The sequence below is a fragment of the Pantherophis guttatus genome, chromosome 4 (assembly GCF_059756535.1).
Source record: "Pantherophis guttatus breed Tessera chromosome 4, ASM5975653v1, whole genome shotgun sequence".
Classification (NCBI taxonomy): domain Eukaryota; kingdom Metazoa; phylum Chordata; class Lepidosauria; order Squamata; family Colubridae; genus Pantherophis; species Pantherophis guttatus.
In genome coordinates this window covers 12496478-12561274 of record NC_142066.1, presented here as the reverse complement: position 1 = coordinate 12561274, position 64797 = coordinate 12496478, and the positions used below count along the sequence as shown (strand labels likewise).

Here is a 64797-nt window from a genome sequence, read left to right as displayed (position 1 = left end):
CTCAACCTGCGCTACAAATATTCTCATTTATTGTCAAATTTCATCTTCTAGACAATAAGAGTGCAGGGGACTTATCAAATGTCCTCCCCTCCTTTCCTCACAAAACACCTAGGGAAAACAGAGAAAATAGATTTCTTTGTATCAGCTCCCACTTGGAAGTATGAGCAGGTCCCACAATATTGCAATTCTGCAAACAATTCAATGATGCATTGTTTTGGTGCAGCTGCACCTCTAGCTGATTGAACGAGGGGGGTTACCTTGAGTATTTAGTTGAGTTGAGCGCTTACATTAATTTTGACTTAGAGTTTATAGTTTGATCTTCTTGTGATGGGATATTGTACGCTATCCAAAGTCCCTTGGGATTAGAGTAGGTTGCAAATACTGTAAAGTAACTAATTTACTCACTAACTCTGTTATTCATAGAGGTCAATAGATTTATAAGTTTGGAAAGCTGGTGAATGCAAAGCTGGATTCTAACATGCCTTGATAAAATGCATTCAAAGCAAAAAAAATTGTTTTCAAAATAAAGACTGGAAACTCTTCCTGTTCAAGTGTCTCATCTTGTTATTCCATCTTTGAGCACCAGAGATCTTGTTACTCAAATGGTTTTTATGATCGCACCACTGAATTCACATAGCGATCAAGAATATGAATTTGTTACCTATTTTTTTTTACAAGTTTCCATGTCCCAAAATGAGTAGATAATGAAAATATGTTCATGTACCGTCTGGATTTAATGAGGACCTGAAGGACTTAATTAACTTGACGCTGTTAGCTACAATTGTATGGATCATTTTTTTGTTAACGAATTGCTCTTTTTCCTCTTTTAATTTATAGGAGGCGGTATAATTCATCTAAGTCAGGAGTCTGCAACCTTAAACACTCAAAGAGCCATTTGGACCCGTTTCCCACAGAAAAGAAAACACCGGGAGCCACAAAACCCCTCCTGTGCCTGACTATTTCTTGAGCAGCCACAAAAGAATATTAAATGTTCTTTTTTCTTCTGAAACTTTTCTTTTCTTGGATTTATTTGCATATTTTAAGTGACAGGAATCTGCAGCAGGGGTGGGTTCTAATTTTTTTTTACTACCGGTTCTGTGGGCGTGGCTTATTTTGTGGGTGTGGCTTGGAGGTCATGTGACTAGGTGGGCGTGGCTAGCTGGTCAGAGTCATTTCTGGAAGGTCCTGGCACTTACGATCAAGTCCTCGCACTTACGACCCGACTCATTTGTTTGCTTTTAACACTGATCAGCTGTAGGACGGCCCTTTGAAGCCCCATGGCAAGAGTTTAAACAGTTTTTTTCCCTCTAGTCATCAGATGGGACTCAGGAGGCAGCAATAGATTGGGGGTGGGGGCAAATAAAAGGTAAGAATAACGTGGGTGGGGGATGGGGGGAGGGCGGGGGGGGGAACCGGTTTGGTGATGTCATATCGTCACCGCTACCGGCTCGGCCGAACCAGACCAAATTGGGAGGAACCCACCACTGATCTGCAGTAGAGGGGTGAAAGAGCCACATGCGGCTCCAGAGCTGCAGGTTGCTGACCCCTGGTCTAAGTTAACTGGCTGGAGAGTAAACATAAAATTTAAGGGATCTTTTTGTTATGAGATTGAATTGTAAATAGAAATCAAGATAATTTAAATAAAGGTGTAAATTTAAGGTAGAGATATTTAGAAGTGGAATTTGTGTAAAGAGGTTAAATAGGTTAGAGATACCGATGCAGAAAAGTTGTTATTAGTATTGAAATTTTGATATGTTTGTTTTTGGTTGTTTATATTTTTTGTTTTTTTGTGTGTATGGTTTTTTTTTCTTCCTTGCGTTTTTGTGTATTATGTTTCTTTTTGTACTGTGTATTTTAATCTTTGGAAAATTAATAAATATTATTTTTTAAATAATAAAATAACTAAATGTTCCGTTTTCTTCTGAAACGTTTCTTTTCTTGGATTTATCCATGGTTGGCCTACTGGGGGTTGAAAAGCTCAATAAATCATGTGCCGGCGGGTGTCGCACATTGGTGGTTGTGATGCATATTTTGAGTGACAGGGAGCCACAGCAGAAGGTGAAAGAGCCACAAGTGGCTCCAGAGCTGCAGGTTGCTGACCCCTGATCTAAGTTAATTTTTTTGCATAGTAGACCTAAATTATGTCTTTTTGTTTCCCTTTGGAAAATGTACAGGGCTTTTGTTGTTATTGCTGTTGCTGTATTTCACTAAATAAAAAAAAAACAACAACCTATAATTAAATTTTTAGAAACCATTGCATTCTGGCTACTTCAAACTGATGACTTTGGCTCTAAATAGAATATCAACTCTACGTAATAAGGCTGAGAGAAAGATAGAATGGAAGAGGGTAAAGAAAATGAAATGGAAAGGACTGTAGTATTTTGGAGTGCCCATGCTAAGATCAACTTTTCAACACAATGATGTCCTTCCTTCAAGGTCGCAATCTACAGTAGTGGAGCCAACCATGTGTCAACCAAGTACATGTGTGTCAACCATGGAGTTGACACACATTTGTATGTGGTGAATATATCGAGTTCGAGCATAGGATGAGGGTGGAGATTAATTCTCTCTGTTGTGACCAACGCCCAAGTAGTGATTACCAAACACAATTCAGTCCTCAATAAACTTATTTTATTAAAACAGCTGAGAATTGATTCATTCTCATCTTAGTCCAAAACAAAATTCTTAATAACCAGTCTATCGGCCTTATCACCAACCTTTGATGTCTTTGGCAACCTGCCAAAGGCTTTTCTTGGCAAACCCCCCACAAAGTTCAAGAGACGCTGACAAGAAGCATGGGAATCAACGTTGCTTTTCTACAAAGAACCCAACAGCTCGTTGCTGTTATTTTAAGCTTTCTGGGAGAAGCCAATCATCTTCTTGCCTTACTCCCAAGTTGTCCTTTTTTCTTCAGCTGCTCTTGCCTTCTGGCAGCTCTTCGCATGCGTGCACTAGGAACAGGCTCCTCCTGTTCCTCTGCCTCTCTGCTGTCCGCCTCTGGAGCAGGGGTGAAATGTAAAATTTGTTACTACCAGTTCTGTGGGCGTGGCTTGGTGTGTGTGTGTGTGGGTAATGTGACTGGGTGGGCGTGGCCAACTTTTTTTTTTTAACTTTACAAAGCATTTTTTCTACAACCTCTTCGGCCGAAGAGGTTGCAAAAAAATGCTTTGAAAAACTTCTGCTGATCAGGCAACACAGCTGGGATCATCAGAGGCTTTTCAAAGCATTTTTTTTACCACCTCTTCGGCCGAAGAGGTTGCAGAGAAAAATGCTTTGAAAAGCCTCTGACGATCCCAGCTGAGCCGCGTGATCATCAGAGGCTTTTTTTTTTTTTTACTTTTAAAAGCATTTTTTACGGCAGAAGAGGTTGTAGAAAAAATGCTTTTAAAAGTAAAAAAAAAAAATAGCCTCTGATGATCGTGTGGCTCAGCTGGGCATGGTGGGAGGGGGAGCAGGGATTTTTGCTACCAGTTCTCTGAACCACCTGCTGTCATCGCCACCGGATCGGGTGATCCGGTCCAAACCAGGAGCATTTCACCCCTGCTCTGGAGGCTCCGGAGTCCGCACATCACTCCCAGATGGCCCTGGCCTTATCTCTGCCTCTGACGCAGAGCCCTCATCTGGGCCTTCCCCTGACTCCAGGACTGGCCCATTGTCCTCCCCAGCCTCCTCACTGTCCGACTCCGCTGCTGGCGGACCACAACACTCTGAGCTTGTGGGTTGGATTCCGAATGTTTCATTACCAGGCTAGGTAACATGTTCAGCAGAGTTTAGTTAACTGCCCTTAACTCACTTCACAAATTTCTCATCTAGCAAAATAAATTTTGGGCTGAATTGTGGTCATAAGCAGAGGACTACCTGTATGTGTATACAGTATGTGTATTATGTATAGGTATATATATATATATACACTTTATTTTGATAGCAGACAGATAGACCAATAAATCATAGGAACATCTGTAGGATTACTACTTTCAGGACTCAAAGTAGAGACTGCACAAGCAGTCAAAGATATGAATTTGGTATGTGGGTTTGAGGAAGCAGATAGAGAATGCATGATAGATATTTCTTGCAATTCACAATAGGCTTCTTTGCTCCTTGAGAAGTCCCTGTGGGATCTTCCCACTTAGTCTGGAATATATACTGTACATTATTATGCTTCAAAACAGTAACTAGGTTCCTATTGCTTATAAGAGGTGGCTTCCATGATCATTGCTCAGAAAAGATACAGAAGAAGGAGGCAGCAAAACTGCATTGAGGATACATCCGTGAGCCAAGAAGACAAGGCATTTCTTCCAAAGCACTGAGAATGGAGAAAATTATGCTTCCCAAACATTGAATTAAGGGGTAATGTTTTAACAGATGCATTTGCTTTGCCTCCCATTTATAAGCAAAATCAGCACAATTTCACAATCTAGAAAAAAGGCTGTGACTAACAGAAAAATATAAGATAATAGCACAGAGAGATCATGAAAATTTTCTAAATATGTTATATCTATGGAGATTCTCAGTCATCCAAGTCATCGTTGTCCCAAAAGTGCCTTTTCAAGAGGGGAAAGAAAAAACAATATCACCTTTGGGACATCCTGAATATGTTTTATGTATATTGTTAAGTGGTAAAAATACTGCCTGGCAAAAATAAATTTAAGGTTGCCAGGTGTCCATTATTTGAGCAGACAGTCTGCTTTTTTCACATTATGTTCACTATTTTTTTTTTCACAAAATAGTGGACATTTTTTTAATTCAAAAGCTTTATGATTGTATATTTTTTAATATTTCTCAATGTTGTACTGAAATTAAAGAATTATTCCTTAAACACAAAGAATTGATCAAAGCTGCGCAGTCAAATAAAAAATACACACGACAGCAAAGTAAAATGCAATTTAATATTTTGCATATTATTATAATATATTTGATGTTTTGAATTTTAAGTAAAGTTTTGAAGTGATTATTTTAATACGTGTTAAAATGTTTGTAAGAAAATATATAATTTAATTGTAAATTTTTTTAATTTTTTTACTACTTAACCCCCCCCCCACCCGCTTGTCCACAATTTTTTGGAAGCAGACCTGGCAACCCTAAATAAATTAGGGAATAAAAGTTTGATAGATATTGTTGTTTTGCCTCTGATTTGCATGAAACATACCCTAATAATCTAGAATATTGATTTTACCAGTATGAACCTGAGGATGAATACCGCACAGATCTTGAAAAAAATTGTGATTAATTCTTAGTGCAGTTTGCAAGGAGTGAGTATTTTTACAATTTTTAAAAATGTTTAGTTCTCGAGAGTGGTTAGCTGTAATATTGCTCTCTGAAACTAGGAAATGGTTTGCAGAGTTCAAAAGAGGTAGATTAAATCAGATAATTTCTAATGTATAATGTTTGAGGCTGGTTTAGAAGGAAACATAAATTAAACCCAGTTCATAGAACAAAGAATGTTGGTGGTGAACCTATGGCATGCGTGCCATAGGTGGCACGTGTAGCCATATCAGTCGGCACGCGAACTCAGTTCCGGCGTGCATCTGCGCACTGGCCAGCTGATTTTCGGGCCTTCTGGGCCCACCAGAAGTAGGGAAACAGGTTGTTTCCTGCCTCCGGAGGGCCTCGGGGGGTGGGGAAGGCAGTTTTCGCCCTCCCCAGACTCCTAGAAAGGCTCTGAAGCCAAGTGAGAGAGAAAAACAGGCCTTATCGGACATTAATACAATTGAGCGAGTCCAGAGGTATTTCACGAGAAAAGTACTCCACTCCTCTGCTCACAACAGAATACCTTATGCCACCAGGATTGAAATGTTGGGCTTGGACAACCTAGAACTATGCCGCCTATGATCTGACCTAAGCATAGTACATAAAATTATCTGCTACAATGTCCTACCTGTCAATGACTACTTCAGCTTCAACCGCAATAATACATGAGCACACATTAGATACAAACTCAAGGTAAACCGTTCCAAACTCGATTGCAGAAAATACGACTTCAGCAACAGAGTTGTCAGTGCCTGGAATGCACTACCTGACGCTATGGTTACATCCCAAAACCCCCATAACTTTAACCTTAGACTGTCTACTGTTGACCTCACCCCATTCCAAAGAGGTCTGTAAGGAGTGTGCATAAGCGCACCAGCGTGCCTACCGTCTCTGTCCTACTGCCCCCATTTATTTGTATCCATTTCCTGTATTCATAGCCACATTTATACTTATTCTTGTTATCTTGTACATGTTTGACAAACTAACTACTTAAATAAATACATACAGTACATAAATGAAGGCATGCTATTTTTATTACTGGGTGGAATGGAGAAAGTATATATGTATCTTTGAGGATCCATTTGCTTATTCTGGGGAGGGGGTTGGAACTGAAGCAAGGTTAAGCTCTTTTGGTCTTCCCATAATAGATCCTTTGGAAAACATCAAGCCAAACATAACACAATAGTTAAAAATGGGTATGCACGGGATTATTTTATGAGATCCTGCCATGTTAGTAGGTGCTTAAGATAGTTTCCATGGAATCTCTCTTCATTCCAATGATAACCTTTGCAAGATTAGGGGACTGGAGGCTAAAACATATGAAGAATGGTTGCAAGAACTGGGTATGTCTAGTCTAATGAAAAGAAGGACTACGGGAGACATGATAGCAGTCTTCCAATATCTGAGGGGCTGCCACAAAGAAGAGAGAGTCAAGCTACTCTCCAAAGCACTTGAGGGTAGAACAAGAAGCAATGGGTGGAAACTAATCAAGGAGAGAAGCAACTTAGAACTAAGGAGAAATTTCCTGACAGTTAGAACAATTAATCAGTGGAACAACTTGCCTCCAGAAGTTGTAAATGCTCCAACACTGGAATTTTTTAAGAAGATGTTGGATAACCAGTTGTCTGAAGTGGTGTAGGGTTTCCTGCCTGGGCAGAGAGTTGGACTAGAAGACCTCCAATGTCCGTTCCAACTCTGTTATTCTATTCTAAGGTGAAGGAGAGCAAAACGAAGGAGGAGACATAGCCCATGTCTGATAATGTTCCCATGGTTGAGGATGGACCTGAAGTTGAGTCTTCAGACTCTAGATACAAACTTAACTTCTACATCAGCAAAATAGATATTCAATGAGTTCATTTTCAGCCCATGGTCAAAATAAGATGCATCAGAAGTCCCATCAAATGTCTTATTCACTCACCATGCTAAAGGGTGGAACTCCCCCTTTAGATCCCAGACCAACTGGCAGAGCCAAATCTATAGATTTTTTATTAATTGAGCAGCATCTACAATGATAACAAAAGATAAGAAATGTTCTTCAAAGTCCTTTTTTTCTTTCTCTCGGTCTCTCTGACTTTTCTCTTAGTCCATCAACTTTATCACCTGAAGGATTGAAGTATGGAATCTACGCATGGTTGTCAGTCTGATTTTCTACACATAGCTCCATTCATTCTCCTGTGTCTCAAAGAGTTCCAGAACTGGAGAACGTCACTTCCCTGATTATAAGATGCTCATCTCCGTTCACAGTCTAACAGAAAAGTCCTGCAACCCCCCCGCCCAATTTCCAGCAGCACTAAGTGAAGATCCAAAGAAAAAGATGGCCTCCAAGACTGTGAATAGAGATGAGCATCTTCTAATCAGGGAAGTGACCTCCTCCAGTTCTGGAACTCTTTGAGACGCAGGAGAATGAATGGAGCTATGTGTAGAAAATCAGACTGACAACCATGCGTAGATTCCATACTTCAGTCCTTCGGGTGATAAAGTTGATGGACTAACAGCACTTAGTGCTGTTGGAAATTGGGAGGGGGGTTGCATGGAGTTGGTAGAGATACAGTAGTGGGCAAAATTGTGGAAACCTTTTGGGAAAAGTATATTTTCTAAAACTAGCTAATAACACCACTTTTTTTGGGGGGGACTAATGTCATAAAAGTACATATCAATGGAAAGATAATTTAATCAAGAATGTCATGCAGTAATTTTTATGAAGGATTTGCTATTAGAATAGCAGTTACAGTAGAAAGAAGAAAAGTGAAACATGTAGAAAAAAAACAAGACACACAAAAATGATCACCATAGAAAAAAGGAGATAAACAAAAATGGTCACCCTGTCAGTTAATACTTAGTTGGGTAACCTTTAGCATGAATTATGGCCTTACAACGTCTTCCCCATGGAGTGAACCAAGTCTTTTAGTTCTGCAGTTGTTATCATGTGAAACCAAGAGGGAATGATGGCTTCAATTAACTGGGTTTTATTGCTGAGTCGCTTCTGACTAACAAGTTTCTTTACTTGGCTCCATAGATTTTTCAATTGGGTTAAGGTCTGGGCTATTCCCAGGCCATTCCAGCAGTGGAATAGGATTATCTTGAAACTCCCCCCCCCCAAAAAAGTGGTTCAATCAAACCTTAAGAATACACTTTTCCCAAAAGGTTTCCACAATTTTGGCCACTACTGTATTTAGCCATAACAACGTTCTTTCCTCTGAGAGTCAAGGACGTTCAGCCTGCACCTGGACAGGTCATTTCCCCGATTAGACGATGCTCATCTCCATCCACAAGCAACCTTCAAAGCTGTTTTTATTTCCATCCACAAGCATCCTTCAAGGCTGTTTTCCTCTCCATCCACAAGCATCCTTCAAAGCTATTCTCGTCTCCATCCACAAGCATCCTTCAACGCTGTTTTCACCTGCCTGTTCCTCAGGCTGTAAATGAAGGGGTTGAGCAAAGGGGAGACCACGTTGTTCAGGACACCTACCGTCTTGCTGAGGTCCACCCCCCCGCTTTGCATGGGCTTGACGTACATGAAAATGCAGCTCCCGTAGGTGATGAAAACCACCACAATGTGAGATGCACAAGTGGAGAAAGCCTTTTGCCTGCCCTCCTCGGAATGGATGTGCAGGACAGCCGCAACGATTTTAATGTAGGAAACGATTGTGACAGCCAGAGACCCCAGCACCATAAAGGTGGACATGAGAAAATCCATCAGTTCCAGAAATTGGGTGTCGGTGCAGGCCAGCTTGATCAGTGGTATGTTGTCACAGAAGAAGTGATTGATGACATTTGGACCACAGAAGGGCAGACGAAATAACAGAATCAGGGGCATTATGATATAAAGGAAACTGATCAGCCAAGAGCCCACTACTAACCGCGTACACAACTGATTGTTCATAATAACCGTGTACCGTAGGGGATTGCAGATGGCTACGTAGCGGTCGAAGGACATGGTGGCCAGAATGAAGAACTCAGCGGTGCCCAAAATAAAATAGAAAAAGGCCTGCGTGAAGCAGCCCGCCAGAGAAATGGTGCTGTTGCCTGAGGCCAAGTTTAGCAAAGCCTTCGGGATGGTAGAAGAGATAAATCCTATTTCTAAGACAGAAAAATTCCGGAGGAAAAAATACATGGGGGTATGGAGGCGATGGTCAACCAGAGTGATGTAGATGATGAGAAGGTTTCCCATGATGGTCAGAAGATACGTGAGAAAGAGGACCCAAAAGAGAAGGATCTGAAGCCAACGGATATGGGTGAAGCCTACAAGAATGAACTCGGTTACTGAAACTGTCTGGTTCAATATTTCTGCCATTCCATTATGAGTTATTTCTGGATCAAAGTCTTTAGAAGAATAGGAAAAGGTCTGATGCGTCCAACCTTTCCCTCAAAAACATTAAAAAAAATAATAATTCCTTTTAAAGTTGTCGTGATCGACAAGATGAAAAAAAAACCCAGAATAATTGGGAGAACTGTTAAATTTACATTCTAGAAAACTCTAGTAAGAAAGTCTACAACTATCAGTGGAGGAAAGAGTTATTGGAGAAACAAAGTAAATAGTACCGCAGATCAAAGTGGGAAGGAGAGGTATCTTTTCCGAACCCTTTCCCCTTTTTCTAGGAAACCTCCCATTTTTCTAAATTGAAAAATGCATGCCCATGTCTTTAAAGGTTTTCTTGTATGTTCCTTCTGTTGCAATTCCCATCTTAATTAAAGACGTTGACTTGTTAATTTGTTTACCAGCAACACTGGTTCTTCGGGGAACTCATTCTGTGAACAAAAGTTTATTCGATTCTTCTAAAACTTGAATCGATCTTCTCAAACAGTTAGGGGCCAGCCCTTCAAGGTAGACCAAGCTTGGTAACCAAAAACATCAAGCTGATTGACCAACCCAACGATAAAGAATGGTGATTCTTTGTAGCTGAATTCTTTATTGGTTCACATCTATAGATAAAATCTTGCAAGAACACTACTATATGAACCTACAATGTACCATGGAGGAGCTGTTTTCAACCTCTTTCATATGTAATACCAGGACTGAGTTGTCTCTTGCTGTTCTGGAATGTCACCCCTCCCTCCTGAGAATCAACTACCTTACTGCATTCCATCACACTAATAATCTTTTGATTATAAGACGTCAGTAACAGAATATATATATATCTATACTTATATCTGTTATCTAATACGTCCTTGACGAAATAATTAAATGAATAAATGATGAAGAAAAACACAAAACTCATGGCTCATAAATTTTGGGGTGTATAGGAAAAGAAGGGCCAGAATAAGCAGGGGGATCCTAAAGAAATGTAATAGCAGAGCCCAAGAAAGGAAAAATATTTGTGATTCTTATGGGTGGGAATATCAATATCAGAAGGAGAGGAACCCTGTCAGATGTTAATCCAATATTGATATGCTTTATCTGGTTGGCAGATGGAAAGTAGATAGATTGACACAACACAATGCCAACTTTTCCCCATATCCTTGCTTCTCTTTTGGTGTCTTAGAACCTCCTAAATTATTGTGTCACCTGAACCCAAAGCAGTTGTTTAGACTTCACATGTATTGAGTTTGAGGTGCTTGAAGTCAAGGAGGCTATCTCTATGCATTTGATTTCATCTCCCATATACACAAAAGCATACATAGGCACCAACATAAGACCTCCTTGCACCAAATTGCTTGAAATGGATGACAAAGTCCTTTTGGCTCACTGAAGGTAGACTTTCATATGGAAAATATTAAGGAGGGATTTCCATGCAGTTGTAAAACAATAAAGAAAGGAAAAAAAAAACTAGAACGGAACAGAACAGAATAGAATGAATCTGAAATGACTTGATGGCATGTAATCAAGCAATTAATTAAGAGAATGTTTCTCAACCTTGACAACTGTAAGATGTGTGGACTTACACCCAGGGGTGAAATCTAGCAGATTCTGACAGGTTCTGGAGGACCGGTAGCGGAAATTTTGAGTAGTTCAGAGAACCGGCAAATACTACCTCTGGCTGACCCCAGAGTGGGGTGGGAATGGGGATTTTGCAGTATCCTTCCCCTGGAGTGGGGTGGGAATGGAGATTTTGCAATATCCTTCCCCTGCCTCCCCCACCAAGCCACGCCCACAGAACCGGTAGTAAAAAAATTTGGATTTCACCACTGCTTCAACTCTCAGAGTCAGTCAACATGCTTCCTCAGGAATTCTGGGAGTTGAAGTCCACATATCTTAGTTGTTACACTTGAGGAACACTGAATTAAGAAATAGACTTAGGGTTAGGAAAGTCTGAATTACTTAAGTCCACCTAAGATAAAGTCTACCTAAGAGAAAAATCTGCCGTAAGTTCTCTTCCATTCCAGACAGAATAAGAGATGTATATAGTAGGATGGCACAGGTTAGAGAGAGAAGCTTCTTGGATGAGAAGTCTTCAAAGAAAAAACAGAAAGTCCAGTTGCCTCTTGAAAAAGCACCTTTGGGACAACCATGACCTAGATGACTGAGAAGCTCCATAGACAGTTAGAAACAGAAGATACAAAAAGATGAACTGAGGGCAGAAGGAAATGGTAGGAACGTCAGTGTAACCAGCTGGAGGCATATTATACAGCAGAATGCAACTTTAATCAGGGGTCCTTGGTGCTTTCTGGGCTTGGTTATCTTCTTGTAGATGTTTCATTCTCCAAACTAGTTAACATCATTAGTGATACATCTGATGATGTCAACTAGTTTGGATAATGAAACATCTTCAAGAAAACAACTAAGCTCAGAGAGCACCAAGGACCCCTCAACCTGCGCTACAAATATTCTCATTTATTGTCAAATTTCATCTTCTAGACAATAAGCGTGCAGGGGACTTATCAAATGTCCTCCCCTCCTTTCCTCACAAGACACCTAGGGAAGACAGACAAAATAGATTTCTTTGTATCAGCTCCACTTGGAAGTATGAGCAGGTCCCACAATATTGCAATTCTGCAAACAATTCAATGATGCATTGTTTTGGTGCAACTGCACCTCTAGCTGATTGAAAAGGGGGGTTACCTTGAGTATTTAGTTGAGTTGAGCGCTTACATTAATTTTGACTTAGAGTTTATAGTTTGATCTTCTTGTGATGGGATATTGTACGCTATCCAAAATCCCTTGGGATTAGAGTAGGTTGCAAATACTGTAAAGTAACTAATTTACTCACTAACTCTGTTATTCATAGAGGTCAATAGATTTATAAGTTTGGAAAGCTGGTGAATGCAAAGCTGGATTCTAACATGCCTTGATAAAATGCATTCAAAGCAAAAAAAATTGTTTTCAAAATAAAGACTGGAAACTCTTCCTGTTCAAGTGTCTCATCTTGTTATTCCATCTTTGAGCACCAGAGATCTTGTTACTCAAATGGTTTTTATGATCGCACCACTGAATTCACATAGCGACCAAGAATATGAATTTGTTACCTATTTTTTTTTACAAGTTTCCATGTCCCAAAATGAGTAGATAATGAAAATATGTTCATGTACCGTCTGGATTTAATGAGGACCTGAAGGACTTAATTAACTTGACGCTGTTAGCTACAATTGTATGGATCATTTTTCTGTTAACAAATTGCTCTTTTTCCCCTTTTAATTTATAGGAGGTGGTATAATTGATCTAAGTCAGGAGTCTGCAACCTTAAATACTCAAAGAGCCATTTGGACCCGTTATCCACAGAAAAGAAAACACCGGGAGCCACAAAACCCCTCCTGTGCCTGACTATTTCTTGAGCAGCCACAAAAGAATATTAAATGTTCTTTTTTCTTCTGAAACTTTTCTTTTCTTGGATTTATTTGCATATTTTAAGTGACAGGGATCTGCAGCAGGGGTGGGTTCTAATTTTTTTTTACTACCGGTTCTGTGGGCGTGGCTTATTTTGTGGGTGTGGCTTGGAGGTCATGTGACTAGGTGGGCGTGGCTAGCTGGTCAGAGTCATTTCTGGAAGGTCCTCGCACTTACGATCAAGTCCTCGCACTTACGACCCGACTCATTTGTTTGCTTTTAACACTGATCAGCTGTAGGACGGCTCTTTGAAGCCCCACGGCAAGAGTTTAAACAGTTTTTTTTCCCTCTAGTCATCAGCTGGAACTCAGGAGGCAGCAATAGATTGGGGGTGGGGGCAAATAAAAGGTAAGAATAACGTGGGTGGGGGGGTGGGAGGCCAGGGGGGGGAAACCGGTTTAGTGACATCATATCGTCACCGCTACCGGCTCGGCCGAACCAGACCGAATTGGGAGGAACCCACCACTGATCTGCAGTAGAGAGGTGAAAGAGCCACATGCGGCTCCAGAGCTGCAGGTTGCTGACTCTTGGTCTAAGTTAACTGGCTGGAGAGTAAACATAAAATTTAAGGGATCTTTTTGTTATGAGATTGAATTGTAAATAGAAATCAAGATAATTTAAATAAAGGTGTAAGTTTAAGGTAGAGATATTTAGAAGTAGAATTTGTGTAAAGAGGTTAAATAGGTTAGAGATACCGATGCAGAAAAGTTGTTATTAGTATTGAAATTTTGATATGTTTGTTTTTGGTTGTTTATATTTTTTGTTTTTTTGTGTGTATGTTTTTTTTTCTTCCTTGCTTTTTTGTGTATTATGTTTCTTTTTGTACTGTGTATTTTAATCTTTGGAAAATTAATAAATATTATTTTTTAAATAATAAAATAACTAAATGTTCCGTTTTCTTCTGAAACTTTTCTTTTCTTGGATTTATCCATGGTTGGCCTACTGGGGGTTGAAAAGCTCAATAAATCATGTGCCGGCGGGTGTCGCACATTGGTGGTTGTGATGCATATTTTGAGTGACAGGGAGCCACAGCAGAAGGTGAAAGAGCCACAAGTGGCTCCAGAGCCGCAGGTTGCTGACCCCTGATCTAAGTTAATTTTTTTGCATAGTAGACCTAAATTATGTCTTTTTGTTTCACTTTGGAATATGTACAGGGCTTTTGTTGTTATTGCTGTTGCTGTATTTCACTAAATAAAAAACAACAACAACCTATAATTAAATTTTTAGAAACCATTGCATTCTGGCTACTTCAAACTGATGACTTTGGCTCTAAATAGAATATCAACTCTATGTAATAAGGCTGAGAGAAAGATAGAATGGAAGAGGGTAAAGAAAATGAAATGGAAAGGAGGACTGTAGTATTTTGGAGTGCCCATGCTAAGATCAACTTTTCAACACAATGATGTCCTTCCCTCAAGGTCGCAATCTACAGTAGTGGAGCCAACCATGTGTCAACCAAGTACATGTGTGTCAACCATGGAGTTGACACACATTTGTTTGTGGTGAATATATCTAGTTCGAGCATAGGATGAAGGTGGAGATTCATTCTCTCTGTTGTGACCAATGCCTAAGTAGTGATTACCAAAAACAATTCTGTCCCCAATAAACTTATTTTATTAAAACAGCTGAGAAATAATTCATTCTCAGCTTAGTCCAAAACAAAATTCTTAATAACCAGTCTAGCGGCCTTATCACCAACCTTTGATGTCTTTGGCAACCTGCCAAAGGCTTTTCTTGGCAAAACTCCCACAAAGTTCAAGAGACGGTGACAAGAAGCACTGGAATCAACGTTGCTTTTCTACAAAGAACCCAACGGCTCGTTGCTGCTATTTTAAGCTTTCTGGGAGGAGCCAATCATCTTCTTGCCTTACTCCCAAGTTGTCCTTTTTTCTTCAGCTGCTCTTGCCTTCTGGCAGCTCTTCGCATGCGTGCACTAGGAACAGGCTCCTCCTGATCCTCTGCCTCTCTGCTGTCCGCCTCTGGAGCAGGGGTGAAATGTAAAATTTGTTACTACCAGTTCTGTGGGCGTGGCTTGGTGTGTGTGTGGGGGGGGTAATGTGACTGGGTGGGCGTGGCCAACTTTTTTTTTTTAACTTTACAAAGCATTTTTTCTACAACCTCTTCGGCCGAAGAGGTTGCAAAAAAAATGCTTTGAAAAACTTCTGCCGATCAGGCAACACAGCTGGGATCATCAGAGGCTTTTCAAAGCATTTTTTTTACCACCTCTTCGGCCGAAGAGGTTGCAGGAAAAAATGCTTTGAAAAGCCTCTGACAATCCCAGCTGAGCCGTGCGATCATCAGAGGCTTTATTTTTTTACTTTTAAAAGCATTTTTTTCGTCAGAAGTTGTAGAAAAAATGCTTTTAAAAGTAAAAAAAAAAAGCCTCTGATGATCGTGTGGCTCAGCTGGGCATGGTGGGAGGGGGCACAGGGATTTTTGCTATCGGTTCTCTGAACCACCTGCCATCATCGCCACCGGATCGGGTGATCCGGTCTGAACCAGGAGCATTTCACCCCTGCTCTGGAGGCTCCGGAATCCGCACATCACTCCCAGATGGCCCTGGCCGTATCTCTGCCTCTGACGCAGAGCCCTCATCTGGGCCTTCTCCTGACTCCAGGACTGGCCCATTGTCCTCCCCAGCCTCCTCACTGTCCGACTCCGCTGCCAGATCCGCAGGCTGCTGGCGGACCACAACACTCTGAGCTTGTGGGTTGGATTCCGAATGTTTCATTACCAGGCTAGGTAACATGTTCAGCAGAGTTTAGTTAACTGCCCTTAACTCACTTCACAAATTTCTCATTTAACAACATAAATTTTGGGTTGAATTGTGGTCATAAGCAGAGGACTACCTGTATGTGTATACAGTATGTGTATTATGTATAGGTATATATATATATATATATATATATATATATATATATATATATATATATATATATATATATACACTTTATTTTGATAGCAGACAGATAGACCAATAAATCATAGGAACATCTGTAGGATTACTACTTTCAGGACTCAAAGTAGAGACTGCACAAGCAGTCAAAGATATGAATTTGGTATGTGGGTTTGAGGAAGCAGATAGAGAATGCATGATAGATATTTCTTGCAATTCACAATAGGCTTCTTTGCTCCTTGAGAAGTCCCTGTGGGATCTTCCCACTTAGTCTGGAATATATACTGTACATTATTATGCTTCAAAACAGTAACTAGGTTCCTATTGCTTATAAGAGGTGGCTTCCATGATCATTGCTCAGAAAAGATACAGAAGAAGGAGGCAGCAAAACTGCACCGAGGATACATCCGTGAGCCAAGAAGACAAGGCATTTCTTCCAAAGCACTGAGAATGGAGAAAATTATGCTTCCCAAACATTGAATTAAGGGGTAATGTTTTAACAGATGCATTTGCTTTGCCTCCCATTTATAAGCAAAATCAGCACAATTTCACAATCTAGAAAAAAGGCTGTGACTAACAGAAAAATATAAGATAATAGCACAGAGAGATCATGAAAATTTTCTAAATATGTTATATCTATGGAGATTCTCAGTCATCCAAGTCATCGTTGTCCCAAAAGTGCCTTTTCAAGAGGGGAAAGAAAAAACAATATCACCTTTGGGACATCCTGAATATGTTTTATGTATATTGTTAAGTGGTAAAAATACTGCCTGGCAAAAATAAATTTAAGGTTGCCAGGTGTCCATTATTTGAGCAGACAGTCTGCTTTTTTCACATTATGTTCACTATTTTTTTTCACAAAATAGTGGACATTTTTTTTTTATTCAAAAGCTTTATGATTGTATATTTTTTAATATTTCTCAATGTTGTACTGAAATTAAAGAATTATTCCTTAAACACAAAGAATTGATCAAAGCTGCCAAGTCAAATAAAAAATACACACGACAGCAAAGTAAAATGCAATTTAATATTTTACATATTATTATAATATATTTGATGTTTTGAATTTTAAGTAAAGTTTTGAAGTGATTATTTTAATACGTGTTAAAATGTTTGTAAGAAAATATATAATTTAATTGTAATTTTTTTTTATTTTTTTACTACTTAACCCCCCCGCCCCCCCCGCTTATCCGCTATTTTTTGGAAGCAGACCTGGCAACCCTAAATAAATTAGGGAATAAAAGTTTGATAGATATTGTTGTTTTGCCTCTGATTTGCATGAAACATACCCTAATAATCTAGAATATTGATTTTACCAGTATGAACCTGAGGATGAATACCGCACAGATCTTGAAAAAAATTGTGATTAATTCTTAGTGCAGTTTGCAAGGAGTGAGTATTTTTACAATTTTTAAAAATGTTTAGTTCTCGAGAGTGGTTAGCTGTAATATTGCTCTCTGAAACTAGGAAATGGTTTGCAGAGTTCAAAAGAGGTAGATTAAATCAGATAATTTCTAATGTATAATGTTTGAGGCTGGTTTAGAAGGAAACATAAATTAAACCCAGTTCATAGAACAAAGAATAATAGAGTTGGAAGGGACCTTGGAGGTCTTGGAGTCTAATCCCCTGCTCGAGCAGGAGACCCTATACCCGTGATGGTGAACCTATGACACGCGTGCCATAGGTGGCACATGTAGCCATATCAGTCGGCACGCAAACTCAGTTCCGGCGCGCATCCGCTCACTGGCCAGCTGATTTTCAGGCCTTCTGGGCCCACCAGAAGTAGGGAAACAGGTTGTTTCCTGCCTCCGGAGGGCCTCGGGGGGTGGGGAAGGTAGTTTTCCCCCTCCCCAGACTCCTAGAAAGGCTCTGGAGCCAAGTGAGAGAGAAAAACAGGCCTTATCAGACATTAATACAATTGAGCGAGTCCAGAGGTATTTCATAAGAAAAGTACTCCACTCCTCTGCTCACAACAGAATACCTTATGCCACCAGGCTTGAAATTTTGGGCTTGGACAACCTAGAACTATGCCGCCTATAATCTGACCTAAGTATAGTACATAAAATTATCTGCTACAATGTCCTACCTGTCAATGACTACTTCAGCTTCAACCGCAATAATACATGAGCACACATTAGATACAAACTCAAGGTAAACCGTTCCAAACTCGATTGCAGAAAATATGACTTCAGCAACAGAGATGTCAGTGCCTGGAATGCACTACCTGACGCTATGGTTACTTCCCCAAACCCCCATGACTTTAACCTTAGACTGTCTACTGTTGACCTCACCCCATTCCAAAGAGGTCTGTAAGGAGCGTTCATAAGCGCACCAGCGTGCCTACCGTCTCTGTCCTACTGCCCCCATTTATTTGTATCCATTTCCTGTATTCATAGCCACATTTATACTTATTCTTGTTATCTCGTACATGTTTGACAAACTAACTACTTAAATAAATTAATACAGTACATAAATGAAGGCATGCTATTTTTATTACTGGGTGGAATGGAGAAAGTATAAATGTATCTTTGAGGATCCATTTGCTTATTCTGGGGAGGGGGTTGGAACTGAAGCAAGGTTAAGCTCTTTTGGTCTTCCCATAATAGATCCTTTGGAAAACATCAAGCCAAACATAACACAATAGTTAAAAATGGGTATGCACTGGATTATTTTATGAGATCCTGCCATGTTAGTAGGTGCTTAAGATAGTTTCCATGGAATCTCTCTTCATTCCAATGATAACCTTTGCAAGATTAGGGGACTGGAGGCTAAAACATATGAAGAATGGTTGCAGGAACTGGGTATGTCTAGTCTAATGAAAAGATGGACTACGGGAGACATGACAGCAGTATTCCAATATCTAAGGGGCTGCCACAAAGAAGAGAGAGTCAAGCTATTCTCCAAAGCACTTGAGGGTAGAACAAGAAGCAATGGGTGGAAACTAATCAAGGAGAGAAGCAACTTAGAACTAAGGAGAAATTTCCAGACAATTGGAACAATTAATCAGTGGAACAACTTGCCTTCAGAAGTTGTAAATGCTCCAACACTGGAATTTTTTAAGAAGATGTTGGATAACCATTTGTCTGAAGTGGTGTAGGGTTTCCTGCCTGGGCAGGGAGTTGGACTAGAAGACCTCCAATGTCCGTTCCAACTCTGTTATTCTATTCTAAGGTGAAGGAGAGCAAACCGAAGGAGGAGATATGGCCCATGTCTCATAATGTTCCCATGGTTGAGGATGAACCTGAAGCTGAGTCTTCAGACTCTAGATACAAACTTAACTTCTACATCAACAAATTAGATATTTAATGAGCTCATTTTCAGCCCATGGTCAAAATAAGATGCATCAGAAGTCCCATCAAATGTCTTATTCACTCACCATGCTAAAGGGTGGAACTCCCCCTTTAGATCCCAGGCCAACTGGCAGACCCAAGTCTATAGATCTTTTATTAATTGAGCAGCATCTACAATGATAACAAAAGATAAGAAATGTTCTTCAAAGTCCTTTTTTTCTTTCTCTCGGTCTCTCTGACTTTTCTCTTAGTCCATCAACTTTATCACCTGAAGGATTGAAGTATGGAATCTACACATGGTTGTCAGTCTGATTTTCTACACATAGCTCCATTCATTCTTATGTGTCTCAAAGAGTTCCAGAACTGGAGGAGGTCACTTCCCTGATTAGAAGATGCTTCATCTCCATTCACAGTCCAACAGAAAAGTCATGCAACCCCCCCTCCCAATTTCCAACAGCAGTAATTGAAGATCCAAAGAAAAAGATGTCCTCCAAGACTGTGAATAGAGATGAGCACCTTCTAATCAGGGAAGTGACCTCCTCCAGTTCTGGAACTCTTTGAGACACACGAGAATGAATGTGTAGAAAATCAGACTGACAACTATGCGTAGATTCCATACTTCAATCCTTCGGGCGATAAAGTTGATGGACTAAAAGCACTTAGTGCTGTTGGAAGTTAGGAGGGGGGTTGCATGGAGTTGGTAGAGATACAGTAGTGGCCAAAATTGTGGAAACCTTTTGGGAAAAGTGTATTTTCTAAAACTAGCTGATAGCACCACTTTTTTTTTTGAGTAGTATCATAAAAGTATATATCAATGGAAAGATAATTTAATCAAGAATGTCATGCAGTAATTTTTATGAAGGATTTGCTATTAGAATAGCAGTTACAGTAGAAAGAAAAAAAGTGACACACGTAGAAAAAAAACAAGATACACAAAAATGATCATCATAGAAAAAATGATCACCCTGTCAGTTAATACTTAGTTGGGTAACCTTTAGCATGAATGACGGCCTTACAACGTCTTCCCCATGGAGTGAACCAAGTCTTTGAGTTCTGCAGCTGTTATCATGTGAAACCAAGATGGAATGATGGCTTCAATTAACTGGGTTTTATTGCTGAGTCGCTTCTGACTAACAAGTTTCTTTACTTGGCTCCATAGATTTTTCAATTGGGTTAAGGTCTGGGCTATTCCCAGGCCATTCCAGCAGTGGAATAGGATTATCTTGAAATGCCAAAAAAAAAAAAAAGTGGTGTTACTAGCCATCAAACCTCAAGAATACACTTTTCCCAAAAGGTTTCCACAATTTTGGCCACTACTGTATTTAACCATAACAACGTTCTTTCCTCTGAGAGTCAAGGATGTTCAGCCTGCACCTGGAGAGGTAATTTCCCCGATTAGACGATGCTCATCTCCATCCACAAGCAACCTTCAAGGCTGTTTTCCTCTCCATCCACAAGCATCCTTCAAAGCTATTCTCGTCTCCATCCACAAGCATCCTTCAATGCTGTTTTCACCTGCCTGTTCCTCAGGCTGTAAATGAAGGGGTTGAGCAAAGGGGAGACCACGTTGTTCAGGACACCTACCGTCTTGCTGAGGTCCACCCCCCCGCTTTGCATGGGCTTGACGTACATGAAAATGCAGCTCCCGTAGGTGATGAAAACCACCACAATGTGAGATGCACAAGTGGAGAAAGCCTTTTGCCTGCCCTCCTCGGAATGGATGTGCAGGACAGCCGCAACGATTTTAATGTAGGAAACGATTGTGACAGCCAGAGACCCCAGCACCATAAAGGTGGACATGAGAAAATCCATCAGTTCCAGAAATTGGGTGTCGGTGCAGGCCAGCTTGATCAGTGGTATGTTGTCACAGAAGAAGTGATTGATGACATTTGGACCACAGAAGGGCAGACGAAATAACAGAATCAGGGGCATTATGATATAAAGGAAACTGATCAGCCAAGAGCCCACTACTAACCGCGTACACAACTGATTGTTCATAATAACCGTGTACCGTAGGGGATTGCAGATGGCTACGTAGCGGTCGAAGGACATGGTGGCCAGAATGAAGAACTCAGCGGTGCCCAAAATAAAATAGAAAAAGGCCTGCGTGAAGCAGCCCGCCAGAGAAATGGTGCTGTTGCCTGAGGCCAAGTTTAGCAAAGCCTTCGGGATAGTAGAAGAGATAAATCCTATTTCCAAGACAGAAAAATTCCGGAGGAAAAAATACATGGGGGTATGGAGGCGATGGTCAACCAGAGTGATGTAGATGATGAGAAGGTTTCCCATGATGGTCAGAAGATACGTGAGAAAGAGGACCCAAAAGAGAAGGATCTGAAGCCAACGGATATGGGTGAAGCCTACAAGAATGAACTCGGTTACTGAAACTGTCTGGTTCAATATTTCTGCCATTCCATTATGAGTTATTTCTGGATCAAAGTCTTTAGAAGAATAGGAAAAGGTCTGATGCGTCCAACCTTTCCCTCAAAAACATTAAAAAAATAATAATTCCTTTTAAAGTTGTCGTGATCGACAAAATGAAAAAAAAACCCAGAATAATTGGGAGAACTGTTAAATTTACATTCTAGAAAACTCTAGTAAGAAAGTCTACAACTATCAGTGGAGGAAAGAGTTATTGGAGAAACAAAGTAAATAGTACCGCAGATCAAAGTGGGAAGGAGAGGTATCTTTTCCGAACCCTTTCCCCTTTTTCTAGGAAACCTCCCATTTTTCTAAATTGAAAAATGCATGCCCATGTCTTTAAAGGTTTTCTTGTATGTTCCTTCTGTTGCAATTCCCATCTTAATTAAAGACGTTGACTTGTTAATTTGTTTACCAGCAACACTGGTTCTTCGGGGAACTCATTCTGTGAACAAAAGTTTATTCGATTCTTCTAAAACTTGAATCGATCTTCTCAAACAGTTAGGGGCCAGCCCTTCAAGGTAGACCAAGCTTGGTAACCAAAAACATCAAGCTGATTGACCAACCCAACGATAAAGAATGGTGATTCTTTGTAGCTGAATTCTTTATTGGTTCACATCTATAGATAAAATCTTGCAAGAACACTACTATATGAACCTACAATGTACCATGGAGGAGCTGTTTTCAACCTCTTTCATATGTAATACCAGGACTGAGTTGTCTCTTGCTGTTCTGGAATGTCACCCCTCCCTCCTGAGAATCAACTACCTTACTGCATTCCATCACACTAATAATCTTTTGATTATAAGACGTCAGTAACAGAATATATATATATCTATACTTATATCTGTTATCTAATACGTCCTTGACGAAATAATTAAATGAATAAATGATGAAGAAAAACACAAAACTCATGGCTCATAAATTTTGGGGTGTATAGGAAAAGAAGGGCCAGAATAAGCAGGGGGATCCTAAAGAAATGTAATAGCAGAGCCCAAGAAAGGAAAAATATTTGTGATTCTTATGGGTGGGAATATCAATATCAAAAGGAGAGGAACCCTGTCAGATGTTAATCCAATATTGATATGCTTTATCTGGTTGGCAGATGGAAAGTAGATAGATTGACACAACACAATGCCAACTTTTCCCCATATCCTTGCTTCTCTTTTGGTGTCTTAGAACCTCCTAAATTATTGTGTCACCTGAACCCAAAGCAGTTGTTTAGACTTCACATGTATTGAGTTTGAGGTGCTTGAAGTCAAGGAGGCTATCTCTATGCATTTGATTTCATCTCCCATATACACAAAAGCATACATAGGCACCAACATAAGACCTCCTTGCACCAAATTGCTTGAAATGGATGACAAAGTCCTTTTGGCTCACTGAAGGTAGACTTTCATATGGAAAATATTAAGGAGGGATTTCCATGCAGTTGTAAAACAATAAAGAAAGAAAGAAAAAAACTAGAACGGAACAGAACAGAATAGAATGAATCTGAAATGACTTGATGGCATGTAATCAAGCAATTAATTAAGACAATGTTTCTCAACCTTGACAACTGTAAAATGTGTGGACTTACACCCAGGGGTGAAATCTAGCAGATTCTGACAGGTTCTGGAGGACCGGTAGTGGAAATTTTGAGTAGTTCAGAGAACTGGCAAATACCACCTCTGGCTGACCCCAGAGTGGGGTGGGAATGGGGATTTTGCAGTATCCTTCCCCTGGAGTGGGGTGGGAATGGATATTTTGCAATATCCTTCCCCTGCCTCCCCCACCAAGCCACGCCCACAGAACCGGTAGTAAAAAAATTTGGATTTCACCACTGCTTCAACTCTCAGAGTCAGTCAACATGCTTCCTCAGGAATTCTGGGAGTTGAAGTCCACATATCTTAGTTGTTACACTTGAGGAACACTGAATTAAGAAATAGACTTAGGGTTAGGAAAGTCTGAATTACTTAAGTCCGCCTAAGATAAAGTCTACCTAAGAGAAAAATCTGCCGTAAGTTCTCTTCCATTCCAGACAGAATAAGAGATGTATATAGTAGGATGGCACAGGTTAGAGAGAGAAGCTTCTTGGATGAGAAGTCTTCAAAGAAAAAACAGAAAGTCCAGTTGCCTCTTGAAAAAGCACCTTTGGGACAACCATGACCTAGATGACTGAGAAGCTCCATAGACAGTTAGAAACAGAAGATACAAAAAGATGAACTGAGGGCAGAAGGAAATGGTAGGAACGTCAGTGTAACCAGCTGGAGGCATATTATACAGCAGAATGCAACTTTAATCAGGGGTCCTTGGTGCTTTCTGGGCTTGGTTATCTTCTTGTAGATGTTTCATTCTCCAAACTAGTTAACATCATTAGTGATAGCATCTGATGATGTTAACTAGTTTGGAGAATGAAACATCTTCAAGAAAACAACTAAGTTCAGAGAGCACCAAGGACCCCTCAACCTGCGCTACAAATATTCTCATTTATTGTCAAATTTCATCTTCTAGACAATAAGCGTGCAGGGGACTTATCAAATGTCCTCCCCTCCTTTCCTCACAAGACACCTAGGGAAAACAGAGAAAATAGATTTCTTTGTATCAGCTCCCACTTGGAAGTATGAGCAGGTCCCACAATATTGCAATTCTGCAAACAATTCAATGATGCATTGTTTTGGTGCAACTGCACCTCTAGCTGATTGAACGAGGGGGGTTACCTTGAGTATTTAGTTGAGTTGAGCGCTTACATTAATTTTGACTTAGAGTTTATAGTTTGATCTTCTTGTGATGGGATATTGTACGCTATCCAAAGTCCCTTGGGATTAGAGTAGGTTGCAAATACTGTAAAGTAACTAATTTACTCACTAACTCTGTTATTCATAGAGGTCAATGGATTTATAAGTTTGGAAAGCTGGTGAATGCAAAGCTGGATTCTAACATGCCTTGATAAAATGCATTCAAAGCAAAAAAAATTGTTTTCAAAATAAAGACTGGAAACTCTTCCTGTTCAAGTGTCTCATCTTGTTATTCCATCTTTGAGCACCAGAGATCTTGTTACTCAAATGGTTTTTATGATCGCACCACTGAATTCACATTGCGACCAAGAATATGAATTTGTTACCTATTTTTTTTTTTATAAGTTTCCATGTCCCAAAATGAGTAGATAATGAAAATATGTTCATGTACCGTCCGGATTTAAAGGAGGACCTGAAATACTTAATTAACTTGACGCTGTTAGCTACAATTGTATGGATCATTTTTTTGTTAACGAATTGCTCTTTTCCCTCTTTTAATTTATAGAAGGCGGTATAATTGATCTAAGTCAGGAGTCTGCAACCTTAAATACTCAAAGAGCCATTTGGACCCGTTATCCACAGAAAAGAAAACACCGGGAGCCACAAAACCCCTCCTGTGCCTGACTATTTCTTGAGCAGCCACAAAAGAATATTAAATGTTCTTTTTTCTTCTGAAACTTTTCTTTTCTTGGATTTATTTGCATATTTTAAGTGACAGGGATCTGCAGCAGGGGTGGGTTCTAAATTTTTTTTACTACCGGTTCTGTGGGCGTGGCTTATTTTGTGGGTGTGGCTTGGAGGTCATGTGACTAGGTGGGCGTGGCTAGCTGGTCAGAGTCATTTCTGGAAGGTCCTCGCACTTACGATCAAGTCCTCGCACTTACGACCCGACTCATTTGTTTGCTTTTAACACTGATCAGCTGTAGGACGGCCCTTTGAAGCCCCATGGCAAGAGTTTAAACAGTTTTTTTCCCTCTAGTCATCAGATGGGACTCAGGAGGCAGCAATAGATTGGGGGTGGGGGCAAATGAAAGGTAAGAATAACGTGGGTGGGGGATGGGGGGAGGGCGGGGGGGGAAACCGGTTTGGTGATGTCATATCGTCACCGCTACCGGCTCGGCCGAACCAGACCGAATTGGGAGGAACCCACCACTGATCTGCAGTAGAGGGGTGAAAGAGCCACATGCGGCTCCAGAGCTGCAGGTTGCTGACCCCTGGTCTAAGTTAACTGGCTGGAGAGTAAACATAAAATTTAAGGGATCTTTTTGTTATGAGATTGAATTGTAAATAGAAATCAAGATAATTTAAATAAAGGTGTAAATTTAAGGTAGAGATATTTAGAAGTGGAATTTGTGTAAAGAGGTTAAATAGGTTAGAGATACCGATGCAGAAAAGTTGTTATTAGTATTGAAATTTTGATATGTTTGTTTTTGGTTGTTTATATTTTTTGTTTTTTTGTGTGTATGTTTTTTTTTTCTTCCTTGCTTTTTTGTGTATTATGTTTCTTTTTGTACTGTGTATTTTCATCTTTGGAAAATTAATAAATATTATTTTTTAAATAATAAAATAACTAAATGTTCCGTTTTCTTCTGAAACGTTTCTTTTCTTGGATTTATCCATGGTTGGCCTACTGGGGGTTGAAAAGCTCAATAAATCATGTGCCGGCGGGTGTCGCACATTGGTGGTTGTGATGCATATTTTGAGTGACAGGGAGCCACAGCAGAAGGTGAAAGAGCCACAAGTAGCTCCAGAGCTGCAGGTTGCTGACCCCTGATCTAAGTTAATTTTTTTGCATAGTAGACCTAAATTATGTCTTTTTGTTTCCCTTTGGAAAATGTACAGGGCTTTTGTTGTTATTGCTGTTGCTGTATTTCACTAAATAAAAAAAAACAACATCCTATAATTAAATTTTTAGAAACCATTGCATTCTGGCTACTTCAAACTTATGACTTTCGCTCTAAATAGAATATCAACTCTATGTAATAAGGCAGAGAGAAAGATAGAATGGAAGAGGGTAAAGAAAATGAAATGGAAAGGAGGACTGTAGTATTTTGGAGTGCCCATGCTAAGATCAACTTTTCAACACAATGATGTCCTTCCCTCAAGGTCGCAATCTACAGTAGTGGAGCCAACCATGTGTCAACCAAGTACATGTGTGTCAACCATGGAGTTGACACACATTTGTATGTGGTGAATATATCGAGTTCGAGCATAGGATGAGGGTGGAGATTAATTCTCTCTGTTGTGACCAACGCCCAAGTAGTGATTACCAAACACAATTCAGTCCTCAATAAACTTATTTTATTAAAACAGCTGAGAATTGATTCATTCTCATCTTAGTCCAAAACAAAATTCTTAATAACCAGTCTATCGGCCTTATCACCAACCTTTGATGTCTTTGGCAACCTGCCAAAGGCTTTTCTTGGCAAACCCCCCACAAAGTTCAAGAGACGCTGACAAGAAGCATGGGAATCAACGTTGCTTTTCTACAAAGAACCCAATGGCTCGTTGCTGCTATTTTAAGCTTTCTGGGAGGAGCCAATCATCTTCTTGCCTTACTCCCAAGTTGTCCTTTTTTCTTCAGCTGCTCTTGCCTTCTGGCAGCTCTTCGCATGCGTGCACTAGGAACAGGCTCCTCCTGTTCCTCTGCCTCTCTGCTGTCCGCCTCTGGAGCAGGGGTGAAATGTAAAATTTGTTACTACCAGTTCTGTGGGCGTGGCTTGGTGTGTGTGTGGGGTAATGTGACTTGGTGGGCGTGGCCAACCTTTTTTTTTTTTTAACTTTAGAAAGCATTTTTTCTACAACCTCTTCAGCCGAAGAGGTTGCAAAAAAATGCTTTGAAAAACCTCTGCCAATCAGGCAACACAGCTGGGATCGTCAGAGGCTTTTCAAAGCATTTCTTTTACCACCTCTTTGGCCGAAGAGGTTGCAGAAAAAAATGCTTTGAAAAGCCTCTGACGATCCCAGCTGAGCCGCACGATCATCAGAGGCTTTTTTTTTTTTTTTTACATTTAAAAGCATTTTTTTCAGCAGAAGAGGTTGTAGAAAAAATGCTTTGCCTCTGATGATCGTGTGGCTCAGCTGGGCATGGTGGGAGGGGGCGCAGGGATTTTTGCTACCGGTTCTCTGAACCACCTGCCGTCATCGCCACCGGATCGGGTGATCCGGTCTGAACCAGGAGCATTTCACCCCTGCTCTGGAGGCTCCGGAGTCCGCACATTGCTCCCAGATGGCCCTGGCCTTATCTCTGCCTCTGACGCAGAGCCCTCATCTGGGCCTTCCCCTGACTCCAGGACTGGCCCATTGTCCTCCCCAGCCTCCTCACTGTCCGACTCCGCTGCCAGATCCGCAGGCTGCTGGCGGACCACAACACTCTGAGCTTGTGGGTTGGATTCCGAATGTTTCATTACCAGGCTAGGTAACATGTTCAGCAGAGTTTAGTTAACTTCCCTTAACTCACTTCACAAATTTCTCATCTAGCAACATAAATTTTGGGCTGAATTGTGGTCATAAGCAGAGGACTACCTGTATGTGTATACAGTATGTGTATTATGTATAGGTATATATATACACACTTTATTTTGAGAGCAGACAGATAGACCAATAAATCATAGGAACATCTGTAGGATTACTACTTTCAGGACTCAAAGTAGAGACTGCACAAGCAGTCAAAGATATGAATTTGGTATGTGGGTTTGAGGAAGCAGATAGAGAATGCATGATAGATATTTCTTGCAATTCACAATAGGCTTCTTTGCTCCTTGAGAAGTCCCTGTGGGATCTTCCCACTTAGTCTGGAATATATACTGTACATTATTATGCTTCAAAACAGTAACTAGGTTCCTATTGCTTATAAGAGGTGGCTTCCATGATCATTGCTCAGAAAAGATACAGAAGAAGGAGGCAGCAAAACTGCATTGAGGATACATCCGTGAGCCAAGAAGACAAGGCATTTCTTCCAAAGCACTGAGAATGGAGAAAATTATGCTTCCCAAACATTGAATTAAGGGGTAATGTTTTAACAGATGCATTTGCTTTGCCTCCCATTTATAAGCAAAATCAGCACAATTTCACAATCTAGAAAAAAGGCTGTGACTAACAGAAAAATATAAGATAATAGCACAGAGAGATCATGAAAATTTTCTAAATATGTTATATCTATGGAGATTCTCAGTCATCCAAGTCATCGTTGTCCCAAAAGTGCCTTTTCAAGAGGGGAAAGAAAAAACAGTATCACCTTTGGGACATCCTGAATATGTTTTATGTATATTGTTAAGTGGTAAAAATACTGCCTGGCAAAAATAAATTTAAGGTTGCCAGGTGTCCATTATTTGAGCAGACAGTCTGCTTTTTTCACATTATGTTCACTATTTTTTTTTTCACAAAATAGTGGACATTTTTTTTATTCAAAAGCTTTATGATTGTATATTTTTTAATATTTCTCAATGTTGTACTGAAATTAAAGAATTATTCCTTAAACACAAAGAATTGATCAAAGCTGCGCAGTCAAATAAAAAATACACACGACAGCAAAGTAAAATGCAATTTAATATTTTGCATATTATTATAATATATTTGATGTTTTGAATTTTAAGTAAAGTTTTGAAGTGATTATTTTAATACGTGTTAAAATGTTTGTAAGAAAATATATAATTTAATTGTAAATTTTTTTTATTTTTTTACTACTTAACCCCCCCGCCCCCCCCCCCCGCTTATCCGCTATTTTTTGGAAGCAGACCTGGCAACCATAAATAAATTAGGGAATAAAAGTTTGGTAGATATTGTTGTTTTGCCTCTGATTTGCATGAAACATACCCTAATAATCTAGAATATTGATTTTACCAGTATGAACCTGAGGATGAATACTGCACAGATCTTGAAAAAATTGTGATTAATTCTTAGTGCAGTTTTGCAAGGAGTGAGTATTTTTACAATTTTTAAAAATGTTTTGTTCTCGAGAGTGGTTAGCTGTAATATTGCTCTCTGAAACTAGGAAATGGTTTGCAGAGTTCAAAAGAGGTAGATTAAATCAGATAATTTCTAATGTATAATGTGTGAGGCTGGTTTAGAAGCAAACATAAATTAAACCCAGTTCATAGAACAAAGAATAATAGAGTTGGAAGGGACCTTGGCGGTCTTGGTGTCTAATCCCCTGCTCAAGCAGGAGACCCTATACCCGTGATGGTGAACCTATGGCATGCGTGCCATAGGTGGCACGTGTAGCCATATCAGTCGGCACGCGAACTCAGTTCCGGCGTGCATCTGCGCACTGGCCAGCTGATTTTCGGGCCTTCTGGGCCCACCAGAAGTAGGGAAACAGGTTGTTTCCTGCCTCCGGAGGGCCTCGGGGGGTGGGGAAGGCAGTTTTCGCCCTCCCCAGACTCCTAGAAAGGCTCTGAAGCCAAGTGAGAGAGAAAAACAGGCCTTATCGGACATTAATACAATTGAGCGAGTCCAGAGGTATTTCACGAGAAAAGTACTCCACTCCTCTGCTCACAACAGAATACCTTATGCCACCAGGATTGAAATTTTGGACTTGGACAACCTAGAACTATGCCGCCTATGATCTGACCTAAGCATAGTACATAAAATTATCTGCTACAATGCCCTACCTGTCAATGACTACTTCAGCTTCAACCGCAATAATACATGAGCACACATTAGATACAAACTCAAGGTAAACCGTTCCAAACTCGATTGCAGAAAATACGACTTCAGCAACAGAGTTGTCAGTGCCTGGAATGCACTACCTGACGCTATGGTTACATCCCAAAACCCCCATAACTTTAACCTTAGACTGTCTACTGTTGACCTCACCCCATTCCAAAGAGGTCTGTAAGGAGTGTGCATAAGCGCACCAGCGTGCCTACCGTCTCTGTCCTACTGCCCCCATTTATTTGTATCCATTTCCTGTATTCATAGCCACATTTATACTTATTCTTGTTATCTTGTACATGTTTGACAAACTAACTACTTAAATAAATACATACAGTACATAAATGAAGGCATGCTATTTTTATTACTGGGTGGAATGGAGAAAGTATATATGTATCTTTGAGGATCCATTTGCTTATTCTGGGGAGGGGGTTGGAACTGAAGCAAGGTTAAGCTCTTTTGGTCTTCCCATAATAGATCCTTTGGAAAACATCAAGCCAAACATAACACAATAGTTAAAAATGGGTATGCACGGGATTATTTTATGAGATCCTGCCATGTTAGTAGGTGCTTAAGATAGTTTCCATGGAATCTCTCTTCATTCCAATGATAACCTTTGCAAGATTAGGGGACTGGAGGCTAAAACATATGAAGAATGGTTGCAAGAACTGGGTATGTCTAGTCTAATGAAAAGAAGGACTACGGGAGACATGATAGCAGTCTTCCAATATCTGAGGGGCTGCCACAAAGAAGAGAGAGTCAAGCTACTCTCCAAAGCACTTGAGGGTAGAACAAGAAGCAATGGGTGGAAACTAATCAAGGAGAGAAGCAACTTAGAACTAAGGAGAAATTTCCTGACAGTTAGAACAATTAATCAGTGGAACAACTTGCCTCCAGAAGTTGTAAATGCTCCAACACTGGAATTTTTTAAGAAGATGTTGGATAACCAGTTGTCTGAAGTGGTGTAGGGTTTCCTGCCTGGGCAGAGAGTTGGACTAGAAGACCTCCAATGTCCGTTCCAACTCTGTTATTCTATTCTAAGGTGAAGGAGAGCAAAACGAAGGAGGAGACATAGCCCATGTCTGATAATGTTCCCATGGTTGAGGATGGACCTGAAGTTGAGTCTTCAGACTCTAGATACAAACTTAACTTCTACATCAGCAAAATAGATATTCAATGAGTTCATTTTCAGCGCATGGTCAAAATAAGATGCATCAGAAGTCCCATCAAATGTCTTATTCACTCACCATGCTAAAGGGTGGAACTCCCCCTTTAGATCCCAGACCAACTGGCAGAGCCAAATCTATAGATTTTTTATTAATTGAGCAGCATCTACAATGATAACAAAAGATGAGAAATGTTCTTCAAAGTCCTTTTTTTCTTTCTCTCGGTCTCTCTGACTTTTCTCTTAGTCCATCAACTTTATCACCTGAAGGATTGAAGTATGGAATCTACGCATGGTTGTCAGTCTGATTTTCTACACATAGCTCCATTCATTCTTATGTGTCTCAAAGAGTTCCAGAACTGGAGAACGTCACTTCCCTGATTATAAGATGCTCATCTCTGTTCACAGTCTAACAGAAAAGTCCTGCAACCCCCCCTCCCAATTTCCAGCAGCACTAAGTGAAGATCCAAAGAAAAAGATGGCCTCCAAGACTGTGAATAGAGATGAGCATCTTCTAATCAGGGAAGTGACCTCCTCCAGTTCTGGAACTCTTTGAGACACAGGAGAATGAATGGAGCTATGTGTAGAAAATCAGACTGACAACCATGCGTAGATTCCATACTTCAGTCCTTCGGGTGATAAAGTTGATGGACTAACAGCACTTAGTGCTGTTGGAAATTGGGAGGGGGGTTGCATGGAGTTGGTAGAGATACAGTAGTGGGCAAAATTGTGGAAACCTTTTGGGAAAAGTATATTTTCTAAAACTAGCTAATAACACCACTTTTTTGGGGGGGGACTAATGTCATAAAAGTACATATCAATGGAAAGATAATTTAATCAAGAATGTCATGCAGTAATTTTTATGAAGGATTTGCTATTAGAATAGCAGTTACAGTAGAAAGAAGAAAAGTGAAACATGTAGAAAAAAAACAAGACACACAAAAATGATCACCATAGAAAAAAGGAGATAAACAAAAATGGTCACCCTGTCAGTTAATACTTAGTTGGGTAACCTTTAGCATGAATTATGGCCTTACAACGTCTTCCCCATGGAGTGAACCAAGTCTTTTAGTTCTGCAGTTGTTATCATGTGAAACCAAGAGGGAATGATGGCTTCAATTAACTGGGTTTTATTGCTGAGTCGCTTCTGACTAACAAGTTTCTTTACTTGGCTCCATAGATTTTTCAATTGGGTTAAGGTCTGGGCTATTCCCAGGCCATTCCAGCAGTGGAATAGGATTATCTTGAAACTCCCCCCCCCAAAAAAAAAGTGGTTCAATCAAACCTTAAGAATACACTTTTCCCAAAAGGTTTCCACAATTTTGGCCAGTACTGTATTTAGCCATAACAACGTTCTTTCCTCTGAGAGTCAAGGACGTTCAGCCTGCACCTGGACAGGTCATTTCCCCGATTAGACGATGCTCATCTCCATCCACAAGCAACCTTCAAAGCTGTTTTTATTTCCATCCACAAGCATCCTTCAAGGCTGTTTTCCTCTCCATCCACAAGCATCCTTCAAAGCTATTCTCGTCTCCATCCACAAGCATCCTTCAATGCTGTTTTCACCTGCCTGTTCCTCAGGCTGTAAATGAAGGGGTTGAGCAAAGGGGAGACCACGTTGTTCAGGACACCTACCGTCTTGCTGAGGTCCACCCCCCCGCTTTGCATGGGCTTGACGTACATGAAAATGCAGCTCCCGTAGGTGATGAAAACCACCACAATGTGAGATGCACAAGTGGAGAAAGCCTTTTGCCTGCCCTCCTCGGAATGGATGTGCAGGACAGCCGCAACGATTTTAATGTAGGAAACGATTGTGACAGCCAGAGACCCCAGCACCATAAAGGTGGACATGAGAAAATCCATCAGTTCCAGAAATTGGGTGTCGGTGCAGGCCAGCTTGATCAGTGGTATGTTGTCACAGAAGAAGTGATTGATGACATTTGGACCACAGAAGGGCAGACGAAATAACAGAATCAGGGGCATTATGATATAAAGGAAACTGATCAGCCAAGAGCCCACTACTAACCGCGTACACAACTGATTGTTCATAATAACCGTGTACCGTAGGGGATTGCAGATGGCTACGTAGCGGTCGAAAGACATGGTGGCCAGAATGAAGAACTCAGCGGTGCCCAAAATAAAATAGAAAAAGGCCTGCGTGAAGCAGCCCGCCAGAGAAATGGTGCTGTTGCCTGAGGCCAAGTTTAGCAAAGCCTTCGGGATAGTAGAAGAGATAAATCCTATTTCCAAGACAGAAAAATTCCGGAGGAAAAAATACATGGGGGTATGGAGGCGATGGTCAACCAGAGTGATGTAGATGATGAGAAGGTTTCCCATGATGGTCAGAAGATACGTGAGAAAGAGGACCCAAAAGAGAAGGATCTGAAGCCAACGGATATGGGTGAAGCCTACAAGAATGAACTCGGTTACTGAAACTGTCTGGTTCAATATTTCTGCCATTCCATTATGAGTTATTTCTGGATCAAAGTCTTTAGAAGAATAGGAAAAGGTCTGATGCGTCCAACCTTTCTCTCAAAAACATTAAAAAAAAAAATAATTCCTTTTAAAGTTGTCGTGATCGACAAGATGAAAAAAAAACCCAGAATAATTGGGAGAACTGTTAAATTTACATTCTAGAAAACTCTAGTAAGAAAGTCTACAACTATCAGTGGAGGAAAGAGTTAGTGGAGAAACAAAGTAAATAGTACCGCAGATCAAAGTGGGAAGGAGAGGTATCTTTTCCGAACCCTTTCCCCTTTTTCTAGGAAACCTCCCATTTTTCTAAATTGAAAAATGCATGCCCATGTCTTTAAAGGTTTTCTTGTATGTTCCTTCTGTTGCAATTCCCATCTTAATTAAAGACGTTGACTTGTTAATTTGTTTACCAGCAACACTGGTTCTTCGGGGAACTCATTCTGTGAACAAAAGTTTATTCGATTCTTCTAAAACTTGAATCGATCTTCTCAAACAGTTAGGGGCCAGCCCTTCAAGGTAGACCAAGCTTGGTAACCAAAAACATCAAGCTGATTGACCAACCCAACGATAAAGAATGGTGATTCTTTGTAGCTGAATTCTTTATTGGTTCACATCTATAGATAAAATCTTGCAAGAACACTACTATATGAACCTACAATGTACCATGGAGGAGCTGTTTTCAACCTCTTTCATATGTAATACCAGGACTGAGTTGTCTCTTGCTGTTCTGGAATGTCACCCCTCCCTCCTGAGAATCAACTACCTTACTGCATTCCATCACACTAATAATCTTTTGATTATAAGACGTCAGTAACAGAATATATATATATCTATACTTATATCTGTTATCTAATACGTCCTTGACGAAATAATTAAATGAATAAATGATGAAGAAAAACACAAAACTCATGGCTCATAAATTTTGGGGTGTATAGGAAAAGAAGGGCCAGAATAAGCAGGGGGATCCTAAAGAAATGTAATAGCAGAGCCCAAGAAAGGAAAAATATTTGTGATTCTTATGGGTGGGAATATCAATATCAGAAGGAGAGGAACCCTGTCAGATGTTAATCCAATATTGATATGCTTTATCTGGTTGGCAGATGGAAAGTAGATAGATTGACACAACACAATGCCAACTTTTCCCCATATCCTTGCTTCTCTTTTGGTGTCTTAGAACCTCCTAAATTATTGTGTCACCTGAACCCAAAGCAGTTGTTTAGACTTCACATGTATTGAGTTTGAGGTGCTTGAAGTCAAGGAGGCTATCTCTATGCATTTGATTTCATCTCCCATATACACAAAAGCATACATAGGCACCAACATAAGACCTCCTTGCACCAAATTGCTTGAAATGGATGACAAAGTCCTTTTGGCTCACTGAAGGTAGACTTTCATATGGAAAATATTAAGGAGGGATTTCCATGCAGTTGTAAAACAATAAAGAAAGGAAAAAAAAAACTAGAACGGAACAGAACAGAATAGAATGAATCTGAAATGACTTGATGGCATGTAATCAAGCAATTAATTAAGACAATGTTTCTCAACCTTGACAACTGTAAGATGTGTGGACTTACACCCAGGGGTGAAATCTAGCAGATTCTGACAGGTTCTGGAGGACCGGTAGCGGAAATTTTGAGTAGTTCAGAGAACCGGCAAATACTACCTCTGGCTGACCCCAGAGTGGGGTGGGAATGGGGATTTTGCAGTATCCTTCCCCTGGAGTGGGGTGGGAATGGAGATTTTGCAATATCCTTCCCCTGCCTCCCCCACCAAGCCACGCCCACAGAACCGGTAGTAAAAAAATTTGGATTTCACCACTGCTTCAACTCTCAGAGTCAGTCAACATGCTTCCTCAGGAATTCTGGGAGTTGAAGTCCACATATCTTAGTTGTTACACTTGAGGAACACTGAATTAAGAAATAGACTTAGGGTTAGGAAAGTCTGAATTACTTAAGTCCACCTAAGATAAAGTCTACCTAAGAGAAAAATCTGCCGTAAGTTCTCTTCCATTCCAGACAGAATAAGAGATGTATATAGTAGGATGGCACAGGTTAGAGAGAGAAGCTTCTTGGATGAGAAGTCTTCAAAGAAAAAACAGAAAGTCCAGTTGCCTCTTGAAAAAGCACCTTTGGGACAACCATGACCTAGATGACTGAGAAGCTCCATAGACAGTTAGAAAGAGAAGATACAAAAAGATGAACTGAGGGCAGAAGGAAATGGTAGGAACGTCAGTGTAACCAGCTGGAGGCATATTATACAGCAGAATGCAACTTCAATCAGAGGTCCTTGGTGCTTTCTGGGCTTGGTTATCTTCTTGTAGATGTTTCATTCTCCAAACTAGTTAACATCATTAGTGATACATCTGATGATGTCAACTAATTTGGATAATGAAACATCTTCAAGAAAACAACTAAGCTCAGAGAGCACCAAGGACCCCTCAACCTGCGCTACAAATATTCTCATTTATTGTCAAATTTCATCTTCTAGACAATAAGCGTGCAGGGGACTTATCAAATGTCCTCCCCTCCTTTCCTCACAAGACACCTAGGGAAGACAGACAAAATAGATTTCTTTGTATCAGCTCCCACTTGGAAGTATGAGCAGGTCCCACAATATTGCAATTCTGCAAACAATTCAATGATGCATTGTTTTGGTGCAACTGCACCTCTAGCTGATTGAAAAGGGGGGTTACCTTGAGTATTTAGTTGAGTTGAGCGCTTACATTAATTTTGACTTAGAGTTTATAGTTTGATCTTCTTGTGATGGGATATTGTATGCTATCCAAAGTCCCTTGGGATTAGAGTAGGTTGCAAATACTGTAAAGTAACTAATTTACTCACTAACTCTGTTATTCATAGAGGTCAATAGATTTATAAGTTTGGAAAGCTGGTGAATGCAAAGCTGGATTCTAACATGCCTTGATAAAATGCATTCAAAGCAAAAAAAATTGTTTTCAAAATAAAAACTGGAAACTCTTCCTGTTCAAGTGTCTCATCTTGTTATTCCATCTTTGAGCACCAGAGATCTTGTTACTCAAATGGTTTTTATGATCGCACCACTGAATTCACATTGCGACCAAGAATATGAATTTGTTACCTATTTTTTTTATATAAGTTTCCATGTCCCAAAATGAGTACATAATGAAAATATGTTCATGTACAGTCTGGATTTAATGAGGACCCGAAGGACTTAATTAACTTGACGCTGTTAGCTACAATTTTATGGATCATTTTTCTGTTAACGAATTGCTCTTTTTCCCCTTTTAATTTATAGAAGGCGGTATAATTCATCTAAGTCAGGAGTCTGCAACCTTAAATACTCAAAGAGCCATTTGGACCCGTTATCCACAGAAAAGAAAACACCGGGAGCCACAAAACCCCTCCTGTGCCTGACTATTTCTTGAGCAGCCACAAAAGAATATTAAATGTTCTTTTTTCTTCTGAAACTTTTCTTTTCTTGGATTTATTTGCATATTTTAAGTGACAGGGATCTGCAGCAGGGGTGGGTTCTAAATTTTTTTACTACCGGTTCTGTGGGCGTGGCTTATTTTGTGGGTGTGGCTTGGAGGTCATGTGACTAGGTGGGCGTGGCTAGCTGGTCAGAGTCATTTCTGGAAGGTCCTCGCACTTACGATCAAGTCCTGGCACCTACGACCCGACTCATTTGTTTGCTTTTAACACTGATCAGCTGTAGGACGGCTCTTTGAAGCCCCACGGCAAGAGTTTAAACAGTTTTTTTTCCCTCTAGTCATCAGCTGGAACTCAGGAGGCAGCAATAGATTGGGGGTGGGGGCAAATAAAAGGTAAGAATAACGTGGGTGGGGGGGTGGGAGGCCAGGGGGGGGAAACCAGTTTAGTGACATCATATCGTCACCGCTACCGGCTCGGCCGAACCAGACCGAATTGGGAGGAACCCACCACTGATCTGCAGTAGAGAGGTGAAAGAGCCACATGCGGCTCCAGAGCTGCAGGTTGCTGACTCTTGGTCTAAGTTAACTGGCTGGAGAGTAAACATAAAATTTAAGGGATCTTTTTGTTATGAGATTGAATTGTAAATAGAAATCAAGATAATTTAAATAAAGGTGTAAGTTTAAGGTAGAGATATTTAGAAGTAGAATTTGTGTAAAGAGGTTAAATAGGTTAGAGATACCGATGCAGAAAAGTTGTTATTAGGATTGAAATTTTGATATGTTTGGACTTCCTGTTTGCTGCTGGCCGCCGCCAGACGTTCCTTTGGGATCGTCAGCTTCCACTGCCTGTCAGAGCCGCCTTCACAACGGAACGGCGGCTCGAAAAAACTCCGTTCCCATGAGGAAACGGAGATAGAGCCGGCAGGGGTGGGTAGAACTCTCTGCAGAGTCCCAAAAGTTTTTCTTTTACTTTTGGGATGGAGCGGATGAGATGCCCCATATCCCCAGCCGCTGCTCCGGGCTTTGGGAGACCTCTGCTAATGCAGAGCCAGGCGTCAAAAGCAAGCCTGCGAATTTGACAGATTACTCAAAGAAAATGTGAGCTGGACCTGTAATACTGAAGCGCAAGTATTTTACTTATCTTTTAAAAATTACTTAAGAGAATAGAGGAAGAGAAAGAGGAAAAAAGTTTCTTTTTAAAATGGCGTCTGCCGCGGCTGGAGAAGAGTTTGAGAGGGAAAGTTCTTCCGTTTTTTATTATTACAATGTAGCGGAATAAATACCACTGGCTACATTTGTAGATAAAACTCCGCTCCTGTTTTTGTTTTTCTCTTTTTCCCTTGTTGCTGGCTGGAAGTCTTTTGTCTTGTTTTTTTTTTTTTTTTCTTCTAACAAAGCCTGCTTAGGCGGAAACATGGCACTGAGGCTTGTGAAGTCAGACAAGCAAATAGGTGGGGGGGATTCCCCCACTAAGAATTTAAAGGAACAAGTTTTAACTCTTCAGTCCCAGAAACCTGATTTTAATATAATAGAATTTCTCTTAGAGGAGATTGAAAGAAGGGATGAGATTGTGAATCAGCAACTTGAAAAATTTAAGCAGGAAACTAAGGAATTGGTGAAATCCAAGTTTGACTTTTTGCAGCAAAAAATTTTAAAAATGTCAGAATTCATGATTCGGTTGGATACAAATACTAATTTACTAGAGTCAAAAATGGATGAAATTCAAGATAAATTGGACAATAGAATTCAAAAAATTGAAAATGATTTGTTAAATATTCAGGATTATAGTTCAGAAGAAAAATTTAAAATGGATGCTGACCAAAAGTCTGGTAATGTAGAAAATCTGCAACAGAGGATTGATAAAGAGGTTCTAAAGATACAATACAATTTCACAGAATATGCAATAAGACTTAGAGGTTTGCAGGAAAATAACAGAGATGACTTAAGGAAAATATCCTCTGAATTTCTAGCTGGGATTTTAAAGATTCAACCTGAGGAAGTGTTTTGTAGGATTGACAGAGCTTATCGAATAAACTCCTGGACTGCCAAGCAAAGGCAATTGCCTAGAGATGTGGTAATCTATTTTTCAGATAAAGAAATTAGGAATAAAATTGTGCAAAATTCCTTCAATTCTAATTTGCAATTGTATGGAAGAAAGATTTGGATTTACAAGGAACTCCCACCTAAGATATTAATGGAAAGGAAGAAATTTGGCTTTCTGGTGTCTGAGTTAAAAAGGAGAAATATTCAATTCCGGTGGGACGTCCCAGTTGGTATTATATTGAGATATCAAGGAGAAAGATACCAGTTAAATACTGTTGAAAGAGCGGAAGAATTTTATCAAAATAGGTTGAAAATGAATTTAACGTCTTCAGATATAATACAGGATAAGCAGAAGGAGCTGGAACTAAAGACAGAGACTGTACCAGATAAATTGCCTTTGGATTTATCGGATACCCCAGCTGGATTATCTACAAATTTGAGAGAAGTGCCATCTGATTTTAATGTGATGACTTATCAAGGCAAGGACAAGCATGGAAACCAATTAGAGGATATACAAGGGATAAAAAAGAAATGCGAGACACAAAAAATTAGGATGGAAGTCAAACCCACAAAAAGAAAACAAAAAAAGAAATAGGTTGTACAAAAATAGAAATTTCTAACCCAAGCAACAGTGAAGCCAGTGATTTTAAAATATGAATGATTATGTGAAAACATAGAGGAGGCGACATATTGGTTAATATCATCCTGAGGATAGTGGCAGATCTCTGCATTGCCGTAATTTTGGGACATGGAAAGAGCCTCAAATTGATGGTTTTGAATTATCTACTTTGAAACTTCTTTTTGTGTTGATAAATATATTATAATTATCTTGAATTATAAGGCAAGAGAATCACATTGGGACATGCAGAAGATCGGGTTGTTACCCAATACGATGATGGAAATTAATAATCCTGATGAAACCCACAATTATTATTATATGGAATATAATTATAATGTCACTCGGGTGGTTGTTTTTACTTTTATATATATAAGAAGATGTTTACTACTGATGGGGGCAGATATGATTGGAGATCTTGAATAAACTGTTGCATCAGCAAGCTATGTTACCCTATTATGGATGTTGGTTTTAACAATCCAGTGGAAAGACTTCAAGAAGATATTATATGGACTATAAATTTAAAGTTATTGTCTTTTCTTTTTTTATTTAGATATAATGGAATATATATATATATATTTTTTTAAGTAGTGTGGGCAGTGAATTAAAGATATCAAGAATTGTTGTGTATGGTAAATTTGTAAGACAGTGGGTGAATAAGCTAGCTACAGACTGATTAGTTTAAGAAAAGGGATTTTTAAGTGATACATTTAGGGGAGTGGAGGAAATGGATAGAGTGGAATAAATGTTAAATTAGATTTTATGGGGAGCCCGCTTTGAAATGTTATTAAAGTAGGACTTATCGTATAGTTTTAAAGTGGAAGGTGGTTTTGAATTGTTGCAATAATGTATAGATATAAAACACTATTATGCTAAATTAGAAGTTATTTTATAATAGTTATAGTATAATGTGTTTGGTTTTTTTTTTGTTTTTTTTTCTCTTCTTCTTTTCTGAAATGTATGGATAAAGGGGGATTTATAATACTTTTAGTAAGTAAAGGTCAGTATTTTGAGGAGGGAGTAAGTAATCTGTTATGAATTAGGGTTTTTTTTTGTTACGAAGAAGTCACAGGGGGGGAAGGGTGGGGAGGGGGGGTTAGGGAGGGGGGGAGGGGGGGGGAAAGGGGGAAAAATTTGTATTTGAAAACCTTTTCAATAAAAAAAAAAAAAGAAATTTTGATATGTTTGTTTTTGGTTGTTTATATTTTTTGTTTTTTTGTGTGTATGTTTTTTTTTTCTTCCTTGCTTTTTTGTGTATTATGTTTCTTTTTGTACTGTGTATTTTCATCTTTGGAAAATTAATAAATATTATTTTTTAAATAATAAAATAACTAAATGTTCCATTTTCTTCTGAAACGTTTCTTTTCTTGGATTTATCCATGGTTGGCCTACTGGGGGTTGAAAAGCTCAATAAATCATGTGCCGGCGGGTGTCGCACATTGGTGGTTGTGATGCATATTTTGAGTGACAGGGAGCCACAGCAGAAGGTGAAAGAGCCACAAGTGGCTCCAGAGCTGCAGGTTGCTGACCCCTGATCTAAGTTAATTTTTTTGCATAGTAGACCTAAATTATGTCTTTTTGTTTCCCTTTGGAAAATGTACAGGGCTTTTGTTGTTATTGCTGTTGCTGTATTTCACTAAATAAAAAACAACAACAACCTATAATTAAATTTTTAGAAACCATTGCATTCTGGCTACTTCAAACTGATGACTTTGGCTCTAAATAGAATATCAACTCTATGTAATAAGGCTGAGAGAAAGATAGAATGGAAGAGGGTAAAGAAAATGAAATGGAAAGGACTGTAGTATTTTGGAGTGCCCATGCTAAGATCAACTTTTCAACACAATGATGTCCTTCCTTCAAGGTCGCAATCTACAGTAGCGTAGATAACCATGGAGATGACACACATTTGTTTGTGGTGAATATATCTAGTTCGAGCATAGGATGAAGGTGGAGATTCATTCTCTTTGTTGTGACCAATGCCTAAGTAGTGATTACCAAAAACAATTCTGTCCCCAATAAACTTATTTTATTAAAACAGCTGAGAATTAATTCATTCTCAGCTTAGTCCAAAACAAAATTCTTAATAACCAGTCTAGCGGCCTTATCACCAACCTTTGATGTCTTTGGCAACCTGCCAAAGGCTTTTCTTGGCAAAACCCCCACAAAGTTCAAGAGACGCTGACAAGAAGCATGGGAATCAACGTTGCTTTTCTACAAAGAACCCAACAGCTCGTTGCTGTTATTTCAAGCTTTCTGGGAGAAGCCAATCATCTTCTTGCCTTACTCCCAAGTTGTCCTTTTTTCTTCAGCTGCTCTTGCCTTCTGGCAGCTCTTCGCATGCGTGCACTAGGAACAGGCTCCTCCTGTTCCTCTGCCTCTCTGCTGTCCGCCTCTGGAGCAGGGGTGAAATGTAAAATTTGTTACTACCAGTTCTGTGGGCGTGGCTTGGTGTGTGTGTGGGGTAATGTGACTGGGTGGGCGTGGCCAACCTTTTTTTTTTTAACTTTACAAAGCATTTTTTCTACAACCTCTTCGGCCGAAGAGGTTGCAAAAAAAATGCTTTGAAAAACTTCTGCCGATCAGGCAACACAGCTGGGATCATCAGAGGCTTTTCAAAGCATTTTTTTTACCACCTCTTCGGCCGAAGAGGTTGCAGGAAAAAATGCTTTGAAAAGCCTCTGACGATCCCAGCTGAGCCGTGCGATCAGCAGAGGCTTTATTTTTTTTTTACTTTTAAAAGCATTTTTTACGGCAGAAGAGGTTGTAGAAAAAATGCTTTTAAAAGTAAAAAAAAAAATAGCCTCTGATGATCGTGTGGCTCAGCTGGGCATGGTGGGAGGGGGAGCAGGGATTTTTGCTACCGGTTCTCTGAACCACCTGCTGTCATCGCCACCGGATCGGGTGATCCGGTCTGAACCAGGAGCATTTCACCCCTGCTCTGGAGGCTCCGGAGTCCGCACATCGCTCCCAGATGGCCCTGGCCTTATCTCTGCCTCTGACGCAGAGCCCTCATCTGGGCCTTCCCCTGACTCCAGGACTGGCCCATTGTCCTCCCCAGCTTCCTCACTGTCCGACTCCGCTGCTGGCGGACCACAACACTCTGAGCTTGTGGGTTGGATTCCGAATGTTTCATTACCAGGCTAGGTAACATGTTCAGCAGAGTTTAGTTAACTGCCCTTAACTCACTTCACAAATTTCTCATCTAGCAAAATAAATTTTGGGCTGAATTGTGGTCATAAGCAGAGGACTACCTGTATGTGTATACAGTATGTGTATTATGTATAGGTATATATATACACACTTTATTTTGAGAGCAGACAGATAGACCAATAAATCATAGGAACATCTGTAGGATTACTACTTTCAGGACTCAAAGTAGAGACTGCACAAGCAGTCAAAGATATGAATTTGGTATGTGGGTTTGAGGAAGCAGATAGAGAATGCATGATAGATATTTCTTGCAATTCACAATAGGCTTCTTTGCTCCTTGAGAAGTCCCTGTGGGATCTTCCCACTTAGTCTGGAATATATACTGTACATTATTATGCTTCAAAACAGTAACTAGGTTCCTATTGCTTATAAGAGGTGGCTTCCATGATCATTGCTCAGAAAAGATACAGAAGAAGGAGGCAGCAAAACTGCATTGAGGATACATCCGTGAGCCAAGAAGACAAGGCATTTCTTCCAAAGCACTGAGAATGGAGAAAATTATGCTTCCCAAACATTGAATTAAGGGGTAATGTTTTAACAGATGCATTTGCTTTGCCTCCCATTTATAAGCAAAATCAGCACAATTTCACAATCTAGAAAAAAGGCTGTGACTAACAGAAAAATATAAAATAATAGCACAGAGAGATCATGAAAATTTTCTAAATATGTTATATCTATGGAGATTCTCAGTCATCCAAGTCATCGTTGTCCCAAAAGTGCCTTTTCAAGAGGGGAAAAAAGAAACAATATCACCTTTGGGACATCCTGAATATGTTTTATGTATATTGTTAAGTGGTAAAAATACTGCCTGGCAAAAATAAATTTAAGGTTGCCAGGTGTCCATTATTTGAGCAGACAGTCTGCTTTTTTCACATTATGTTCACTATTTTTTTTTTCACAAAATAGTGGACATTTTTTTTATTCAAAAGCTTTATGATTGTATATTTTTTAATATTTCTCAATGTTGTCCTGAAATTAAAGAATTATTCCTTAAACACAAAGAATTGATCAAAGCTGCGCAGTCAAATAAAAAATACACACGACAGCAAAGTAAAATGCAATTTAATATTTTGCATATTATTATAATATATTTGATGTTTTGAATTTTGAGTAAAGTTTTGAAGTGATTATTTTAATACGTGTTAAAATGTTTGTAAGAAAATATATAATTTAATTGTAATTTTTTTTTATTTTTTTACTACTTAACCCCCCTCCCCACCCGCTTGTCCACAATTTTTTGGAAGCAGACCTGGCAACCCTAAATAAATTAGGGAATAAAAGTTTGATAGATATTGTTGTTTTGCCTCTGATTTGCATGAAACATACCCTAATAATCTAGAATGTTGATTTTACCAGTATGAACCTGAGGATGAATACCGCACAGATCTTGAAAAAAATTGTGATTAATTCTTAGTGCAGTTTGCAAGGAGTGAGTATTTTTACAATTTTTAAAAATGTTTAGTTCTCGAGAGTGGTTAGCTGTAATATTGCTCTCTGAAACTAGGAAATGGTTTGCAGAGTTCAAAAGAGGTAGATTAAATCAGATAATTTCTAATGTATAATGTGTGAGGCTGGTTTAGAAGCAAACATATATTAAACCCAGTTCATAGAACAAAGAATAATAGAGTTGGAAGGGACCTTGGCGGTCTTGGTGTCTAATCCCCTGCTCAAGCGGGAGACCCTATACCCGTGATGGTGAACCTATGGCATGCGTGCCATAGGTGGCACGTGTAGCCATATCAGTCGGCACGCGAACTCAGTTCCGGCGTGCATCTGCGCACTGGCCAGCTGATTTTCGGGCCTTCTGGGCCCACCAGAAGTAGGGAAACAGGTTGTTTCCTGCCTCCGGAGGGCCTCGGGGGGTGGGGAAGGCAGTTTTCGCCCTCCCCAGACTCCTAGAAAGGCTCTGAAGCCAAGTGAGAGAGAAAAACAGGCCTTATCGGACATTAATACAATTGAGCGAGACCAGAGGTATTTCACGAGAAAAGTACTCCACTCCTCTGCTCACAACAGAATACCTTATGCCACCAGGATTGAAATTTTGGGCTTGGACAACCTAGAACTATGCCGCCTATGATCTGACCTAAGCATAGTACATAAAATTATCTGCTACAATGTCCTACCTGTCAATGACTACTTCAGCTTCAACCGCAATAATACATGAGCACACATTAGATACAAACTCAAGGTAAACCGTTCCAAACTCGATTGCAGAAAATACGACTTTAGCAACAGAGTTGTCAGTGCCTGGAATGCACTACCTGACGCTATGGTTACATCCCCAAACCCCCATAACTTTAACCTTAGACTGTCTACTGTTGACCTCACCCCATTCCAAAGAGGTCTGTAAGGAGTGTGCATAAGCGCACCAGCGTGCCTACCGTCTCTGTCCTACTGCCCCCATTTATTTGTATCCATTTCCTGTATTCATAGCCACATTTATACTTATTCTTGTTATCTTGTACATGTTTGACAAACTAACTACTTAAATAAATACATACAGTACATAAATGAAGGCATGCTATTTTTATTACTGGGTGGAATGGAGAAAGTATATATGTATCTTTGAGGATCCATTTGCTTATTCTGGGGAGGGGGTTGGAACTGAAGCAAGGTTAAGCTCTTTTGGTCTTCCCATAATAGATCCTTTGGAAAACATCAAGCCAAACATAACACAATAGTTAAAAATGGGTATGCACGGGATTATTTTATGAGATCCTGCCATGTAGTAGGTGCTTAAGATAGTTTCCATGGAATCTCTCTTCATTCCAATGATAACCTTTGCAAGATTAGGGGACTGGAGGCTAAAACATATGAAGAATGGTTGCAAGAACTGGGTATGTCTAGTCGAATGAAAAGAAGGACTACGGGAGACATGATAGCAGTCTTCCAATATCTGAGGGGCTGCCACAAAGAAGAGAGAGTCAAGCTACTCTCCAAAGCACTTGAGGGTAGAACAAGAAGCAATGGGTGGAAACTAATCAAGGAGAAAAGCAACTTAGAACTAAGGAGAAATTTCCTGACAGTTAGAACAATTAATCAGTGGAACAACTTGCCTCCAGAAGTTGTAAATGCTCCAACACTGGAATTTTTTAAGAAGATGTTGGATAACCAGTTGTCTGAAGTGGTGTAGGGTTTCCTGCCTGGGCAGAGAGTTGGACTAGAAGACCTCCAATGTCCGTTCCAACTCTGTTATTCTATTCTAAGGTGAAGGAGAGCAAAACGAAGGAGGAGACATAGCCCATGTCTGATAATGTTCCCATGGTTGAGGATGGACCTGAAGTTGAGTCTTCAGACTCTAGATACAAACTTAACTTCTACATCAGCAAAATAGATATTCAATGAGTTCATTTTCAGCGCATGGTCAAAATAAGATGCATCAGAAGTCCCATCAAATGTCTTATTCACTCACCATGCTAAAGGGTGGAACTCCCCCTTTAGATCCCAGACCAACTGGCAGAGCCAAATCTATAGATTTTTTATTAATTGAGCAGCATCTACAATGATAACAAAAGATAAGAAATGTTCTTCAAAGTCCTTTTTTTCTTTCTCTCGGTCTCTCTGACTTTTCTCTTAGTCCCTCAACTTTATCACCTGAAGGATTGAAGTATGGAATCTACGCATGGTTGTCAGTCTGATTTTCTACACATAGCTCCATTCATTCTTATGTGTCTCAAAGAGTTCCAGAACTGGAGAACGTCACTTCCCTGATTATAAGATGCTCATCTCCGTTCACAGTCTAACAGAAAAGTCCTGCAACCCCCCCGCCCAATTTCCAGCAGCACTAAGTGAAGATCCAAAGAAAAAGATGGCCTCCAAGACTGTGAATAGAGATGAGCATCTTCTAATCAGGGAAGTGACCTCCTCCAGTTCTGGAACTCTTTGAGACACAGGAGAATGAATGGAGCTATGTGTAGAAAATCAGACTGATAACCATGCGTAGATTCCATACTTCAGTCCTTCGGGTGATAAAGTTGATGGACTAACAGCACTTAGTGCTGTTGGAAATTGGGAGGGGGGTTGCATGGAGTTGGTAGAGATACAGTAGTGGGCAAAATTGTGGAAACCTTTTGGGAAAAGTATATTTTCTAAAACTAGCTAATAACACCACTTTTTTGGGGGGGGACTAATGTCATAAAAGTACATATCAATGGAAAGATAATTTAATCAAGAATGTCATGCAGTAATTTTTATGAAGGATTTGCTATTAGAATAGCAGTTACAGTAGAAAGAAGAAAAGTGAAACATGTAGAAAAAAAACAAGACACACAAAAATGATCACCATAGAAAAAAGGAGATAAACAAAAATGGTCACCCTGTCAGTTAATACTTAGTTGGGTAACCTTTAGCATGAATTATGGCCTTACAACGTCTTCCCCATGGAGTGAACCAAGTCTTTTAGTTCTGCAGTTGTTATCATGTGAAACCAAGAGGGAATGATGGCTTCAATTAACTGGGTTTTATTGCTGAGTTGCTTCTGACTAACAAGTTTCTTTACTTGGCTCCATAGATTTTTCAATTGGGTTAAGGTCTGGGCTATTCCCAGGCCATTCCAGCAGTGGAATAGGATTATCTTGAAACTCCCCCCCCAAAAAAAAGTGGTTCAATCAAACCTTAAGAATACACTTTTCCCAAAAGGTTTCCACAATTTTGGCCACTACTGTATTTAGCCATAACAACGTTCTTTCCTCTGAGAGTCAAGGACGTTCAGCCTGCACCTGGACAGGTCATTTCCCCAATTAGACGATGCTCATCTCCATCCACAAGCAACCTTCAAAGCTGTTTTTATTTCCATCCACAAGCATCCTTCAAGGCTGTTTTCCTCTCCATCCACAAGCATCCTTCAAAGCTATTCTCGTCTCCATCCACAAGCATCCTTCAACGCTGTTTTCACCTGCCTGTTCCTCAGGCTGTAAATGAAGGGGTTGAGCAAAGGGGAGACCACGTTGTTCAGGACACCTACCGTCTTGCTGAGGTCCACCCCCCCGCTTTGCATGGGCTTGACGTACATGAAAATGCAGCTCCCGTAGGTGATGAAAACCACCACAATGTGAGATGCACAAGTGGAGAAAGCCTTTTGCCTGCCCTCCTCGGAATGGATGTGCAGGACAGCTGCAACGATTTTAATGTAGGAAACGATTGTGACAGCCAGAGACCCCAGCACCATAAAGGTGGACATGAGAAAATCCATCAGTTCCAGAAATTGGGTGTCGGTGCAGGCCAGCTTGATCAGTGGTATGTTGTCACAGAAGAAGTGATTGATGACATTTGGACCACAGAAGGGCAGACGAAATAACAGAATCAGGGGCATTATGATATAAAGGAAACTGATCAGCCAAGAGCCCACTACTAACCGCGTACACAACTGATTGTTCATAATAACCGTGTACCGTAGGGGATTGCAGATGGCTACGTAGCGGTCGAAGGACATGGTGGCCAGAATGAAGAACTCAGCGGTGCCCAAAATAAAATAGAAAAAGGCCTGCGTGAAGCAGCCCGCCAGAGAAATGGTGCTGTTGCCTGAGGCCAAGTTTAGCAAAGCCTTCGGGATGGTAGAAGAGATAAATCCTATTTCCAAGACAGAAAAATTCCGGAGGAAAAAATACATGGGGGTATGGAGGCGATGGTCAACCAGAGTGATGTAGATGATGAGAAGGTTTCCCATGATGGTCAGAAGATACGTGAGAAAGAGGACCCAAAAGAGAAGGATCTGAAGCCAACGGATATGGGTGAAGCCTACAAGAATGAACTCGGTTACTGAAACTGTCTGGTTCAATATTTCTGCCATTCCATTATGAGTTATTTCTGGATCAAAGTCTTTAGAAGAATAGGAAAAGGTCTGATGCGTCCAACCTTTCCCTCAAAAACATTAAAAAAAATAATAATTCCTTTTAAAGTTGTCGTGATCGACAAGATGAAAAAAAAACCCAGAATAATTGGGAGAACTGTTAAATTTACATTCTAGAAAACTCTAGTAAGAAAGTCTACAACTATCAGTGGAGGAAAGAGTTATTGGAGAAACAAAGTAAATAGTACCGCAGATCAAAGTGGGAAGGAGAGGTATCTTTTCCGAACCCTTTCCCCTTTTTCTAGGAAACCTCCCATTTTTCTAAATTGAAAAATGCATGCCCATGTCTTTAAAGGTTTTCTTGTATGTTCCTTCTGTTGCAATTCCCATCTTAATTAAAGACGTTGACTTGTTAATTTGTTTACCAGCAACACTGGTTCTTCGGGGAACTCATTCTGTGAACAAAAGTTTATTCGATTCTTCTAAAACTTGAATCGATCTTCTCAAACAGTTAGGGGCCAGCCCTTCAAGGTAGACCAAGCTTGGTAACCAAAAACATCAAGCTGATTGACCAACCCAACGATAAAGAATGGTGATTCTTTGTAGCTGAATTCTTTATTGGTTCACATCTATAGATAAAATCTTGCCAGAACACTACTATATGAACCTACAATGTACCATGGAGGAGCTGTTTTCAACCTCTTTCATATGTAATACCAGGACTGAGTTGTCTCTTGCTGTTCTGGAATGTCACCCCTCCCTCCTGAGAATCAACTACCTTACTGCATTCCATCACACTAATAATCTTTTGATTATAAGACGTCAGTAACAGAATATATATATATCTATACTTATATCTGTTATCTAATACGTCCTTGACGAAATAATTAAATGAATAAATGATGAAGAAAAACACAAAACTCATGGCTCATAAATTTTGGGGTGTATAGGAAAAGAAGGGCCAGAATAAGCAGGGGGATCCTAAAGAAATGTAATAGCAGAGCCCAAGAAAGGAAAAATATTTGTGATTCTTATGGGTGGGAATATCAATATCAAAAGGAGAGGAACCCTGTCAGATGTTAATCCAATATTGATATGCTTTATCTGGTTGGCAGATGGAAAGTAGATAGATTGACAAACACAATGCCAACTTTTCCCCATATCCTTGCTTCTCTTTTGGTGTCTTAGAACCTCCTAAATTATTGTGTCACCTGAACCCAAAGCAGTTGTTTAGACTTCACATGTATTGAGTTTGAGGTGCTTGAAGTCAAGGAGGCTATCTCTATGCATTTGATTTCATCTCCCATATACACAAAAGCATACATAGGCACCAACATAAGACCTCCTTGCACCAAATTGCTTGAAATGGATGACAAAGTCCTTTTGGCTCACTGAAGGTAGACTTTCATATGGAAAATATTAAGGAGGGATTTCCATGCAGTTGTAAAACAATAAAGAAAGAAAAAAAAAAACTAGAACGGAACAGAACAGAATAGAATGAATCTGAAATGACTTGATGGCATGTAATCAAGCAATTAATTAAGACAATGTTTCTCAACCTTGACAACTGTAAAATGTGTGGACTTACACCCAGGGGTGAAATCTAGCAGATTCTGACAGGTTCTGGAGGACCGGTAGCGGAAATTTTGAGTAGTTCAGAGAACCGGCAAATACCACCTCTGGCTGACCCCAGAGTGGGGTGGGAATGGGGATTTTGCAGTATCCTTCCCCTGGAGTGGGGTGGGAATGGAGATTTTGCAATATCCTTCCCCTGCCTCCCCCACCAAGCCACGCCCACAGAACCGGTAGTAAAAAAATTTGGATTTCACCACTGCTTCAACTCTCAGAGTCAGTCAACATGCTTCCTCAGGAATTCTGGGAGTTGAAGTCCACATATCTTAGTTGTTACACTTGAGGAACACTGAATTAAGAAATAGACTTAGGGTTAGGAAAGTCTGAATTACTTAAGTCCACCTAAGATAAAGTCTACCTAAGAGAAAAATCTGCCGTAAGTTCTCTTCCATTCCAGACAGAATAAGAGATGTATATAGTAGGATGGCACAGGTTAGAGAGAGAAGCTTCTTGGATGAGAAGTCTTCAAAGAAAAAACAGAAAGTCCAGTTGCCTCTTGAAAAAGCACCTTTGGGACAACCATGACCTAGATGACTGAGAAGCTCCATAGACAGTTAGAAACAGAAGATACAAAAAGATGAACTGAGGGCAGAAGGAAATGGTAGGAATGTCAGTGTAACCAGCTGGAGGCATATTATACAGCAGAATGCAACTTTAATCAGGGGTCCTTGGTGCTTTCTGGGCTTGGTTATCTTCTTGTAGATGTTTCATTCTCCAAACTAGTTAACATCATTAGTGATAGCATCTGATGATGTTAACTAGTTTGGAGAATGAAACATCTTCAAGAAAACAACTAAGTTCAGAGAGCACCAAGGACCCCTCAACCTGCGCTACAAATATTCTCATTTATTGTCAAATTTCATCTTCTAGACAATAAGCGTGCAGGGGACTTATCAAATGTCCTCCCCTCCTTTCCTCACAAGACACCTAGGGAAAACAGAGAAAATAGATTTCTTTGTATCAGCTCCCACTTGGAAGTATGAGCAGGTCCCACAATATTGCAATTCTGCAAACAATTCAATTATGCATTGTTTTGGTGCAGCTGCACCTCTAGCTGATTGAACGAGGGGGGTTACCTTGAGTATTTAGTTGAGTTGAGCTCTTACATTAATTTTGACTTAGGTTTATAGTTTGATCTTCTTGTGATGGGATATTGTACGCTATCCAAAGTCCCTTGGGATTAGAGTAGGTTGCAAATACTGTAAAGTAACTAATTTACTCACTAACTCTGTTATTCATAGAGGTCAATAGATTTATAAGTTTGGAAAGCTGGTGAATGCAAAGCTGGATTCTAACATGCCTTGATAAAATGCATTCAAAGCAAAAAAAATTGTTTTCAAAATAAAGACTGGAAACTCTTCCTGTTCAAGTGTCTCATCTTGTTATTCCATCTTTGAGCACCAGAGATCTTGTTACTCAAATGGTTTTTATGATCGCACCACTGAATTCACATAGCGACCAAGAATATGAATTTGTTACCTATTTTTTTTTTACAAGTTTCCATGTCCCAAAATGAGTAGATAATGAAAATATGTTCATGTACCGTCCGGATTTAATGAGGACCTGAAATACTTAATTAACTTGACGCTGTTAGCTACAATTGTATGGATCATTTTTTTGTTAACGAATTGCTCTTTTCCCTCTTTTAATTTATAGAAGGCGGTATAATTGATCTAAGTCAGGAGTCTGCAACCTTAAATACTCAAAGAGCCATTTGGACCCGTTATCCACAGAAAAGAAAACACCGGGAGCCACAAAACCCCTCCTGTGCCTGACTATTTCTTGAGCAGCCACAAAAGAATATTAAATGTTCTTTTTTCTTCTGAAACTTTTCTTTTCTTGGATTTATTTGCATATTTTAAGTGACAGGGATCTGCAGCAGGGGTGGGTTCTAAATTTTTTTTACTACCGGTTCTGTGGGCGTGGCTTATTTTGTGGGTGTGGCTTGGAGGTCATGTGACTAGGTGGGCGTGGCTAGCTGGTCAGAGTCATTTCTGGAAGGTCCTCGCACTTACGATCAAGTCCTCGCACTTACGACCCGACTCATTTGTTTGCTTTTAACACTGATCAGCTGTAGGACGGCCCTTTGAAGCCCCATGGCAAGAGTTTAAACAGTTTTTTTCCCTCTAGTCATCAGATGGGACTCAGGAGGCAGCAATAGATTGGGGGTGGGGGCAAATAAAAGGTAAGAATAACGTGGGTGGGGGGGGTGGGAGGCCGGGGGGGGAAACCGGTTTGGTGACATCATATCGTCACCGCTACCGGCTCGGCCGAACCAGACCGAATTGGGAGGAACCCACCACTGATCTGCAGTAGAGAGGTGAAAGAGCCACATGCGGCTCCAGAGCTGCAGGTTGCTGACTCTTGGTCTAAGTTAACTGGCTGGAGAGTAAACATAAAATTTAAGGGATCTTTTTGTTATGAGATTGAATTGTAAATAGAAATCAAGATAATTTAAATAAAGGTGTAAGTTTAAGGTAGAGATATTTAGAAGTAGAATTTGTGTAAAGAGGTTAAATAGGTTAGAGATACCGATGCAGAAAAGTTGTTATTAGTATTGAAATTTTGATATGTTTGTTTTTGGTTGTTTATATTTTTTGTTTTTTTGTGTGTATGTTTTTTTTTCTTCCTTGCTTTTTTGTGTATTATGTTTCTTTTTGTACTGTGTATTTTAATCTTTGGAAAATTAATAAATATTATTTTTTAAATAATAAAATAACTAAATGTTCCGTTTTCTTCTAAAACTTTTCTTTTCTTGGATTTATCCATGGTTGGCCTACTGGGGGTTGAAAAGCTCAATAAATCATGTGCCGGCGGGTGTCGCACATTGGTGGTTGTGATGCATATTTTGAGTGACAGGGAGCCACAGCAGAAGGTGAAAGAGCCACATGTGGCTCCAGAGCCGCAGGTTGCTGACCCCTGATCTAAGTTAATTTTTTGCATAGTAGACCTAAATTATGTCTTTTTGTTTCACTTTGGAATATGTACAGGGCTTTTGTTGTTATTGCTGTTGCTGTATTTCACTAAATAAAAAAAAACAACAACCTATAATTAAATTTTTAGAAACCATTGCATTCTGGCTACTTCAAACTTATGACTTTGGCTCTAAATAGAATATCAACTCTATCTAATAAGGCAGAGAGAAAGATAGAATGGAAGAGGGTAAAGAAAATGAAATGGAAAAGAGGACTGTAGTATTTTGGAGTGCCCATGCTAAGATCAACTTTTCAACACAATGATGTCCTTCCCTCAAGGTCGCAATCTACAGTAGTGGAGCCAACCATGTGTCAACCAAGTACATGTGTGTCAACCATGGAGTTGACACACATTTGTATGTGGTGAATATATCGAGTTCGAGCATAGGATGAGGGTGGAGATTAATTCTCTCTGTTGTGACCAACGCCCAATAGTGATTACCAAACACAATTCAGTCCTCAATAAACTTATTTTATTAAAACAGCTGAGAATTGATTCAGTCTCATCTTAGTCCAAAACAAAATTCTTAATAACCAGTCTATCGGCCTTATCACCAACCTTTGATGTCTTTGGCAACCTGCCAAAGGCTTTTCTTGGCAAAACCCCCACAAAGTTCAAGAGACGCTGACAAGAAGCATGGGAATCAACGTTGCTTTTCTACAAAGAACCCAACAGCTCGTTGCTGTTATTTTAAGCTTTCTGGGAGGAGCCAATCATCTTCTTGCCTTACTCCCAAGTTGTCCTTTTTTCTTCAGCTGCTCTTGCCTTCTGGCAGCTCTTCGCATGCGTGCACTAGGAACAGGCTCCTCCTGATCCTCTGCCTCTCTGCTGTCCGCCTCTGGAGCAGGGGTGAAATGTAAAATTTGTTACTACCAGTTCTGTGGGTGTGGCTTGGTGTGTGTGTGGGGTAATGTGACTGGGTGGGCGTGGCCAACTTTTTTTTTTTAACTTTACAAAGCATTTTTTCTACAACCTCTTCGGCTGAAGAGATTGCAAAAAAATGCTTTGAAAATCCTCTGCTGATCAGGCAACACAGCTGGGATCATCAGAGGCTTTTCAAAGCATTTTTTTTACCACCTCTTTGGCCGAAGAGGTTGTAGAAAAAAATGCTTTGAAAAGCCTCTGACGATCCCAGCTGAGCCGCACGATCATCAGAGGCTTTTTTTTTTTTTACTTTTAAAAGCATTTTTTACGGCAGAAGAGGTTGTAGAAAAAATGCTTTTAAAAGTAAAAAAAAAAGCCTCTGATGATCGTGTGGCTCAGCTGGGCATGGTGCGAGGGGGAGCAGGGATTTTTGCTACTGGTTCTCTGAACCACCTGCCGTTGTTGCAGGAAATGAAACGAGACTAGGCCAAGCTCTCCAATGCAGGAAAAAGTTTATTGTGCACGGTTCAAACAGCCCAAAGGCAAACAAAAAGTCTGAACGCTGATGGCTTCTTCTGGCCATGTATTTATACAGTTTAAAGGCAAAAGTATTACAGAGAGTGATGCATTTCACATGTAGAAGCTGCCCTTTCATCTATCTCTGGGAAAGGAAATAACAAACTTCTTCTCACATACTCAGGTTCTCTGCTCCGGCGCTCAAAACATAACAAAAGGAGATAAGAGGCTAGGAGACGCCTCAAGGGCAATAAGGAAGCAGCACCCCTTATCCAGGGATATGCATGACATTTGGGATGCAATAAACATTAAACAACAGAATGTATCTGTTTAGGGTCAGTTTGCCCTTTTACAATTCTGTACCTACGTCAAATACCGTTTGTCATCTCAGCACCTTGGCACGGAAGAGGCACTTCTGTCTTGACCAAAGATTTAGATTTTTAATATTTGAGTTTTATCCCAATATCGAATCTTAGCCTGGCTCACCGTCATCGCCACCAGATCGGGTGATCCAGTCTGAACCAGGAGCATTTCACCCCTGCTCTGGAGGCCCCGGAGTCCGCACATCGCTCCCAGATGGCCCTGGCCTTATCTCTGCCTCTGACGCAGAGCCCTCATCTGGGCCTTCCCCTGACTCCAGGACTGGCCCATTGTCCTCCCCAGCTTCCTCACTGTCCGACTCCGCTGCTGGCGGACCACAACACTCTGAGCTTGTGGGTTGGATTCCGAATGTTTCATTACCAGGCTAGGTAACATGTTCAGCAGAGTTTAGTTAACTGCCCTTAACTCACTTCACAAATTTCTCATCTAGCAAAATAAATTTTGGGCTGAATTGTGGTCATAAGCAGAGGACTACCTGTATGTGTATACAGTATGTGTATTATGTATAGGTATATATATATATATATATATATATATATATATATATATATATATATACACTTTATTTTGAGAGCAGACAGATAGACCAATAAATCATAGGAACATCTGTAGGATTACTACTTTCAGGACTCAAAGTAGAGACTGCACAAGCAGTCAAAGATATGAATTTGGTATGTGGGTTTGAGGAAGCAGATAGAGAATGCATGATAGATATTTCTTGCAATTCACAATAGGCTTCTTTGCTCCTTGAGAAGTCCCTGTGGGATCTTCCCAGTTAGTCTGGAATATATACTGTACATTATTATGCTTCAAAACAGTAACTAGGTTCTTATTGCTTATAAGAGGTGGCTTCCATGATCATTGCTCAGAAAAGGTACAGAAGAAGGAGGCAGCAAAACTGCACCGAGGATACATCCGTGAGCCAAGAAGACAAGGCATTTCTTCCAAAGCACTGAGAATGGAGAAAATTATGCTTCCCAAACATTGAATTAAGGGGTAATGTTTTAACAGATGCATTTGCTTTGCCTCCCATTTATAAGCAAAATCAGCACAATTTCACAATCTAGAAAAAAGGCTGTGACTAACAGAAAAATATAAGATAATAGCACAGAGAGATCATGAAAATTTTCTAAATATGTTATATCTATGGAGATTCTCAGTCATCCAAGTCATCGTTGTCCCAAAAGTGCCTTTTCAAGAGGGGAAAGAAAAAACAATATCACCTTTGGGACATCCTGAATATGTTTTATGTATATTGTTAAGTGGTAAAAATACTGCCTGGCAAAAATAAATTTAAGGTTGCCAGGTGTCCATTATTTGAGCAGACAGTCTGCTTTTTTCACATTATGTTCACTATTTTTTTTTCCACAAAATAGTGGACATTTTTTTTATTCAAAAGCTTTATGATTGTATATTTTTTAATATTTCTCAATGTTGTACTGAAATTAAAGAATTATTCCTTAAACACAAAGAATTGATCAAAGCTGCGCAGTCAAATAAAAAATACACACGACAGCAAAGTAAAATGCAATTTAATATTTTGCATATTATTATAATATATTTGATGTTTTGAATTTTAAGTAAAGTTTTGAAGTGATTATTTTAATACGTGTTAAAATGTTTGTAAGAAAATATATAATTTAATTGTAAATTTTTTTTATTTTTTTACTACTTAACCCCCCCCCCGCTTATCCGCTATTTTTTGGAAGCAGACCTGGCAACCATAAATAAATTAGGGAATAAAAGTTTGGTCAATATTGTTGTTTTGCCTCTGATTTGCATGAAACATACCCTAATAATCTAGAATATTGATTTTACCAGTATGAACCTGAGGATGAATACTGCACAGATATTGAAAAAATTGTGATTAATTCTTAGTGCAGTTTGCAAGGAGTGAGTATTTTTACAATTTTTAAAAATGTTTTGTTCTCGAGAGTGGTTAGCTGTAATATTGCTCTCTGAAACTAGGAAATGGTTTGCAGAGTTCAAAAGAGGTAGATTAAATCAGATAATTTCTAATGTATAATGTGTGAGGCTGGTTTAGAAGCAAACATAAATTAAACCCAGTTCATAGAACAAAGAATAATAGAGTTGGAAGGGACCTTGGCGGTCTTGGTGTCTAATCCCCTGCTCGAGCAGGAGACCCTATACCCGTGATGGTGAATCTATGACACGCGTGCCATAGGTGGCACATGTAGCCATATCAGTCGGCACGCAAACTCAGTTCCGGCGCGCATCCGCTCACTGGCCAGCTGATTTTCAGGCCTTCTGGGCCCACCAGAAGTAGGGAAACAGGTTGTTTCCTGCCTCCGGAAGGCCTCGGGGGGTGGGGAAGGCAGTTTTCGCCCTCCCCAGACTCCTAGAAAGGCTCTGGAGCCAAGTGAGAGAGAAAAACAGGCCTTATCAGACATTAATACAATTGAGCGAGTCCAGAGGTATTTCACGAGAAAAGTACTCCACTCCTCTGCTCACAACAGAATACCTTATGCCACCAGGATTGAAATTTTGGGCTTGGACAACCTAGAACTATGCCGCCTATGATCTGACCTAAGCATAGTACATAAAATTATCTGCTACAATGTCCTACCTGTCAATGACTACTTCAGCTTCAACCGCAATAATACATGAGCACACATTAGATACAAACTCAAGGTAAACCGTTCCAAACTCGATTGCAGAAAATACGACTTCAGCAACAGAGTTGTCAGTGCCTGGAATGCACTACCTGACGCTATGGTTACATCCCAAAACCCTCATAACTTTAACCTTAGACTGTCTACTGTTGACCTCACCCCATTCCAAAGAGGTCTGTAAGGAGTGTGCATAAGCGCACCAGCGTGCCTACCGTCTCTGTCCTACTGCCCCCATTTATTTGTATCCATTTCCTGTATTCATAGCCACATTTATACTTATTCTTGTTATCTTGTACATGTTTGACAAACTAACTACTTAAATAAATACATACAGTACATAAATGAAGGCATGCTATTTTTATTACTGGGTGGAATGGAGAAAGTATATATGTATCTTTGAGGATCCATTTGCTTATTCTGGGGAGGGGGTTGGAACTGAAGCAAGGTTAAGCTCTTTTGGTCTTCCCATAATAGATCCTTTGGAAAACATCAAGCCAAACATAACACAATAGTTAAAAATGGGTATGCACGGGATTATTTTATGAGATCCTGCCATGTTAGTAGGTGCTTAAGATAGTTTCCATGGAATCTCTCTTCATTCCAATGATAACCTTTGCAAGATTAGGGGACTGGAGGCTAAAACATATGAAGAATGGTTGCAAGAACTGGGTATGTCTAGTCTAATGAAAAGAAGGACTACGGGAGACATGATAGCAGTCTTCCAATATCTGAGGGGCTGCCACAAAGAAGAGAGAGTCAAGCTACTCTCCAAAGCACTTGAGGGTAGAACAAGAAGCAATGGGTGGAAACTAATCAAGGAGAGAAGCAACTTAGAACTAAGGAGAAATTTCCTGACAGTTAGAACAATTAATCAGTGGAACAACTTGCCTCCAGAAGTTGTAAATGCTCCAACACTGGAATTTTTTAAGAAGATGTTGGATAACCAGTTGTCTGAAGTGGTGTAGGGTTTCCTGCCTGGGCAGAGAGTTGGACTAGAAGACCTCCAATGTCCGTTCCAACTCTGTTATTCTATTCTAAGGTGAAGGAAAGCAAAACGAAGGAGGAGACATAGCCCATGTCTGATAATGTTCCCATGGTTGAGGATGGACCTGAAGTTGAGTCTTCAGACTCTAGATACAAACTTAACTTCTACATCAGCAAAATAGATATTCAATGAGTTCATTTTCAGCGCATGGTCAAAATAAGATGCATCAGAAGTCCCATCAAATGTCTTATTCACTCACCATGCTAAAGGGTGGAACTCCCCCTTTAGATCCCAGACCAACTGGCAGAGCCAAATCTATAGATTTTTTATTAATTGAGCAGCATCTACAATGATAACAAAAGATAAGAAATGTTCTTCAAAGTCCTTTTTTTCTTTCTCTCGGTCTCTCTGACTTTTCTCTTAGTCCATCAACTTTATCACCTGAAGGATTGAAGTATGGAATCTACGCATGGTTGTCAGTCTGATTTTCTACACATAGCTCCATTCATTCTCCTGTGTCTCAAAGAGTTCCAGAACTGGAGAACGTCACTTCCCTGATTATAAGATGCTCATCTCCGTTCACAGTCTAACAGAAAAGTCCTGCAACCCCCCCTCCCAATTTCCAGCAGCACTAAGTGAAGATCCAAAGAAAAAGATGGCCTCCAAGACTGTGAATAGAGATGAGCATCTTCTAATCAGGGAAGTGACCTCCTCCAGTTCTGGAACTCTTTGAGACACAGGAGAATGAATGGAGCTATGTGTAGAAAATCAGACTGACAACCATGCGTAGATTCCATACTTCAGTCCTTCGGGTGATAAAGTTGATGGACTAACAGCACTTAGTGCTGTTGGAAATTGGGAGGGGGGTTGCATGGAGTTGGTAGAGATACAGTAGTGGGCAAAATTGTGGAAACCTTTTGGGAAAAGTATATTTTCTAAAACTAGCTAATAACACCACTTTTTTGGGGGGGGACTAATGTCATAAAAGTACATATCAATGGAAAGATAATTTAATCAAGAATGTCATGCAGTAATTTTTATGAAGGATTTGCTATTAGAATAGCAGTTACAGTAGAAAGAAGAAAAGTGAAACATGTAGAAAAAAACAAGATACACAAAAATGATCACCATAGAAAAAAGGAGATAAACAAAAATGATCACCCTGTCAGTTAATACTTAGTTGGGTAACCTTTAGCATGAATTATGGCCTTACAACGTCTTCCCCATGGAGTGAACCAAGTCTTTTAGTTCTGCAGTTGTTATCATGTGAAACCAAGAGGGAATGATGGCTTCAATTAACTGGGTTTTATTGCTGAGTCGCTTCTGGCTAACAAGTTTCTTTACTTGGCTCCATAGATTTTTCAATTGGGTTAAGGTCTGGGCTATTCCCAGGCCATTCCAGCAGTGGAATAGGATTATCTTGAAACTCCAAAAAAAAAAAAAAAAAAAAAAGTGGTGTTATTAGCCATCAAACGTTAAGAATACACTTTTCCCAAAAGGTTTCCACAATTTTGGCCACTACTGTATTTAGCCATAACAACGTTCTTTCCTCTGAGATTCAAGGACGTTCAGCCTGCACCTGGACAGGTCATTTCCCCGATTAGACGATGCTCATCTCCATCCACAAGCAACATTCAAAGCTGTTTTTATTTCCATCCACAAGCATCCTTCAAGGCTGTTTTTCTCTCCATCCACAAGCATCCTTCAAAGCTATTCTCGTCTCCATCCACAAGCATCCTTCAACGCTGTTTTCACCTGCCTGTTCCTCAGGCTGTAAATGAAGGGGTTGAGCAAAGGGGAGACCACATTGTTCAGGACACCTACCGTCTTGCTGAGGTCCACCCCCCCGCTTTGCATGGGCTTGACGTACATGAAAATGCAGCTCCCGTAGGAGATGGAAACTACCACAATGTGAGACGCACAAGTGGAAAAAGCCTTTTGCCTGCCCTCCTCGGAAGGGATGTGCAGGACAGCCGCAATGATTTTAATGTAGGAAATGATTGTGACAGCCAGAGTCCCCAGCACAGTAAAGGTGGCCATGAGAAAATCCATCAGTTCCAGAAATTGGGTGTCGGTGCAGGCCAGCTTGATCAGTGGTATGTTGTCACAGAAGAAGTGATTGATGACATTTGGACCACAGAAGGGCAGACGAAATAACAGAATCAGGGGCATTATGAGATAAAGGAAACTGATCAGCCAAGAGCCCACTACTAACTGTGTACACAATTGATTGTTCATAATAACCGTGTACCGTAGGGGATTGCAGATGGCTACGTAGCGGTCGAAGGACATGGTGGCCAGAATGAAGAACTCAGCGGTGCCCAAAATAAAATAGAAAAAGGCCTGCGTGAAGCAGCCCGCCAGAGAAATGGTGCTGTTGCCTGAGGCCAAGTTTAGCAAAGCCTTCGGGATGGTAGAAGAGATAAATCCTATTTCCAAGACAGAAAAATTCCGGAGGAAAAAATACATGGGGGTATGGAGGCGATGGTCAACCAGAGTGATGTAGATGATGAGAAGGTTTCCCATGATGGTCAGAAGATACGTGAGAAAGAGGACCCAAAAGAGAAGGATCTGCAGCCAACGGATATGGGTGAAGCCTACAAGAATGAACTTGGTTACTGAAACTGTCTGGTTCAATATTTCTGCCATTCCATTATGAGTTATTTCTGGATCAAAGTCTTTAGAAGAATAGGGAAAGGTCTGATGGGTCCAACCTTTCCCTCACAACATTAAAAAAAAATAATAATAATTCCTTTTAAAGTTGTCGTGATCGACAAGATGAAAAAAAAACCCAGAATAATTGGGAGAACTGTTAAATTTACATTCTAGAAAACTCTAGTAAGAAAGTCTATAACTATCAGTGGAGGAAAGAGTTATTGGACAAACAAAGTAAATAATACCGCAGATCAAAGTGGGAAGGAGAGGTATCTTTTCCGAACCCTTTCCCCTTTTTCTAGGAAACCTCCCATTTTTCTAAATTGAAAAATGCATGCCCATGTCTTTAAAGGTTTTCTTGTATGTTCCTTCTGTTGCAATTCCCATCTTAATTAAAGACGTTGACTTGTTAATTTGTTTACCAGCAACACTGGTTCTTCGGGGAACTCATTCTGTGAACAAAAGTTCATTCGATTCTTCTAAAACTTGAATCGATCTTCTCAAACAGTTAGGGGCCAGCCCTTCACGGTAGAGCAAGCTTGGTAACCAAAAACATCAAGCTGATTGACCAACCCAACGCTAAAGAATGGTGATTCTTTGTACCTGAATTCTTTATTGGTTCACATCTATAGATAAAATCTTGCCAGAACACTACTATATGCACCTACAATGTACCATGGAGGGGCTGATTTCAACCTCTTTCATATGTAATACCAGGATTGACTTGTCTCTTGCTGTTCTGGAATGTCACCCCTCCCTCCTGAGAATCAGTTACCTTACTGCATTCCATCACACTAATAATCTTTTGATTATAAGACATACAAGTCACTTCCCGCCAAGCATTGGACTACTGCAATGCTCTCTACATGGGGCTCCCCTTGAGGAGCACCCGGAGGCTCCAACTGGTGCAGAATGCAGCTGCGCAGGGGATTATGGGAGCGAGGGAGTGCTCCCATGTGACACCTCTCCTGCGTGAGCTGATTGGCTTCCAGTGGTCTTCCGGGTGCACTTCAAGGTGTTGGTCACCACCTTTAAAGCGCTCCATGGCATGGGACCTGGTATTTGCGGGACTGCCTTCTGCCCCCGATAGCCTCCCACCGACCAGTATGCTCCCACAGAGAGGGACTCCTCAGGGTGCCGTCAGCCAGGCAATGTCGGCTGGCGACCCCCACGGGGAGGGCCTTCTCTGTGACAGCTCCTGCCCTCTGGAACGATTTGCCCCCGGAGATACAAAGGATATCAGATCTCCGGGTTTTTCGCCGTGTCCTAAAAACTTTTCTTTTCCATCAAGCAGGGCTGCCGTGAACCGTCCCCCCCCCCTTTTTAGCCTTTTTTAGCTTTTTAAATTGTCAAATGGGTTTTAGTTTCAATGTTTTAAATTTTGGGCCACAGTTATATAATTCTTTTAAAAAAATTTAAATTTTGTATTGGTATGTGTTTTACTTCTGGCTGTGCACCGCCCTGAGGCCACTAGGAGAAGGACGGGATATAAATTAAATAAATAAATAAATAAATAAATAAATAAATAAATAAATAAATAAATAAATAAATCAGTAACAGAATATATATATATCTATACTTATATCTGTTATCTAATACGTGCTTGACGAAATAAATGAATAAATGATGAAGAAAAACACAAAACTCATGACTCATAAATTTCGGGGTGTGTGGGAAAAGAAGGGCCAGAATAAGTAGGGAGATCCTAAAGAAATGTAATAGGAGAGCCCAAGAAAGGAAAAATATTTGTGATTCTTCTTGGTGGGAATATCGATATCAAAAGGAGAGGAACTCCTTGCACCAAATTGCTTGAAATGGATGACAAAGTCCTTTTGGCTCACTGAAGGTAGACTTTCATATGGAAAATATTAAGGAGGGATTTCCATGCAGTTGTAAAACAATATGGCCAATAAAGGGGGGAGGGGAAAAAAACTAGAACAGAACAGAATAGAATGAATCTGAAGTCACTTGATGGCATGTAATCAAGCAATTAGTTAAGATAATGTTTCTCAACCTTGACAACTGTAAGATTTGTGAACTTCAACCCAGGGGAGAAATCCAGCAGGTCCTGACAGGTTTTGGAGAACCGGTAGCGGAAATTTTGAGTAGTTCAGAGAACCGGCAAATACCACCTCTAGCTGACCCCAGAGTGGGGTGGAAATGGAGATTTTGCAGTATCCTTCCCCTGCCAACCCCACCTAGCCACCCCCACCAAGCCACACCACGCCCACCAAGCCACGCCCACAGAACCGGTAGTAAAAAAAAATTGGATTTCACCACTGCTTCAACCCTCAGAGTCAGTCAACATGCTTCCTCAGGAATTCTGGGAGTTGAAGTCCACATATCTTAGTTGTTACATTTGAGGAACACTGAATTAAGAAATAGACTTAGGGGTAGGAAAGTCTGAATTACTTAAGTCCACCTAAGATAAAGTCTACCTAAGAGAAAAATCTGCCGTAAGTTCTCTTCCATTCCAGACAGAATAAGAGATGTATATAGTAGGATGGCACAGGTTAGAGAGAGAAGCTTCTTGGATGAGAAGTCTTCAAAGAAAAAACAGAAAGTCCAGTTGCCTCTTGAAAAAGCACCTTTGGGACAACCATGACCTAGATGACTGAGAAGCTCCATAGACAGTTAGAAACAGAAGATACAAAAAGATGAACTGAGGGCAGAAGGAAATGGTAGGAACGTCAGTGTAACCAGCTGGAGGCATATTATACAGCAGAATGCAACTTTAATCAGAGGTCCTTGGTGCTTTCTGGGCTTGGTTATCTTCTTGTAGATGTTTCATTCTCCAAACTAGTTAACATCATTAGTGATACATCTGATGATGTTAACTAGTTTGGATAATGAAACATCTTCAAGAAAACAACTAAGCTCAGAGAGCACCAAGGATCCCTCAACCTGCGCTACAAATATTCTCATTTATTGTCAAATTTCATCTTCTAGACAATAAGCATGCAGGGGACTTATCAAATGTCCTCCTCTCCTTTCCTCACAAGACACCTAGGGAAGACAGACAAAATAGATTTCTTTGTATCAGCTCCCACTTGGAGCAGGTCCCATAATATTGCAATTCTGCAAACAATTCAATTATGCATTGTTTTGGTGCAACTGCACCTCTAGCTGATTGAACGAGGGGGGTTACCTTGAGTATTTAGTTGAGTTGAGCGCTTACATTAATTTTGACTTAGAGTTTATAGTTTGATCTTCTTGTGATGGGATATTGTACGCTATCCAAAGTCCCTTGGGATTAGAGTAGGTTGCAAATACTGTAAAGTAACTAATTTACTCACTAACTCTGTTATTCATAGAGGTCAATGGATTTATAAGTTTGGAAAGCTGGTGAATGCAAAGCTGGATTCTAACATGCCTTGATAAAATGCATTCAAAGCAAAAAA

At 40.1% G+C, this 64797-nt stretch overlaps 5 protein-coding genes across 5 annotated transcripts; all 5 read right to left on the bottom strand.

Moving 5' to 3' along the window:
* Window positions 1-8390: 8390 nt before the first annotated feature.
* LOC148113744 (olfactory receptor 6E1-like) lies at window positions 8391-10167 on the bottom strand. The gene has a single exon (XM_087894434.1). The coding sequence runs from the start codon at window positions 9539-9541 to the stop codon at window positions 8603-8605; it is 939 nt and encodes a 312-aa protein (XP_087750560.1). The 5' UTR covers window positions 9542-10167; the 3' UTR covers window positions 8391-8602.
* Window positions 10168-20665: 10498 nt separating this feature from the next.
* Window positions 20666-22229, bottom strand: LOC117656566 (olfactory receptor 6E1-like). The gene has a single exon (XM_087893340.1). It carries the CDS (start codon window positions 21602-21604, stop codon window positions 20666-20668), a length of 939 nt encoding a protein of 312 aa, XP_087749466.1. The 5' UTR covers window positions 21605-22229.
* An 8265-nt stretch (window positions 22230-30494) lies between these two features.
* LOC148113743 (olfactory receptor 6E1-like) lies at window positions 30495-33888 on the bottom strand. The gene is made up of 3 exons (XM_087893339.1): window positions 32752-33888; window positions 32308-32377; window positions 30495-30525 (listed from the first exon to the last, which is right to left on the bottom strand). The coding sequence occupies exons 1-3, from the start codon at window positions 33668-33670 to the stop codon at window positions 30495-30497; spliced, it is 1020 nt and encodes a 339-aa protein (XP_087749465.1). The 5' UTR covers window positions 33671-33888.
* Window positions 33889-47719: 13831 nt separating this feature from the next.
* LOC132710167 (olfactory receptor 6E1-like) lies at window positions 47720-49467 on the bottom strand. Its single transcript, XM_060685788.2, has one exon. The coding sequence runs from the start codon at window positions 48752-48754 to the stop codon at window positions 47816-47818; it is 939 nt and encodes a 312-aa protein (XP_060541771.1). The 5' UTR covers window positions 48755-49467; the 3' UTR covers window positions 47720-47815.
* Window positions 49468-60451: 10984 nt separating this feature from the next.
* LOC148113742 (olfactory receptor 6E1-like) lies at window positions 60452-61390 on the bottom strand. Its single transcript, XM_087893338.1, has one exon. The coding sequence runs from the start codon at window positions 61388-61390 to the stop codon at window positions 60452-60454; it is 939 nt and encodes a 312-aa protein (XP_087749464.1).
* Between the last annotated feature and the right edge of the window lie 3407 nt (window positions 61391-64797).

What these genes read in the sequence shown, in the direction of transcription:
- LOC117656566 (XM_087893340.1), bottom strand. Translation starts at nt 21,604, where the DNA reads ATGGCAGAAATATTGAACCAGACAGTTTCAGTAACCGAGTTCATTCTT.
- LOC148113743 (XM_087893339.1), bottom strand. Translation starts at nt 33,670, where the DNA reads ATGGCAGAAATATTGAACCAGACAGTTTCAGTAACCGAGTTCATTCTT. An exon ending in AACAGCATTGAAGGATGCTT is followed by an intron (nt 32,378 to 32,751) that starts GTGGATGGAGAC and finishes TATGGAGCCAAG; the next exon opens with TAAAGAAACTTGTTAGTCAG. An exon ending in GAAGCCATCATTCCCTCTTG is followed by an intron (nt 30,526 to 32,307) that starts GTTTCACATGAT and finishes TGTTTTCCAAAG; the next exon opens with GATCTATTATGGGAAGACCA.
- LOC148113742 (XM_087893338.1), bottom strand. Translation starts at nt 61,390, where the DNA reads ATGGCAGAAATATTGAACCAGACAGTTTCAGTAACCAAGTTCATTCTT.
- LOC132710167 (XM_060685788.2), bottom strand. Translation starts at nt 48,754, where the DNA reads ATGGCAGAAATATTGAACCAGACAGTTTCAGTAACCGAGTTCATTCTT.
- LOC148113744 (XM_087894434.1), bottom strand. Translation starts at nt 9,541, where the DNA reads ATGGCAGAAATATTGAACCAGACAGTTTCAGTAACCGAGTTCATTCTT.